Source organism: Corvus hawaiiensis, chromosome 2 (assembly GCF_020740725.1).
Source record: "Corvus hawaiiensis isolate bCorHaw1 chromosome 2, bCorHaw1.pri.cur, whole genome shotgun sequence".
Lineage (NCBI taxonomy): Eukaryota > Metazoa > Chordata > Aves > Passeriformes > Corvidae > Corvus > Corvus hawaiiensis.
The window spans coordinates 63,623,321-63,695,409 of NC_063214.1; the positions used below are offsets into that span (position 1 = coordinate 63,623,321).

Genomic DNA, 72,089 nt, shown 5'->3' on the forward strand with positions numbered 1-72,089 from the left:
GCCCTAGAGACTAAAGAGGTGTTTTAAAAGTAAGACAAAAAAGTCTTTGAACTTTTAAGTTAAAATAACCCACCCACACAATGAGAAAAAGAAAAGTTTTGATTTATTTTCTTTTTAAGAAAGGGACTTTATATTCACTTTTCATGCCTTCAGGACACTGGTAGACTTTTTAACCTCTTTCCCTGTCTAGAATTTTGTCAGTCTGTACTCCAGATCAGCTCCAATATGGTGCTGCTGTCACCTTAGGTCAGACTGCTGGGAAAAGAGCTGCATGAGAAGCATTAATTGCATTCCCCCATCCTTCATTTCAGAATAGGATTTAAGTTCACAGCCTTGCCCTTGCCTGATCTATATTGTAAGTGTACCTATGCTTGGCTGCGTGTCTTGCTAACACTGACCTGCTAACTTGACTGGCTGCCTTGATTATTGCCCTGCTTTGACCATGTTTGGACTTGCTCGTCAGTCTGGGCTTGTTGAAACTGGTTATTGCTGACTTTTCTGAGCAGCCTGTTCAGGATCACTGGGATAAGCCCTTTCATGGGGCCACCATCTCTGCTTGCTTTGCTGTCCCCCTCAGCTCTTCTCCCACACAGAGAAAAATGATGTCATTGGATACCGTGGAGGGCAGAAAAAGACCTATGCTTAGTTCCTCTGCTTATGATAGAGGATTAACTTTTATACTACTTTGTATAAACATTGGAATGCTTTCTGTAGAGGGTTAGGTCAAACCACTCTAATGGCCAGGGTCTACAAACCCTTGCCTAATAGGTAAATACTCTTTATTTATGTTTTCTTTTGGTATATTTGTTTCTGGTAAAAGGTGATTAGTTGATCTATCTATCTATCTATCTATCTATCTACATATATATATATATATATATATATACACACATAAGTACAAATACAATACCAATTGTGGTTATTCTAAAGTGCAGTATTTCTTGATGCTATTTAGTGAAGTTCTAAAACTTTAATGCTTTTTGCCATATGGTTTCACCCAGACTCTTCTATGTTCTAATGCAGTTTAATAAAACAGATCCTTTTTCTGACCAGGAAGATAACCATAAACTATTTTTAAATAGGTCTTCAGGAACAAAGAACTAGTAAAAAAAGAGGAGAAAAAACCCAACAGATAAAAGCACTATAAGTGATCATTTTGTTGGGGAAAAATAGTTGGGGTTTTTTGAGCAAAACTGTGAACTTTGGGGACAAAAGCAAAAAAGTTAGCGAAAAACACACATACACTTTGGTAACTGTAATCATAAGTTTGTTAACAGGGAATTCATATACTGTGATATTCAATGTCTTATACAGATTTGAACTCAATTCTATTGGATTTTATCTGAAATCCTTAAATTATACATTATAGGACATTCTGGAGAAAATTTCTGTCTTTCAACAAGTAGAAGTTTACATATGAAAACCTTTTTTTCTGAAATTATTGCAATGCCAAAATTATTTTTAAATGTTTCAATTTTTGCAATTCAATCTTTTCCAAAACAAGCAAACCAGCACTGCTCAAATGAGTTTTTTTGACTAGTTGTAGGGTGTTATAAAAAAAATAAATAATATTGACCCTTAAAGTATAAATAAATAAATACAGAAATTTGAGATCAAGCAATAAACATTATAATCATACAGAATAACCACAGAGTTCTGCACTCGCCATTAAAAATATTTCCCAACATATGATTTTTAATGACAGCAATAGTTAAAGAGCAAGCTTACATCTCTTCTAAATTTAGTTTTTTGAAAAGCATAAATGACAGCAAATCCTTTATTATTATTCTGTATCTAGCAGTAGTCCTTGTATTTTAAAAAAAGCCTGTTCCTTAATTTTTAAAGAAATATCTGTCCAGAAGTCTGGACTAACATAGTACAATAACAATATCTCTGTGGAAAGCATGGCTTAGTAATCCTTTGCAAAAGATGAAAGTTTCTCATGTAAAGTGTTTCCATGGGAGAAAGTTATTGAGTTGTTTAAAAAAAGTCTACCTACATGTTTTAACTTAAAATGACTGTTTCACATTACTGTTGATAGACTAACACAGAGGTTAATATTGAGAACTGCCTGCATACATGGCCTTCATTAACACCATATAATTATACTGAGATTTCTTGAGCTTGACTTGTCAGATAAGATCTTATCTAGATGAACGGTTTTTCTTGCTTTGAATGCTTGAATGAATCTGAGAGTCATTTGGCACTTGGCAGCCTACATTATGACATGTTATCAGCCAAATAATGCAAAGAAAAAATTTATTATTTCAAAGAAGAAATACATGATAGAAATATTTTAAAGTGTAACAATAGCTGTGTTGGCTCTAAGGAGAGAAAAAAAAAAAATTACAAAGCGGAGACAAGTCCAGTGAAGAAGAACATCTTTCTTCAGAAACTTGCAACAAGGTTACCTATCAGTGAACACAGCTGTCAACTATCAATCCCCTGCTGAAACATTATTTGGAAAAATAAAGTTAAAGCAATTCATGAAATGTTTCATTGTCCTCATCCCCATAAATTAATGCAACCACTTTTGCTGTTATTGTCATTGTCTTCTGGGTGTTTCTTGACACTTTCCTTCAAGGGTAGTCAGATGACAAATTGCATATTGAGATAAAATGCTGGATTTTTTTTTTTTTTTTCCTATTTCCCTTTAATTTCATCCTCATTATGTGGCTATGTCATTCACTTGGTTACCTGATTTTGGGCAGTCTTAGCACAGCATAGAAATGCAGTTGTTGTTTCTTAAGAAAACTCAAAAACTTACAGAAGTTTGGCCAGTGTTTATAGAATAATTATATTTAAATTTAGTTCATCAGTAGTGGGATAAGTTGCTGCCCTAATGTATAAAGACACATAACAGAAATTTGAAGGATTCATGTGGTGATTTGCTGTAGGCACCTTTTAAAAATACTACCTTGTCCACTCCTTATATTGTCCTGAATATAAACCACATAAAGCATAGTATTTGTTAGGTTTTTTAGTAAGTGTACTTATCTCAGGGAATCATGGACTCAGAGAATAGATGGGGTTGGGAGGGACCTCCAGAGATCATCTAGTCCAGCCCCCCTACTGAAGCAGGTTCACCCAGAGTAAGTTGCACAGGATTGCAACCAGGTGGGTTTTGAGCATTTCCCGAGAAGACTACTTATTATACATGCAGTCACATCTCTCCACGTTTTTATACCAATGTAACTTACGATTTTTCTCTGCTTGACATTAATACAGATTAAAATATAATGTTAATTAAAAACACAATAATTTCTCCTAAATAGCTCTATCTGGGCACTCTGATTACCTCTAAAACAAGAAAATATCATGATTCATAACTTTTCTTTGCCTGTGAGTACAGACTATTTGGTCTCTGAAATTTTAAAGAACATGCATACTACAGTGAACAGTCAGATTTTTTACAGGATTGTGATCCACTTTGAACTACTGGGATCCTGTATATGGTTGTGATCCCTAATTTTGGAATCTGTGGGCTAGACAAAATCAGAGTAGACTCTTCTGAGAAAAAAAAAAACCAACTACACCACGCAAACCACACAAAACTGAAAAAAAACCCAAAACCACAAAAAAAACCTCCAAACAACAAAACCACAACAACTATATGCATTTCCATAACGAATTGATGGGGAGCAATTCTATGCTGCCAGACACTGTTTCTTTAGATACCAGGATCACAGCAAGCTAAAATAAATAGTTCTACCATCTGATATTGGTGCTTGTTTTAAATCTTTAGAAACAGTTAAAGCAGACAATTTTAAAGTATGGACAATCTCAATTTTCCCATTTATTCTATGTACAAAGAATGTAATGAAATATCTTTCTCTATGTCCTCTCTCACTATTCATTGAATGTCATCTTTTTAGGACATGGACTAAGTTATATCCTGTCTTACCGAGGAGTCTAGCTCAAAAAGAGAAAAAAACATCTTTTGAGAATTCATTGCTACAACAATGTAAATTATGCAAATATTTTATGGCATTAAAGCCTCAAATAATAAAAAGATATATTTTTAGTGCTAGCATGCTGTAATATGTGTCCAATAAAGACTTGCCCATATAAAACTCTTATCTCCAAACTTATTACTGCAGTAAAAATAATCACAAATGCAATTTGATAATCTGTCATTGTACAGTTATTTTGAAATTGAAAATAACATAAATGCTTCCTATCATTATTATTTAGCCCCTAGGTTAATTGCTTATGAATGATAGACTAAGCCTCTAGACTTTATCCTCTTGAGAAGATACTAATGCCCTTTTGTCCTTTAATTTAATGCTGTGTTTCTTTTGGTTTTAAAGAAACAAATACTACAACAAAAAAAAATCTATTAATTTGTGTGCCCCTTAAAATTGTGTTAATGCTCACAACCGTGGAAATCCTCAATCCTATGGAAAGTTAGATTAATTATCAAAGAAAAACAGTGAAGATATTCATCGGACCTTCTCTCTCTGTTTCTATACCCACAAAAAGCAATGTCTGCCCACTATAATTGTTCTTCTATCTCTCTTTTCATTTCTTCAGACCTTTCAACCTAGATCAAATAACTAGACTTAAGTATTTTCCTCATTTTTCAGGCATTTTCCAGAGTGACTTTAAAATATTGTTGAAAAATTTTTCTGTCGTTATAAAGTGTGCTTACACTACAGCAAGTGATCTAGATTATGCACCAAACTGTTGGAGGAGGTGACAGATATTTTTGAATCTTAAACTGAATATTGTAGCAATGCAGTGTGAGACTCCTAACAGAATCATGGACCTATAGCAAAGCCACTGTAAGCAATTACCATTTTCCATTATGCGTGATAAATACTATTTTTATACTCTTATCAATATTGCTTTCAAGTCATTGCTGTCTCTTGTTTTCACTGATTGCTGTGTTAGCAGACTGGTGACGGGCTATGAATGACTGCAGTCAGCATTGGCAACCAGCAAAGATCTTTGTAGAGGGATAATATCCAATGTGGGGATAAACTAGAATAAAATGCTGGAAACAGGACCTTGCACCAGCAAATAGATTATTTTCCTACACTATAATCCACTCGGGGCATTTTATCAGATTATTTCTCTATTATACCTAGATTAGCTAAATCTGGATAGCTAGGTTTTTGAAGATTTGGACAACTTCCAGACATTAAATGCAAATTTCCCTAATTTCTCAATATGATAAAAAGTCTATTGAGTTTGGGAATCTACTCTCTAAACACACTTTTTGATGCATGGTTAAGACAGTTTTATGATTCAGTAACACTGAAACAGGTAAATTAATAGGACCTTTAGAGATTTGTTAATCAAACTTTGAATTGTGGATAGTTTATAGTCCTTAGCAATACTTGACATTTAAAGTATATAACACTTTACAAACATTGAATAATTACAGTCTCAGCTTCTTCAGGTGCTAGGAAAATCATTTTAGCATTAATGTGCAGACAAGGTAACTGAGGCAAAGGCAGCTTTGCAGTTTTGGAATATCCTGCTGATTGCAAAGAGATAATATCACTATCCACACCACATTGATCTGGGAATTTACAAAAAATGCTAAGGAAGCACTGGTCAAGGTGATACTATGCTACTATTTTTCACAGTATGCAGTGTAATGGTGTAATATCTGTTACTGAGAAGTCTGTATATTAGTTGTAAGAATAAATTGCCCAACAATAATTTCCTCTACCAGTGAAGACGTACAGGCTCAAAGGGAAATCCCATTCATCTGCTTTGGATGGGAAGGTAAAGAGGGATTTTGGAGTATACATTGTAAAACTAGAAAGTCAATATTAAACAAACAGGCGAAAATAAGATCAGTAGGAATTTTATATAAATGGTAAAGAACTAATAGCTCTGGTAGTCTATGTCATTGCTAAGGCAAGTTTTATTGGTTCTTTTTGTTATTTGTGGTTTTTTAAGATTCTTTTGAAAAGAGAAAATAATGTGTACATATTATTGGCTAAAGCCAACATTTAGAGAACTATTACAGTAAAGCTCTTTGTACATATTAATAACTCCACTGATATTGACTAGATCACTCATGTAAGCAATGGTAATCTAAGTATGTAAATTTTCAGGACTAGTGTGTGGGTTTAAGACATCCTGAAGTTTATAAGAAAAATATTCTGTTGGTTACATCAGGTTTTTTTTTTTGGTTTGGTTTGTTTTTTTTTTTTTTTTTAATTTTTATTTTCTTAGTGTTCCATTATCTTGCTTTAGATGCAAATTATTGTACTGGAAGGAAATTTCCAAGAATTAATTATGGAATTACAAAAAACATGATTTTAATATCATTCATTTTTACAATGAACTTATCCTGAAAAACTCACTCTGATTGAGCTGATAAGATAAAATAATAAAACTGAAGTATTGTGAAGTCATCTAAAGAAACATTATTCACATTATGAAAATTAACTTCAGTTATAATTCAGAATCAAATATAAAATTTGCTTTCTATTGAACTGCATCTATTTTAACAGCTACTGAATAGAACTTCAGATTTTATTTTGTAATTTCTAATACATTTTGAGATTTTTCTATATATGCTAGTTACTTCTTGAACAGCCAGCTGCATTCAAAATGAGAGACAATGATATACCTTCTGAGGTCGCAAAAAGCCCACCTGTTTAGGACGTCCTATCCTGTAGGATAATTCATACTCCACTTTCTTGAAGACCTATTTCACAAAAGGTTTCCCATAACTAAACAGCATTTAATCTCTCAAGATAAAATTAAATTCTTGATAAACTTAATCAGATAAAACCAATAAATTTTCCTGCTAGGACAGACAGAGATGTATGTTTTTTTCCGGTAGAAATTACCTAAAAAACCCCAACCCTCATCACTTTTACATAGTGTTGAAAATTTTGCTTTGATTGTTCTTACATCCATTGGCTTATTTGAGCGAACTATTCATAGTAAACAATTTACAGAGTGAATTTCAGTTTGATTTTTCACTCATTTATTCAGGTTTTGGGTTTTTTCCCTTATTCTGGAAATACTTGGCAAACTACCTTTTATTACATTGCTGCATAGTTTATTTAAAAACAATCTGATAGGTCAATTTCATAGAATCATCATAAATGTTAGAAAAACCTCCAAGAACAGTAATTCCAACCTTTGACCAACCACCATGTCAACAAAAACATAGCACTGAGTACCTCATCCAGTCATTTCTTGAACACTTCCAGGAATGGTGACTCCACCACCCCCATGGGCCTTCCATTTGAATACCTGACCACCCTTTCAGGGGAGAAATTATTCTTGATATCCAACCTGAGATTGCCCTGGTGTAGCTTGAGGATGTTTTCTCTTGTCCTGGTGATGGTTGCCTGTCAGAAGAAGTCAACAGTCACCTGGCTACAACCTCTTTTCGGGTAGCTGTAGAAAGTGAGAAGATCTCCCCTGAGCCACCTCTTCACCAGGAAAAACAACTCCAGCTCCCTCAGCTACTCCTTACAGGACTTTTTAGACCTTTCTTTGGACACACTCCAGCACCTCAATGTCTGTCTTGTAGTGAAGTTTCCAGCAGACACACGGCAATTTAAGGTCTCTCATAAGAAAAAGAGCAAGTGATCATGAAATATCAGCCAGCTGCTTATGAAGTACTTCATCCACTTTCTGTGAAAGTATTGTAGTTGGCCTGTTTTCTTTGGATATGCCTTAATTTTTATCTCATAATTAAATATTCATGCCTCACAGTGTGTGATATCAGTATGATACTGATTCTGATTTTGGAGATGAAATTGAAAAATGTTAGAACAAGATGAGAGAACAAAGAAATTTGCAAAACAACTCTGTGAATAAATAGAGAAAAAGAAAAGTTTTACAACATTGTTCTTGGCATTCAAAGAACATCTCTAGATACATTAAAAAATTCTTGACATGCTTCTTGAATATTGTTTTATTTTTCAGCATGCACAGCCTGCAGTTACTGTATGATGACAACATAATTCAGGTTGGTAAGTAAATATTAAAGACATACATTGATCAAATGAACATGGAATCTTGAATTATCTCAGCAAAATAAGAGAAGGATAAATAATTAGCTCAGTTGGTTCAAGCAGGGTGCTAATAATGCCAAGGTCATGGGTTCAACCTTATGGGCCATTCACTTAAGAGCTGGACTTGATGATCCTTATGGGTCCCTTCCAACTCAGACTATTCTGTGATTCTGTGAATTAATGCAATTCAGAATTAAATACTGATGCTTGATTCATACTTCTTGAGAAATAGCATGTCTCTAATGCTGACCAGAAATTGCCTAATAATATAGATACCCATTTGTTTGATAATGAAAAATCAACTCTAACAGACATATTTTCAGTACTGAAAAAGATCGTCTGGGTTGTCTAAAATTTATGTCTGATTAAAAAAGCCCAACTACATAAATTATGTAAATTATATTAAATAGCTAATAAAGTAAAATGACAATAACATATTCTGTGGCATGATCCAAAATGAAATGGGGTCCTTTTATTTTTATTTTGTGCTTGGCCATCTTTACTCAATAGCTCTCATTAGTTTCCCTCCTCTTTGTGCGAAAGGGAAGAGGACAGAAAAACAGTGAAACAGTATATTAGTTAGGGAAAGTCAGGGAAACAGTATATTCTTTCTGGTCATTTAAAGGGTTAAGAAAATTATGGTAAAATGTTACTTATTTGTAACTCTGAAAAAAAAAAAAAAAGAACATGAAGAAACAGAAAGAATACTTCATCTTATATTTTTGAGGCAAAGTCCAGGGTAATACAAATGACTTGCTGAGCATCTGTTTGGGGTGAACAAAACAGCATAAACATATTGACAGAGGAAAAGCTCAGAAGACGTATTTTGACGGTACAGTACAAACTCCTGAACTGAGTTCAAGGCTGCAATACTTGTTTTTATTTTCATCCTTCCTTTTACATAGGCAATTTTCAGAGATTTTTGCTATTTTACACAGTTTTATGTTAAGACCATTTCCTTATGGATGAAAATGAACTGAAAGAAAAACATACAAATGCATGAAAATTGTGCTTTGGTGGGTTCAGTTTTACTTATCCTTTTCTTTCCACTCTTTATTCTGTTCACTCCTCCTTTGTTCACCATATGTAAGAGCAAATATTACAGCCTAACTCTTCTAGGTTACATAGGTGCTACTCATCAAAATTTTTTAAAAACCCTAATATTTGCTTTATTGCTCTATCAAGTGGAAAACAAATTTCTAGATCCCAGAAAAGAATTACTAAAAACCAGTTTCTTTATTCAACCAGTCCATTTATTATTTTCTGCAGAAAATTTCAGGTAATAATTTCCTACTATGTAACACCTGTAAAAATATTTTTTTGTCATTTAATACAATGATATTTTATCTGATTGTTTTACAGCTGACTGGATGTTGGGATATACTTAAAGCTCTGGAGATATACTCCATAACTCCCACATCTGCTCATAATTCAAAACCAGAATTACAACCTAAATCCAGAAACTTCTGATTTTATTTAATGAATGAGTGAGAAAACCTGATGTCCTGGTTTCAGGTAGGGTAATTTCTTCTCAGTAGCTGTTACAGTGCTATATTTTGGATTCAGAATGAAAACGGTGTTGATAACATGCTGATGTTTTGGCTGTTTGTTGTCACGTTTATCCTAAGTCAAGGACTTTTTTCTTTGTCTCATGCTCTGCCAGTGAGGAGGGACACAAAAGAAACTGGGAGGGAGCACAGCTGGGACAGGTGACCCGAACTGACCGAAGGGATTTCTACACCTAAGAATGTCCTGCCCAGTATATAAACTGGCGGCAGTTACCCAGAAGGGAAGATGGTCTGGGTTCAGGAAGCAGGGTTTGACATCCGTCAATGTCTGCTGAGAAAGTTTATTGTACATCTGTCCTTCTTCCATTATTATTATTATTACTATTAATCATCATCATTACTATATTTTACTTTCTTTTCAATTATTAACCTGTTCTTGTCTCAACCTGCAACTTTTACTTTGATTTTTCTCCCCATTTCACCGGTGAGAAAAGTGGTTTGTGGGAGCAGCTGAGCGGTGCTTAATTTCCAGCTGGGCTTAAACCACAACACATGGTTCAGCTATCACTATATCTAACTCTAAAATGTCACTCACTTAAAAATGTCCCTGCTTCTTATAAGTTTACAAATGCTTTATGAATGTGTCTAGCTCCTACAAGGCTGAATGACTGGCTTAGGGATGGCCAGTATGATCTTTCATATTTATCAAGTTCTTCAAAACAGGAGGGAGGTATTGAACAATTACCATGGTTACAAGTTCAAATATTACCACCAAAAACAAGAATTCAAGCTAAAAATTTAATTATTCCTGAATTATTAATAAATACATGCAGCTTGCAGGCTAATAATAATAACAACAACAACATCAAAATCTAAGTTCTTATTTTAAATGTCTTGAAATCCCACATGCCCCATGAGGAAGGCAGAAGAATCAAATTCTCAATTAGAAAAGGCTTAAAAATAGATTGAAAGTTGACATTAAGTTGAAAATGTCATGAGTTATCATCCATTCCCCTGCTCTACTTCTTGAAACACAAAAATTAAATCAAGCAATCCCCCCACTCCTCCAACACCACAAAAATAAAAGCCACCTCAAAGCCCAAAATATACTGCTCCTAGTCTCTTTAATTATCTTCTAGCAATATAAAAACATCCTGAGTTTCATAAAACAACAAACAGTATGAAAGTTAAAAAGGCATTTTCCTATTAACATTTGCAGGAAATAAATTACTCTGATCTTATACTGATATTTACATGAAGCATAATTAATACTTTTAGAGAACTAGTAAAGAGTATTATGGAAACTTGCTTCATAACTGTATTAATGTATTTAATTGGGTGCTTCATTGTTAAAATGAAGAAGCATTAATTAGACGTGAGAGATCTGAAACCGGACAAAAGATGTGTTTGGGTTCCCAGAATAGTTTATGAGACTTTTGGTGTCAGAAAAGTGAAGTAGAGCTTACTAGAGTATGCAGAAAATTAAGAATTACCAGATGGTTTTACACAAAAGCTAGGACACCATTTCTCAGCAGCATAGAGAGATGCAGGCAATGAGACGCATAGAATTTAGACTTGGCCAAATAAACTGTATTTTAAAAATTTTATTTGACTAATTATATCAGATACCTGTGTCAATTAAACTCTGATTGTTTTGGTTTTTTTAAATTGCTATTATAACTGTTAAAAGATGGAAATCTTGAGAGGCTTGGATTTTACAGGGCATTGAGACACTGGAATGAAATAGCTATGGAATTTGTAACCCAGAGTTATGGAATCAGTCCACTGTGAAAAAGATGTGAAAGACTGGAACTAAGGTAGTCAACAGATTATGTTAAGAAGACAGCAAGAATTAAGTTCTGCTCTAGAGAAAATTTTTCTCTCCCCTATCATGAGCACTCAGGTAACCTGAGCATTTCATTATTCTAGGACTAGCTGGAGGTGCTTCCTTCTTATATGCAGTAGACAAGTGATTAAAGCACTCAGTGATGATGTGTACATGCAAATTAAGTATTTAATAGGATAAAGAGATGGATGGTAACTATCTTCAGTGGCTGTTCATGAGCACACTTGCACATAGTATGTGACAATTTTCTGTCAAAGCCACAGGTTTTTAAACAAACCTGAACATTTTTCAAAGGTTTAGCACAGATCAATCCATATTAAATCACAAACTATCTGGTGAGCTAGGTGGCCCCTTTAGAAAGAGCAGAAGCAGAGAAAGATCCCAGCTCACAAAGATGAATGAAAGGGATTGGAAGTGGAAAGCCTCCTTCACAAATAAGTAGGTGCTTGGTAGAATTCCTTTAAAAGCAGCTCTGAAGTTTCAGACACGGTAAAATGGAAACCGATAACATTTTTGGACCATGGACATGTTATTTTTTTAGAATATATTATTAATTTGGTGCTTTAATCAGAATATATAATGAACACCTAGAAATCATAGTTGCTATTTTTTTCAGAATGATTTTTGATGGCATACTCTGCCAAGAGTAACCTTTCCTTCACACCAATAAAACCAGCCAATATTTCCCTTAAATTGTGTGTTTGAGCTCCATGAGAGCTCGCTCAGTAAGCAGTTTAGAATTATCTTCCTGAATAGTCTGCTGTTAGTCTCCATTATGTCAAGTTTGAGGGTATTAAAAAAAGAGAGAAAGATAGATAAGAGAAACAGATATATTTCATTCGTTTTGAATCTTCTTATGTTGTTTACATATTCTGATAGTGCAGAATGACTCCTGCAGTATGTGCAGGAATCAGCTGTGGATACATCTAGCACCAAATGCTCCTGGTCATCAGTTTCCATATCAATCCCACAGCATCGTGAAGACATTAACTGGAAGAAATTTGAGGGGGGATATTTTGCCAGAAATCTGAAAGCATTAGTGTTTTTATACTTTTGCGTCAGGAATTACCTTTGTGGGCAGCACTTCACTGCTACAGCAATCAGTTCCAAAGGATACAACTACTTTTCTGCTCCAAGTTAACAAAGAAACAGTAAAGCATGAGACAGCTTTGGCTTCATCCAGGGACGTATGAATTAGTATTGATATAGGACATATTTTCTACCCTTGAAGAATAGAGAAACTGAAGAATAGATTCTGATTATTGGCTTCACTTTGATGTTTAGCTCTGCTTTTGGATCTACAGAGATACACACTATACCTGAATATGTGTTAATTACCGTGTCCTGCTCTCAATGTGAGTTTTCTCTGTCCTAATAAATTGAGAAGGATGTATCTGTCCTCTGTGTCCTGAGAATATTTTGCCAAGATTTTTCCTTATGGTTCAGTATTGCAACTTATAAATGCTGAAAAAGAGTTTTTCTCAGTACAACTGTTGAAAGAATTGTAAGAAAATTTTTATATAGTATTTTGATAAGTCCCTGACATCCAACTGGAGGCTAAAATTTACCAGGTAACCTAAATGTATTTCTTTTAAAGTTCTGACTTTGTGTATACACATAATTTTCTAAAAATTAATGTTATTGGAATGCTACCTCTGAATGGTAAATAAATCTGAATATTTTTTTGCAATGTAAATTTTTTCCTGATCTGATTCCATAGACTATCTGAATAGGCTAATCCTACTCCTCTCAAGAAGAAGAATATTTTATTTTGTAGATTTTTGTCCACCCAACCTGGGACCATAAGTTGCTATACTGGGATAATTAGAAGGGGGATTGAATCAATAGGAAAAAGCCAAGGTATGTTTTCAGCTGGAATTGCTATCAGAGAAATAGTGCTGTGAGTCTGTACCTGAAGTTTTTAATGTTAATTATTTTTTTAGAATAATATTCTTAGAAAATAATCTAATGGAGCGCCAGCAGTTCTGTAGTGCTTTTCCAAATATAGTTTTGACTTCTTTTAAAGGGAGAGGGAATGAGAAGTCTAATCTGAATCAAATGGTTAGCCTTCTTCTAGAAAATATCAGTTGACTGGACCATAATAGCTCTTTTCAATCTATATTCAATTATCTGTTAAAACCAGCTTATACATGGCCTGTCTAGCATAGTAATGTGGTGATCACAGACCTAAAATTACTACTCTAAATAGGCCTCTTACAAGACAATATACATGGTTATCTCTTTTCCAAAAATAAATACGTGGTAGAGCCATCCCACAGCAAGATCTACTGATGGTTGCAGGTAACAAATTATAATTCTTATATGAATTATTTTGTTCCTTGTAACCTAACTACAATTACCTGAAATGGCATAAATGACACAGAAAAGTCAGAAATATTTACTCAGATGATAGAGAACTTAAATATTCTTACAACTAAAATTGTAAGAATATTTTGGATTCAGAAATGTTTTCCTGCAGCGGAGATTTAAATGTCAACGTGTGGCAAAATAAGTGAAGATTTTTTTGCCACATGCAAGTGCAGTAGTTGTCCACCACTTGCTTTCAGCATGGTCATGAGCTGGTAAACAAGAGGAAAGGGGTGGTTATATTCAGAGGATTATGCATGTATATGTGTATCATCTACATCAATAGAATCAATATTGTGAATGTCCCCTGCTGAGAAAATCGTCTGCATTAAAAAGCCTAGAGGTAAAGAAATCAAATATAAACAAAACGGAAGTTTTTGGAAAGAGAAAGCTTATTGCTGGAAGCAAAAATGTTAAAGTACATGATGGTCTCTAGATTATAAGTAATGGAAGTTCTTCTTTTCTAATGAACTATTCAAATCTCTAAGGAGCAATTGAGACCACCAATCATAATGTTGTTTCAGTGTTATTACTGTCAGTGTTATTACATCCCCATGTTGTGGGCATGGTGTTCAAGGATCCTGTTTCTCTTTTATAAAACATAACACTCTTGGGTAACTGGTCTCATTTAAATTCAGGTATGATGAGAAACATTGTATATTGTATAATAGTGCCTTACTTTTTTTCTAGCTTGATTTATTACTTTCACAGGAAAATGAAAAGTAGGCTCTTTTTTTTCCCCCATGCTAACGAGCCATGTAAGCTAAAGTGAGCAGGGGAATGTGGCAGTCTGTGCTATGATTTGTCTGCTCTGTTCTTTCGTGGCTACAGTCCTTGCCTTGCAGCAGACTTTGCTCTTCCTGGGAGACCATATATGAGGCGGCGTGCTTTCGGGCTGCCTACACAGTGGCTACGACTGGGGGTTGTGACTGCTAATAAAATGCTCACTCTAGTCTTACCTCTCAGTTTCTTGGTAGCAAACATAAATGGGTTGAAGTAGTCCTATATAGGAAGTCAGGGGTTTTATTTAATAGAAAAAAGAGGAAATTTCTTGTTTCAACTGAAACAGAATGAATGTGGTATTTTTAAACAGTGTCTATATCAGCAAGCAAATGAAAGATTTTGGTAGGGAAAAAAACCCCACAGTAATTTCTAGCAATTCAAGGCCAAGGAAGAAGAAAATGAAAGTGTGACGTTGAAAATATTAGTTTGGATGTAATTAAAATGACCCTACTACTTTGAGAAGACTGAAAATTATAAACAATGGGAGTTAAGTGATGAAAAAGTGAACATGCTATAAATATTAGGGGGTGTTTATACTTTTAATCATAACACTGCATAGGTCCTTTCTCTCATATTTTTTAACATGAGACATTGATAATCAATGACAAGGTCTTCAGAGAAGTAACCTTAAAAAAGGACGAAGAGCTTCCCTGTCACTGCAAATATTTAGACAGTATCTTTGCACTTGAGGTATTTCAGAGATGGCTCAATGCCAACATGTTTTGAAAAATCTCATTCCATGACTGTTGTAGTAGGAACTTCTTTTTAGCATTTCTGAGGTTGTTTCCCTGTGTTTATTTCCCTAGGTGCCTCTTTCCATTCTCTGTTTTTTCCCCCTCTTCTCCATTCACTTTCTCTCTTGGCTTCTGACCTAAGACTGAAATCAATTGTTTCCTACAGCATATGGCACAGACAGACTGAGATGAAACAGTTTATCCACCCCTGACCAAACTCAAGAGAACCAGGAAGAGAAAGACACCTGCCAAATTCATCCAGATGGTATCCCAGACCAGAGAAGCAGGCCAGGGCCCAGAGCTGCACCTATTATGCCAACCTGCCTGCTCAAGACCTGCAGATATACCTGACCTGCAGTGACCCCAGCAGAGAGTAAGCAGAAAGTGTATTTTCTGAATCTTCTCATTCTGTTTTTCTATTGTTTCATTTTGTAAACAAAAATAGCTCTCAGAATAACATGGCTATAATCAATGGAGAAATTTTATCTTATTAGTGGAAAAAAAGTTTAATGAAGTAAGAGAAACCAAGGTCCATTCTCTGAAAGAAATGCAGTGTTCCTTACAACCATGGTATATATGCATTTTTTCAATATCTACTCGAGTTTAAATACTTTTATTTATTTTTTTAAATTTAATTTAATTTAATTTAATTCATTTCAATTCAATTTTATTTTATTTTATTTTAGTTTAGTTTTTTTGTTTTGTTTAATTTTCTGAAAAACAGAATTAGATAATGCTTTTACTATATTGGGTCCACTGGGCTCATCAAATAACAGTATACTCAGCAACTACCTCCTTTCCTTTTTTTTTTCTGGTTGGTAGGGATGAGTGGGACGTGAAGATGATGAAAACCAAGTGTCATTTTTTAGTGTACATGTTAAGAAATTATCTGAAAGTTAATGGATCTGGAGAGCTTGAGGGTTCACATTTGACCTGCTTATAGTTATTGGTTCAGGCCTTTCACAGTCATGTAGCTGTTGAAATTCAACAGTTATTCTCAGTTTCTAGTAGAGTCAGCATCTATTTTTTCACCTACCAATTTAATCATAGGTTTTTGGGAGTCTGGATCCATAAAGAGACTTAAGTATCACAATGCTGACTATTGCGGAAAACCTAACTTTTAGCCTTCCTGCTAAACAGGGGAATCCACAGCCCCAAGTCAGTTTTAAAGGTTCTCTAAGCAATACATAGAGAGAATTAGGCACATAAAAACTGGCTTTAAAGAACCAGAATTTTCAGTAGGAGACTGTTTAATCCACCTTTTGTGAAACATGAAGGTCAACATATTGTGTATATGTGTCCTTATTCCTTTCAGGCTTTGGCATCTTCCTTTACTCAGATATTTATCTGTGAATTTTATCTTACATTAGTTCATGCACAACTGGTCTTAGCTATATCTGACCTCAGATCTGAGAAAGAGGAAGATTTGGATGAGTAGAAAAATGAATCTTTTTGGCAGCTAGAAAAATGTAGTGGCCAAGTGTTTACAGACTGTTGCAAGGTATGTAGTCTAAATCAGTTTCTTATTTTCTTCATTCCAAGACTCATCCCTTACTCAAAGGACCAGTTATGAAAGTATTATGTGATAACATTCTATCATGCTGAAGTTTTGCCAATGCATGAAATATTTTATCATGCCACTGTGAAAATAGCAAGGCTCTCATATGTTGACGAAGTCATTATCTTCTGAATCCCGAGTTCTATTACTTGCTCCAGTAAACAGTTGTTAATTTTATGCACTATAGCATGACTTCAAAAGGACATTTCCAAAAGAGGACTGAAGTTCAAATAAACTTAGTTCTTCAAATGAAGTGAAAATCCTGGGATATCCAAGAAAAATAAAAGGAAATGTGAGAGTTATGAACTATGAACTGTATTAACTATGGAAATTTTAAAATTGTTACAGTAAACAGGTTTTTAAACCCTCTTTGCACAGGGATAAGTAAGATTAAGAGGTCGGAGCACTTAAGTACCTTTTACAGAACAGACATAGAAGAAGATAATTGCAGTGGAAGCAGAAGATAGACATAGTTGTTACTATGTGTGTTAATATGTGTGTCTATTAATGAGAAAGTGTACAAAGAAACAAGGCACAGAGCATGCACCTCATTCAATCATTAAAAGACAACAGGCAGCCATTGATGGGCCTTAAGTAAGTATAAACAGTTTGATAAGAGATTAATTAAAGAAACAGAACAGTCAACAATTAAATAATTCTCACATTTGAATGTTTTAGGGGTTCTGAGGAGGGAAAAAAGGGATATTAATAAAAGGACAAACTCTTTAGTTATCAAGCCCTGAATAAGAGACAATGTCTAGCAGCAAACATGAAGGAGCCAGTTTGTGACTCAGAGAGCTAAAATTTGCTTTATTGTATCTTGTTTGTTGCAAAAGAATCTCGGTACCTCTAAATTGTCATTTTAGAGGTTAAGTTGCGTAGGAGTGAGGATGAACAGCAATATTTGTCTGACAGTTTAGTTAGCATTACTGCAATGAGGGAGTCAAGTGTCATCCTTAAAAGGACCACACAAAATATTGATCTAAACCCAGCCATTGTTATGGGCCACAGTGAGGGCACTCATGATGACAGCTTGAGGCACATTAGCCAGCAAAAGTATATCCATAGTAATTCAAGTACAAGGCACTGTTCCTGGGCTGATCCGGTGTACCTGTAACCTTCACTAGGTTGAATGTCTTCCACTTGCCCGGGGCAAAGTACTTACTTTCTGTAATTTTATATGTATACCTTCTGTCTCTACTTATAAACCCAAGCAAAGACACAGCTCATCTCTAAACAGAAAGTTTACTTTTTGTTGAAGAAAGGACAACATCTACTTAACTCTTCTCAAGGATGTCTTTCAATTTTAATAAGCTAGAAGATGGCCAGAATAGGCAATATCTATCAACATTTTAGTATGAGATAACCTAGAGAGGTTTTTCAGTCTTCCAACAGATTTTTCTACATTCTGCTGAAGAAGTCTGGCAGCTACACTGGAGGCCTGACATTCAAACTTACCTGAAATGTAATGAGATGACTCCATTTTTCTCCTATACAAAACCTCTGTATACTTTCCATGTCTGCTGAGACAACCCAGCCCATCCTCAGTCTCATAATTTCTTCTAATTTTTCTTTGGTTTTCCAGATCTCCTAATGTTTTTCCACCATCAGTATACTTCACTTTGAAAATCAGGTGTATGCCATCCAGTTTTGTTATTTGTTTCTTGTGTTCTAGAAGGATGATTAAAACAAGCAAGAAAACAGAAACAAGGATATCAACTTTCTTTTTTTTTTTTTTTTAATTTCTGCTGGAAAGATAAACCAGATTACTTCTCTTCCACATAGCGTACAAGACATGAGAGGAGATGGGACCTTTCCTAATGAAGACACATCTGCTTCACCACTGATTGAATAGCCTAACAAGATTACTGCTGGAGCCTTGTCTTTCCTTAAAAGTTAGTTCACCCAGACTGATAAAAGTATAGACCAGCTTTCCAGCTCTGTAATATAGTGCAGATGTCTCAGTGTTCCCTATGGACAAAACACAGACACGAGTCTGCGTAGTGTTACTGTGATTCAGTGTCATTCATGCAATAATGTTCTAAGAGAACATCTACAGCTACACATAGATGTACACTCCTTTATATCTATACCTCTCAGGTTCTTGTATATGAAACCAAGCAGGAGTAATTTTTAAACCATAGAGGAATGATTTTAGGCAATTACATAATGTCTATAGCTTTCCAATAAAAATATTAAAAAAAAAATTAAAGCAATTATTTTGTATGTTACAGCTGCCAGTCTTAAAGAACAAAGTATTTCTAAGTTGTCTGAATAATTATTTAATATCTGTTTCTGTTGTCTGGACCATCTGCACAGCCACATGACCTCTTTTAAAAAAGGATTTATAAGAACTTGAGCTTTGCTCAAAACAAAAATAAACAATTTGCCATTGCTGCTCTAAAGCTGTTAAGAACTTTACAACCTGAAATGCTTTGTAAAGCCAGAAAGTACCCTATCTTCTTTCATTATTCTTCATCCTCTGAGGCTGGTACAGAACAAAGATGAGTCTTGAACATATGACTATTTTTATATCCAGAACCATCTCCAGCAAATAAGTTGTATATCTCACTTGCTAACAAAGGTTAATAAAACATGCCAACAAAAGTTGAATGAAGTTGTCTGAAGACCAAAATTTTTCAATATAGCTCACTTAACTTCCACTATACTTAATGTACAGGACACAAAGTGCTTCAGATTCTTTGTGCAGTGGATGTAAAAATATCCATCTTATGGTCCTTATGATTTTGTTTGATTGTTACTATTGCAAATAGACACACACCAATTCATAAAGGAACATTTTAATGTAACAAGTAAATTACAATTGAAGAACAATCAGAATCAAGATTTCTTGGTTGAATGTTGAACCTCTGAGTGCTGCTTTGGCCAATAAGCCTTACCTAAGCAATTTTTTGGAGGACTGGGGAGCAAATATGGTCCACCTATCATACCACCTTACTGCTGAATTTATATATAAGTGATGGCGACTGAAGCTTAGGCCTTGTGTGTCCGGCAGAAAGTGCAGAGGTATGTTACTAGGTAGCAGAAAACAGAATGGGTCTTATTCCTGAGAACAGAGTTGTCCTGAATTAAATATAACTCAGGAGTGCCTCTGTGCTTCAGTTTAGTCAGAAGGGAAGATGGTGCCTGAGTTTCACTGGGATGGTGCACTGAGACTTTTCAGCTTTAAAGCGGTCATGCTGTGAGAGCCTGCAGAGGCCCTACAGATAAAGTTGTGTAAGGCTGACATTTGCTGAATACAGTCCTTAATGATCACACTAGATCTCTCTGAAGCCATTTGTGATCTGAAAGCTGGAAAAAACACCCTTTTAAGGGAAAAGGTAAAAAGCTGTAATGAAGATAAGAGGAACCCAACAATTCACATTCTGCATTTTTTGGAAGAAAGTTGTTGCCTGTGATCCCAAAGAACTGAGTGTTATGTCAGCTTATCTGAATAATTTCACCAACAAAATAACAGAGCTAGTTTTGCCAATTTAAATTCCATCTCACATTCCATTATGTTCTCAATATATAGTCAAACACAAAGATGAAGGCCAGTTATTTTGTGAGTCATCTTTTGTGAATACACTGCTTGGACTGCAGCTGCCTGTATCTTGGAAAAAAAGCAAAGAAAGGAGAGCAGGAGAAATGGAAAAGTAATGCTTACATCTCCATTTCTAAAGCATTTATAAAAGACAGAATTAGGGCAAAGACATGGGTAAAAAGTATTTATTCTCACTGTAGCTATGGTACAAGAGAATAGTTCTTTGGATATCCAAATGAAATGAAAAAAGAATTTGAGGAAGTAATGGGGGGATGTCAGTGTGTTTTTTTAAAGAGCTGAAAAAAGAATATGGGAGTAGCAGGTCTTAACTAAATGATTCATAGTGAACATTGAACTCTCAATCCAGACTTTATTAGCTGGTGAATCATTTGTGGCAGATTTTTGCAGATACATTGTTTCTTTCAACAATAAAACCTATTATGTCAGGAAAAGCATCCAAATAGTATTACTTGTGATTTTATTTGCTTGTCTTTGGTTTATGTATTTCTTATTGTTTTCTTACCCTATGCCTTTTCAGCATGTTGTGCTGAGACAAATGGGTACATTTCCTTTAAGTATGTTTTTCATCCTCAAAGACTTGTTTTGTTTTGTTTTGTCTGCCTGAGAGCTGCAAAAGAAACAAGTTGTTGTTTGGGCACAGAGCAATAATAAAACCATTGTACTGTTAGATGTAGTAGTATTAAAGGACAGGATGCTATTGCATGTTTGTGATATTTGGAAACAGTCTAGAAAAGGCAATTCTGAATTTTTAGCTCAGAATAACATTGCAAAAATTAAAATTGAAAAAAGGAGATCATCTGACACAAAGATGTATTAAAATTATGCATGCCATATGTCTTAATGACACTAAAAGTAAAACATTTCAAAGAAATTTTAATATGCCAATATATCTTTCAACGTCATATCACCATCTCAGCAGCAGCATCAGTGAAGTTTAGTTCATATCAGCTCTTTTAGACATCAGCTCTAAAGTTTTATCTTCACTCCTCAGTAAAGGGGTAAACTGTCTTTTCCATCCCACCTCTCCATAAACACCTGCAATTCTCTGGCCTTCCTTCTATATTGTAACTACTGAAAATGCCACTTCACTGCCTGCTGATTTCTATACAGGATATTTGGCAGATTTAAACAGAATATCAACATTTTGGTTCAGATCATCATAATACTTCTGAAGTGAATTCCCAAGTCTTACCACAAAAGGTATATTTGTTTGAAACATACTGAGAATATTAGCAAGTGCAGACAAGAGTCCTTTTGGAGGGAAGTAAACTGAGTTCTCCATTCCAGTCAGTTACCAAATGTGCAGCAGTGATTTATAAGGATCTGAGCCAGCTGCTCCACACTGTCATGAGTTTCTTCAACACAAATATGTCCTATTAGAAGTATAAGTACTGTCACATGTACTATTGCCCACTACCTCTCAACCCTTTAACTAATGAACCTTATTCATTCATTCACACTTCCTTTCACTCAAATTAATTTCTGTCTTTTTCATGCGTTTGTAGTTCAGTGATATCTTACATATTTTGTCTCACTCGATTTTATTATTACCCCTTTATTATTGCTGTCTTGTGCAAAGATTCGACAAGATCCCAGATGGGTTCCTGAGGAGATGACAGAGCTCATTCCTAAGGAAATGACAGCACCAAAATTTATGCATCAGTATAATAACCTTTTGGAAATATCTAACTGCCTGTGGGCAACAAGAGTAGGCAAACAATGCCTCAATTCATCTCAGAAGATGAAGACCCTGTTTATGAAGGCTCAGTAGCACCACCACAATTTGGGTGAAATGCAGAAGACGTTCATTGATTACAAGCTCTTGAACTGAACTTCGTGGTGGAGGGCCCCACCACCACTGCTGTCTGACTGCATGCTCCCACCTGAGACCTTCGGATTTCCATCTAGGGAAGTTTAGGAGCCTATCTGGCACTGCCTTGTTCTTCTCATTTCTCACTGCAGACAAAAGCACATCAACCTTTCCTACTTGCTCCCTGCCACAGATTGTATCAGGAACCCCCTGTGTGAGGATTCTAGTTTTCAGCCTGAAAAGAAATTGTGGTGTTCTGTACCTGTCATTGTTACATGTGCAGTGGGAGGGGAGGAATGACAGCCCTAGTGTCAGAATTGCAGAGAGATGACACATAGCACTGAATCATAAAGGCTGTTTTGTCTTTAAAAGCTGTTCTGAGGCTCTGAGCTGTGAGGGAGTCTTCTGACTGGCATTTAGGTGTGTCAAAAAACACCTGCCCAGCCTATGTCCTGTGTGAATCTAATTCAGCCCCGGTACTAAGCAAGCCATAGAACTGCACTCACCAGAGTCCTCTAAAGACCTATGCACACGGTTCCATGTCTTTTTCAAAAGCAGTGGGTTATGAGCTGATGATATGATCAAAGGGCCACAAATGGGATGCTTTTCTGTCATTTGGCCTTTTGATTCTCAGCCTACAAACTAGAATGACAAGCAGGAGAGAGGGTATTTTGATTCAGGGTACAGAGCAGTTAGTGGTAGAGCTAATGTTTGCTGTTTGTAATGCTCCCCTTCCTCCTCCCTTGTTCTTTTTTCATCATTCACAGGATACTTCAGCCCTTGGTGGGCTATTGAGAGCAAGCAGTGCCAGAGAAAACCTGCTCCTGGGACTTGACTGGGTCATGGATTTCTCTTCATGAAATTTTAAGCAGCCACTTCAGGCTCAGGTGGCTAATGGCTTGCAGGAAAGACAGCAGGTGAAGGTTTTCATCTCTTGCTTTAGTAGACAGTCTGCAGGCAAAGGCTCTGCTGTGAGTTGTGAAATTCTTTGTGATCAGGTGAGGAGGGAGAGGAGGGAGGCATGTTTTGCCATATTTGCAGACACACTATGATTTCTAATGATACATTGTTTCATTGAATGATCTATTTTCACTTGGTTTGAAATCAGAGTTACCCTGCTAACTTCTAAGACCTCAGGCACTTTACCTGAGAATGCTCGGAACAAGAGATTTTTATTTCTTTAATTTTTTTTTTTTTTTTTTTTAGGATTTGTGTGTATGTACTCTTATGGAAGAAACGAAACAAAAATTAAGAGATTACCATTAGTGTGGGAATTGTATTTCTTATAGAAAGCACAATATTCTTGAAGGCACTTGGAGTATCCTGCTCCACCCTCATATCCCCACCCCTGCCCCTAAATTTGTCATATAGTCCTAACTACCTTATATTTAGACAACCAAAGGTACACACCACTCTATTAAGGTTTATCTTTTTCTTGCTCAGATACAACATCTGTGAGTGATGTGAGTAGGCAACATTTCCCAGTGAACCAGCCAGAACCAAATATGGTGAATTATTGTCACGATCTTTTCAGAGAAAGTAGTAAAATCCCCACAAAATTGAGATAGGAATGTGTAATTAACCACATTGACATTATCCACAAATTTATCAGTAGATAATTCAATAGATGGGTACCACATTGTTTAAAAGCCTGTCACTAAAAGCCTGTAATTTTTTCTTGGTGTTATCTATGTTATCCAAACAAGAAGTTTTGAAGAATGGCATCCAAAGTCTTGACCATTATATTGCTCAAGATAGTGGATTTGGTGATCATAAAATTGTCAGGCCACTGATCTGTACTAGTTCAGTCTTGCAAGACTTCACAAGAGCAAGGCAGAGAGAGGCACTTTCTTTTTAACACAGGTGTGATTTTTCGAAATGTTAAGCCATGATAATGAAGTAGTAGTAGCTCACAGTGCCATGAACTGAAAGAAGAAAGCCTACAACAGTGACTGCAAAAAGGGTATTACACTCATTGCTGCTATTCATTCCATATTCCCAAGACAACTTCATGCTGGTGTGTAAATTGGACACAGAATAGAAACAGGCAAAAACACAAGCAGGAACTAACTCCATTTCCACTTACGAGATTTTTCTTTGTGCCATGTTGGTGTGGGCTATGATATGCTTCTACCATTTGCCTGACACAGAAAAAGGTCAGTATGACAGCTGATAATGTGGTCAGGGCTGCAGAATTCCTTTACTTTTTATGGCTTTGTATCACATGTAAAACCGAAATATTAAGTAGGAGACAGAACTAAACTATCCTGAAGTAAAACACAAGACCACACAGACTGTGCTGTAAGGACAGAGTTTCAGTTTATTCACTCCTGTTGTAACATTAGGAGGTAATTACCTGCTAATGTAGAACTAGCCAATGAATCCTGAAGGCTGTGTTAAATTTTCACTTTGGAAAATTTAAATCTAAATTTTCTCTCCATAGCCCTGTTTTCAAAGCATCTAATTTCATATGGTTCCTTGGACATGAAGAATGATTCCTGTAACGCTAGAAAGACTTAGCAGTGATAATGCAGACAAAAGCATGTCAGATCAGTTTTATTCATGGAGAGGGCCACTCTCTGAAGAACAGTGAGAGTAACCAGCAGGGGAAAATATAATTAAAGAAATCCTTCCATAGTCCCCTTCAATTTTCTCTTTAGTCAATGGAATGGAAAATACATAATACTTATATTCTTAGCCACACCACCAGACCAATCCCTAATATTGATAAAAATTATTTACCTTTGCCTAACTGTAGCTTTGATTTTGTATCATCATCATAGTGTTCAAACACTGTACAGTTCAATCAGAGCTTTGCAATGAGGAATAGAACTATAGAGAAAAACTCTGTATTTCCTATTATTTCTTGATAGGTAACAAAACCCCAGAACAAGCAAAAAAAAAAAATGTTAGGAGACAAATTCTCTTATCCAGCAAGCTTGCAGGTCTATCACTGAAGCTAAGAATCGCAGCTGCACTTAGGACATTAAAGAGATGAGATCCAGTCTATATATAGCCCTTCTCTAATAAAACTGCTGTTAGGAATTTAAGGTGTTCTCTTTCCAATGATTATTCAGAATGTATTTTTGGTGCAGCTGGAAATATTTTATTTACAAATAAGCAAACCTGAGGAATGAGAATGTAGCACAGCTGATAACCTTAAAGGTAAATATAAGAATTTGTTATTACTTCTAGTGCAAATGCAGATGCAGCCCTCAACACTAATGTGTGATCAGTGACTAATGTCAGATCAACATGAAAGACTTCAAAGGCAAGAGAAGTTCTCTGATCATGAATCCTCACAGGGTACCATATGATTACATAAAAGTATTGGAGTTTCTGCATAGAAGATGACTGGTTAAAGGTCATAAAAATAGATTTATTTATTGACAAACATTATGATGATTTCAAAGCAAAGCTATAGAAAATATTTTTCTAATAGTGTTATTTTCTGTCCATCAAGTGACAATTTAATAACAGTTGTTTTATAAACAGAAACGTGTATCCTACCAGTAGGGGTTGGGAAGGCCCACGTCATATTCAAGACATGAAGTAAGTTTGCTCAGACTTTGAAATACTAATGTTAAGAAGAAAGTGGTTAAACAACATGCAGAAAATAGGGTCAAATTCTACCAATTGTTTTGATGTGAATCTGGGGTATTTTCACCTACTCTGTTTAGAATATTATGGAATTAAACATAAAAGGAGAGGAAAAAAGGGGATTATGTCTAATTGCTGGTCCATGGAGTAGTAAGACCAAGTCTGGTACCAGGTTGATATTGGTATAAACCTCGGAATTATTCCAGTGAAAATCAAGAAAAAAAATCTGCAACTGGGTACATCAATACCTCAGGGGTCTAAAGTTCTGATCTCAAGTTTAAATTAATTTTTCACTTGGACAGCACAAATGTACTGGGAATAAAGACACAGTAAAATACTCACTAAATATCCCAAAAGGCAACAGTTCTTGATCTGAATATGTCAGTTCAAATCTATTATATTCATCCCATTAACTCATATTGAGTACACAGAGAAACAGAGTGGAGGAATGAGAAGAGATCAGGCTGTATGGTTTTCTTCATAAACCTGCATGATGGAGTTAATAAGGAAATAGTAGCAACCATGAGGTAGGCTAGAACAGAAATAACTTCTTTCCTTGGAGGAAGAAGAGAGTAGAAAAAAATTTACTCTGTCACAGTTTTGGTCAGGGTTGAGAGACAATCTGCACATCCAGAAAATGGAAAGATTTCAACACTCATAATGAGCTTGTTATCATCTATAATTTTCTAGACATTGTTCTGGTCCCTGTGTCCATTTTAATTAATGTCGAAATTCTCATTTGCACTGAGAGTATGGTTATTTTATGTCTATGTGTTCTCTTATACATTTTTTGTTTGTTTCAAGATTCCTTTCACACCAAAATATGATAGTTACTTCAGTTTGTTTCATACAAATATTCTTAAATTAAAAGAAATTTGCTCATCTAGGCAGATTTGTAGGAATTTTCAAAACTTTAGCATATTCCAAATACCCAAATGGATTTTGTGGCTTTGACAACAAAATTCTTTGTGCATAGAGCTATGAATACAGTTATATTTTTTAATGATACATAGCAAATCAACAAATACTTTTACAATATGGGATGATGACATGTTTCTCAATTTGTAATTCATTATACCATGAAAATGAAGCTTTATGGTGTCATTAAAATGTATATAATGTAATAAGAAATCAACATTTGTTATAAAAATAATTATTTGAAAACAGCCTGGCAATATGACAAATAAATAAACCTATCATTTTTATATTATTACAGTAACAATAAAATGCAATGTCTGAGAAAAACATAACAACTCAATGAAAAGAATAAAGCCCTATAATCATGTCCTTAATTATAGAAGAATTGTAACAGCTCCAATTTTGCTAAACTCATTTTAAAATCTACTTTTGGTTTTTAATTCATACAAAGTGATTTGATACTTGAAGTGTATATCGTATATGTTGGTATTTGCTTGCCATTCAGTGTTGCATTTAAATACTATTCTATAAAAAAGAACTGAGGATAAATTCAAGCTGATAATTTGGTGTGTGTCAGGTTTTGTGAATATTATCTATCTAAACATTTTGAACGGAGTACTGAGAAAATAATACACAATTCTGTGATGCTTCCTCGTACATGGAAACAACCTGTTCCTCTGTAAGTTCTACGAGCTCAGAGGGGCTTTTCATGAAATGTGTATTTGAGATTGGGAAAAAAATGCCAAAAAAACAGAGCTATTGAGTACCCTAAGTGCAGATTAAAAGGGGCAGTTCCAAAGAACTGAACAAATATGTGTGCTTGTATAAGCATTTAGAGAAATTCTGAAAAATTGAAACACCTTTTTTTTTTGTCTTCTTTTTTTTCTTCCTACCCCAAATATACCCTATCAGGGACTTATATGTCATATGACTAATTATATAGTGTAGATAAGACTTTCAAATTAAACTGAAATTTTCATTAATCATCAATATAAAATAGAGGATATCATTTTTTCCTCTTTAAAATCTTGAAGATTAACAGAGGGATCACTTTCCAGAACTACGTAACAAAATTTGGGTGTCTTACACAGATATCTGTATGAAAGGTAATTATCTAATTCTTTAAACAGGACAGACAGTGATGTCTGCAGGGCAATTTATCTAACCAGTTGCCTATTTGGGAGGAGATATAAAACTTCTTACACTCCATTAATTGTGTGGACTGGATCTTCCAGTGGGGATTAAGTTTCTTATAAACAGGAATTTTGGGTTTCATCTCATCTTACTTCAACCCTTTACATTTTTTTTTTGTATAAATAGGTTCCTTTTATACAGTAACTAAAATTTTTAAATAAGAGTATCAGTAAAACAAAACATTATTTTTGTCTTTCCCTGCCCTCCCCCACCAAATCCAGATTGGCCAGATATTGCTAGTGAGATCCCTGAACTGGGATGCTGTCACTGAGCATCACGAGCAGAATCATTTCATGTGGCTCTCACGTAATACTGTTCTCAGGTGACTGTTTTGCATACAATAAAAGAGTAGGCAGTTATCATATCCTATTATTATGAGCCATTAATCAGACATTTCTGACAGTTAAAAGTATTAGTCTTCATATCTCAGCAAATAGTTGGAATCTAAGCCTCTTGTTGGAATTCTGTCTCACTATGTGAATCAGAGGATTTTGGGCTGCGTGTTGGGGTGAGTAAAGACAAATATTGCATAGAAGAATAAGATGGAGAAACCTACGTAATGTACCCAGGATACAATAATTAATGTTTTATTATACTGAGATAAGCGTGAATAAATGATAAGCTTTTCTTAACACAGTGAGCTGAGAAAAGGGTCAGGAGTCTGAGGAAAAATATCAGGACTCTAAAGAGGAGTAGGAGAATTGATGAATAATCAAAGTAGTCTCTGAGAAGAGATATGTGGTGAGTAATCTTGCATTTCAATTTTTCTGCCGTGCTAGGATATTAGGTCTGTCTTTCAGGCCCAGAAAAATTTCCCCCAATGGTAGTGGAAAAGATAATGTAAAATATATATAAATATTAGAGCAATAATAAAAAACCATACAGTTTTATGAACATTTCAAGGTCAGAGAATGAACAAAGGAAGAGGCTAATTTTTTTTACTGCCTCTTTCTTCTCTCTAATGCATAGACAGCAATGTGCAGAATAGTCTAAGCACACTACTTCAAACTCTGCTTTACAGATGGCGGGGCAGTGAATGGTATCAAAATAGATCACTGCATCATGAAATGGTACCCCAGTGAAATGATGAGAAGTTGTGCATTAATTACAGTTCTGGTGGGATGGGTAACTCAACCAATTAAGATACGAGCTCAGTTTTAATGCATGTTTTATATTCAGAAAGAAAAGGGTACCAAAAAACCCCCTCAAAAAGCATGCCTCTCAGCTAAATAAGATGAAGCTTTGAGGGAAGGCAAAGTCTGTGTAGTGACACAAAGGAAGGATAAAGCTTTTCCATAGTACTATTTATTTGTATGTCTAAAAGACAATGTGTGGCTGATAAAACATTCAGGAGGAATCATACTATAAAGCAATGAAACAGTACATCTTTTTCTTCTGGGACATCAGCCATAGACAGCGATGTGCACTGTGCATCCACTCAAGCAAGTTTGTTTTCCTTTCTGATTGAGTTTGCATGCTGAACGCTGATAGCCCAAGTAGGTAATTAGTGTCAAGCAAGGAGTTTGAAATGACTTTTTTTTCTACAGAGTATGAAATTTGATCTATATTGCTGGTTTATCTGCAATATTATAAAGAATTTAGACCTTATGTCTTTTTAATCATCTTTTAATAATCTATATTTTTTTAAAAATCAGTTCCTTATGTTCTCTGGAACAGCTTTATGTTAGCTTAGAGTAAAAAGATAACTCACAAAACACCACATGAGATGATTACCTTTTTTTTTACCAACAGTGATTATGTCAAAGAAATTACTGAACTCTAAATAATTGTACACTTGTTTTGTGCCTATTTTCACAGTATGTGTTTCCAAAGCTTTAGTTAAATCCTGCTAGCACATGGCACTAACAAGAGGAAAGATTTGGGTTAGCACCTCAGGCTCACTAGCAGAATCTAAAAGCTAAACTTTAGGGACAAGGGGATCGTACCATGAGCATGACTTAATTGAAAGAAGATAAGTAACATTGCAACAAAACTTTTGTCCAAAAATGAAGAGCTCAACAAAAATTCAACAGTCCCAGGGACCCTAGAATGTTACTTTTCAGCTAATTTAGACTTTCATTGGTGTAATGCAAAGCATTAAATTTTTCCACGGTTTCTTACCAAAACAGTAAATCTTGCCATCCTGACTTGCCAAGCTGAGGACCAGCCAAAATTAAAATGGTCCTTTCCATGGCAAAGGGAGGGGGAAAAGAAAAAGGTGGAATATGTAGAAAAAATAGAGAAGAATAAGGGACAGCAAAGAGTGCTAAAAGCTGTCATACTCTTCTCACTATTGCCATGGAGGGATAAAGACAACAAATGGTGCTCTAAACCACATAGCATCTGCCACCTTCTGTTTCCCTACCACATCTTTGGTAGCAGCAACTGGCTTGACCTTCTAGGGCTCTGGCATGGGCAAAGGAGGTAAATTACTTGTTTGTCCATCTCCAGTGATGTGGTCCCCTAACCAGCTGGCAACTGCAGTGGTGCCTAAGGGTTTCATTGTCAATGTGTGTATCATAAAAGGAGTGAAAATGTCCTTCCCATCACTTGACAAACAGGAGGGGCATAAAAATACCTGAAACAAAACCCCATTGCTGTCAGATATTACAGCTTCACGTAGTTGTTGGGATCTTCTTCCTGTAGTGAAACTGAGATAGTAGAAATTACATGCCAGATGAAAGATTTGATTTCATATCTCAGTATTTCTGACTGAAACCTGTGCCACATGATACCCATTAGCTTTGGCTAACTTTTAATGTAAATGACCACAGAAAAGAGTTCTGTGTAGAAAAAGACAAAGACTGTTTTGAGCACAGCACAGAGATCTCTTGCTTTTACTAAGTAAGCATGTAAGTAATTTCTTGTGAAGTTTGGATTTCCAGAAGTAAAAAAAATCAACCTTCTTTCTCGTCTTTCTCTTGCCTTCCTCTTACTTTATAATACTCTCTGGAAGTGTTGTGGCTTAACCACAGACGGTAGCTAAGCCCCACACAGCTGCTTGCACACTCTCTCCCAGTGGGATAGGGGAGAGAATTGGAAGGGTAAAAGTGAGAAAACACATGGGTTGACATAAAGACAGTTAAAAGGTAAAGCAAAAGCTACACATGCAAGCAAAGCAAGATGAGGAATTCATTCACCACTTCCCACAGGCAGCCAAGTTCCGGAAAGCAGGCTCTGCCACGTGTAACAGTGACTTGGGAAAACAAACACCATCACACTGAATGTTCTCACCTTCCTTCTTCTCCCAGCTTTATATGCTCAGCATGACACCATATGATCTGGGATATCCCTTTGGTCAGTTGGGGTCAGCTGTCCTGGCTGTGCCCTCACCCAACATCTTATGCACTCCCCTACTCCTTTCTGATGGGGTGGTGTCAGCGGCAGAAAATGTCTTGATGTTGTGTCAGCACTGCTCAGCAATAACAAAAACATCTCCATATTATTAACTCTGTTTCCAGCACAAATTCAAAACACAGCCCCATACCAGATACTGTGAAGAAATTTAACTCTACTCTGGACAAACCCAGCATAGTCAGTTATATAAAACTTCAGGACTAATACAAAAAGACAAATAGAATAGAAATACATTATGAAAGGAATTAATTACTTTCATCCATAGCTTCACTACAGAATTTCCTTAAAAATCTAAGAGATCCACTGGGTTATTAGAACATCTAAGGTAACAGAACCTGGAGAAAACTTTTGTTTTCCCTTTTTTATTGTTTTCTGTTTTTCCAAAGTTCTTTGTCCTCTTTTTGCCTTTATACCTGTTTAGTTGTCAGAATACCTCAATTCAATGTCAATATTATATTGCTATGTGGTTTTTTGTATACTACAAACTCTTCATTCATATTTCTATTTCTAAAATGTTTTGAGATATTAAATTAGACATTTTGAGATTTTAAAGGGGATTTGATTATTTGTTTATATCTCTATTTTAAAGAAATTCTCTTATCTTTAAGAACACCTCAATCAGTGATGAAAGATTGTCTTTGACTCTCAGTGAGCTGTTTAAAGCCTATTCAGTTCTGGTGATAATGTGGCTTGAATTCCTGAAGTGCTGACTTACTCAGCTTCCCTTATTCCATGAGGTGCTACCAAAGAAACATGGGGAGTTGATACATCCATGGATGAGGAATTTAATGTTTAGAGGTAAGTAAATATTGTTGAATTTTCTGTAGCAGTTACATATTTTTGCGGATTTTTTCTATTATTTTTATTTTTGATTTCCATTCAGAGTTTTAGATATTAAAATTAAACATGAATCAATTAAGTTCCAAAGTATGAATTAATAAAATATTGTTTTCATAAAATCCAGATAATGCATTTATCCTTCCCTCCCTAATTATGTTGATTCCCTGGTATGAAACCTAGTATTTTCAGATGGATATGACAGGAAAAGCAAGAAGCTGATCTGTTGGGAGGACATAATTTGAAAACTGTATCTACAAAATACACAGGAGAAAAGTGAGTAGACAATGATGAACAAATTGAGTCAAAGCTAGCAATACTTCAGGACTAGGCTGGCAAAAACCCATAAACAGGGATATGAATGAAGATGAACAGGATTCTTTGGCAAATGACTGTAAATATTTAGCTGGTAGCTGTCATTTTATCATTCTGGAGCACTGTGACGTTATGGTGTGTTACACAATACAACGACCTTGAGGTTTGACATAATGAATTGTTCACTTCCTGTAGAAAGAGGAACAGATTTTGGGTTGCTCCAATTATACTTCTGTTTGCTCTGTACGTAGGGATTGTACTGCTACCCATAAAATGTGCTGTTTAAGCCTCTTCGTGCATCCGGCTAGTCCTGCTTCTGAGCTTTAATAACAACCTTATAATTCAAGCATCAGGAGTGCATATGCAGTTCAAAGCAGGCTTATCTTCAGACATAAGACTATAAGATCTGCTCTTCCAGCCACTGCTTTTGTGGGGTAATTCTATTAAAGAGTATGGAAATACAGAATATTTTTACGGAATTTGACTTTAAGATGCTAACTTCCCAAACTGTCATTCAAAAAATAAATAAATTTGAAGGAGATAAATTATATTGATGCATGTATTTTCTAAAACTCCTTTTAAGAGATTGTGAAAAAACAATATGATTTTAATCTGTGGCCTTCATACAAACCAGGAATTCAACATCGGATTAGAAGGAAAAAAAAAGATATTAAACATAAAGTGCTTGATCTAAACCCATAGAAGGCAACAGGCATTTTCATCTGGCTTTGACTCAAGTTCATGTTTTTCTAGTGAACGATACTTAGCTGATGGATTTTATATTACTGGTAATAGAGCAAACTTACCTGTGACCTGTAGAAATGCAGTAAAACCTTTTAAACCGTTAGTGTAGCCTCTCCTAGTCTTCACGATGTTCTCTGCTGTAGCAAGATCATGGAGCAAGCCAACATGTCTGCAAATGCATCTAAGCTTATAAGTGTAAATATTTTTGTGCATCTCTGTTACTATTGTTCATAATGCATAAAACAAAACAGCCTAAATAGTGAATTAATTTTGATTTTTCTGTTTAGTTTCTTAACCTAAGGATAATTTTTACTTCTTCGCTGTGTGCTTCCCATCACAAAAAGATTCATATTGCAGTATCCTGGATCTGCTCTTTTACTAGAGTGCTGATCAGTATTGATACCAAATCTATGGTCTGTAAGAGAATCACAGAATCACAGAATGTGAAAGGTTAGAAGGGACCACAGGGAGTCATCTGGTCCAACCTCTCTGTTCAAGCAGGGTCATCCTAGAGCACATGGCACAGGATTGCATCCAGATGGTTCTTGAATCTCTGCAGTGAGGGAGACTCCACAACCTCTCTGGAAAATCTGTTCCAGTGTGTGGTCACCTGCACAATAAAGAAGTTCTTCCTCATATTCATGTGGGAATTTCTGCACCACTTTCTGCGCATTGTCCTATTGCTTGGCAGAACCACCAAGATCCTGGCTCCATCCTCTGGACACCCTCCTTTCAGATGTTTATAGACATTGATGAGGTCCCCTTGTCTCTTTCTAGGCTGAACAGGTCCACATCCCTTAGCCTATGCTCTCAAGAGAGATATTCCAGTTGCTTAAATGTGTAAATACTCTTGGGAACGGCCACATGCTAAAGGAAAAAGGAAAAAGGAAAAATTCTACAATTTATTTTTCATAGTGTAAGGACAGAAAGCTATTGGGAGTCTTCAGCTTTTCCATTATATTAAAACTAATTCTTACTCTTTGATGACCGGTAAGGTCTCTTCCAAACCAGGCCAAATTTTGGCTATCATCAAAATTTGCCCAAAAAAGGGAGTTTCCCCACACCATACATTTTAAATTATTCAAGCAATTTTTTTTTTTAAACATTAAATGTAACTTGAATAATCTTGCCTTTTTTTGTCACATATTATCAGGGGGAAAATCAAACCAAATTAAAAATCTACTTGTTTTAAAAAACGAGTAACTGTAGTCTACTTTTGTCACTTACATTTATATTTCTACACCCAGATCAAGGAACAACACACCACAGTGCTTATTGCATTAGCTACTGTAATATAACATGGGCTAACTGGTCTGCATAACTTTGGAGTAAGCACGATATCTGTTCTGATTTTTAACATTTCTCTGCTACTGATTTAGTCACTGACTAAACAGACAACATCCTGTCTTGATCTCCTTTTCCTTACAGCAATAAAAACTGCAATGCTTTACAGCTTGTGGAGATCCCACATTCTGTACAGGCGAAGGTATAGCGTCCTTTCCATCCCTGTGCTCATGTCTGTCTCGTGTGTGACAGTGTTTGGCTTTGTGCTTTCATGTGCACTGTCTGCGCTTGGCACTGGAGGGAAGAAAAGCTCACAAAGATTTGTACTGAGAGCTACAAAATTCTGGTGGGAATGGATCCTAGCACCCCTAAGGCAAGAGCTGCCCTTGCTTTTGAATAAGAATTATAAATGTCTTCCAGTGGAGTTAAAGTCTGCATTTGGAAACAGGTAAGGTGTTGTGCATTCTCCTCTCTTGTTTGTATCAGTGAAAACTTTCCTATCAGTCTCTAAAGCACAAAAATCTGGATGATCAGTTCTATTTACAAAGGCATACTAATTAAAGCTTGTGTTTAAACAGTATCAAGTCTTCAAGGATTTTTCTTTCCTGTTAGTATTTATTTCATGATCTATGTGTTTTTTTCTCCCTGAGGCAATAATGATCAGTGATTTTTTGGTAGGAATTCTGGAATTATTTATTTGTCATCTTTAAAAATCTGGTGTCATACTTGGCTTTTTTCTAGCGTTTCCTCTCCCCACCTCCAGCCAAATGCCCATGACTTCTCAGAATACTTGTTAATGGTGGCTCAGTAAGCTAATTAGCTGATTTCCTTGGGGAACTCTGAAGAAGGCCAAAAGATTCAAATGATGGTTACCTAGACACAAGAAAAGTGTATTAAATTAAATTTTGTAGATCTGTATGAGCTTTCTGATGACAGAATTTGTGTGCTTTTAGAGAAAAAAATTCCAGTCTTAGGTTTTAATTATGATCATCTTTTTGCGTATCTCCATACTTCTTACAGTCATCATTTTGACAAGCATAAACATACATTTTCTTGATGAAAATAATTTTCCTTTCATGATTACACTTGCTGACTCCTCATTACTTAAACTGCTAGAAAAAGATCTCAAGGGAGTGGCTTAGTCTATTCCCTTAAGGTCAAGAGCTTCACAAGTGGATGTAAGTAATTGAGTTATAGGGCAAAGATGAGTAAAGCTTTTAGGAAGTTAGGAATAAAAATCCTCTTGATAAAGAAATGGATCTAATTTACAGAGTGTTATTTTAGTACATAAATTGTCTAATTATATTGTATCTCACAGGCAAATTTCATATTAATTGCTAAAAATGAGGGACCAATTCTGACCCAGTTCCCATAATCCTTTTTTCACAGAGTGGAGGAATTAGGGGTTCGATAAAACTGATTCTGCCCCAAAAATGAATTTTGAATTCTGTATGTGCTTGATTGGTGATGTTTTGTCACGTAAGTATAGATAAGTAGTTGGGATGGCAGAGCACTATAGTTTTTTAGGGAGGAACTTTCAGCATCTTGGGTTGCAATTCTTCTGAACAGGTATAGAAATCTGTTTACATGTACCACTCAGTCACAGGAAAATCAGTGTAGGAAAATTGGCACTTTTAGGACACCACTTATTCCACCATAAAATACTTGTGTAAAACAGACTAGATGAATCTTGCCCTAGAGCTTCTTCTGGCTATAAAGGAAGCTCTTAACAACCTAGCCAGTCATGGTGATATTTGTGTGAGACCTTCACAGTGAGGGTTTAATTTAGTTATATTGAACTATATTGAGCACAGGTATGTAATGCTGTACAGGTTCACCAAGAGAATCCTGCATGGGAAAGAGTATGAGTCCACACTGTGTATGTTCTCTAGACAATCATTTGGATGTCAGATGGCACACCTATGGTATCTCTAATGAGACTATGTATGGGTGACTATATTGATCTGATAACATTATGTGACTACAAACACTCTCTCCGTACACTGTTATTCACTGAGTATCATTACTTTGCTTCCTGGCACAATTGCACCATATCTTTTACTGTCTTTTAGTCCTCTGATTCAAACTTCTTGGAAACCCTTACAATTCTGTCCCATCTGTAATCCTGCTGCTTGACATGGGTGGAAAGTTTGTGCTTTTACTCCCAGATCACAATGCAGTCATTGAATAGCATTGCACTGCTACATCAAGGATAACCTGAAAGGAGAACATTGGAAGAAAAGAATTTTTATGGAAATTAACCAAAATAATTGCACTGTTAAAAAAGTCAGCTTCCTGGCTATTAATCACTAAGCTTACTCACAGAATCACAGAATACTCTGAGTTGAAGAGACCCACAAGCATCATCCAATCTAACTCCTAAGGGAATGGCCCATATATGGATTGGATCCTCAACCTTGGTGTTGGCAGGACCATGCTCTATCCAGCTGAGTTAAAATGCAATCTTTGTCACTGGCTACTGTGCCAGTCACTGCAGAACTAAAGAGCCTGCCCAGGACTGATCTGGGAGCTAGCCCTTTGACACTAGCGCCTGGGTCATTGCTTTTGACTCTCTCCAATTCAAGAGTGGAAGATGACTGATACTTTGTTATTACTGCAAATTATAGTGTTAATGAGCCACCATCTTGAAAAAGGTTTCCACAGACACGGATGACAAAAGTATCCACAATGAAAACCAATATTTATTACAGAAAACATAGTTTTTACTTGTTACTTATACTATTTCCACCAAAGATTTAAAATAAATGAGATCTTAGTGAATATTTGCCAAGATAGGGACTTCTACCACTGGAGACAGTCTAAGTGTATTTATCCAGTTAGAGGTCCTCATGCTAGCCATACAAGTTGTAGGCTAACCATACAAGTTGTACCTGAGTTACTGTTTCAATTTTTGACCCTTATGAATATTTTTGTGTACCCACTGCAAATGTATTGCTCTCAATTATATATAAATTTCTAAAAAGTTATCATTAAAAAAATATTGCACTTCAGAAAAAACAATCAGAGTTATTTGCTAAAGAACAGAAAGGAAATATTTATGAAAACTTGCAATTTTAGTCAGAGAAGTCAGTGGGACTACAAAAAAAAATTGAGTCGGTTTCATAAATAGTCAATATTTCCGCATAAGTGGGATCATTTCAGAATATTAATAAATATTTCAACTCCAGAGGTGCTAAGAAGAGACAAGAATATGGAGGAGTGGCAGACAAAGATGTGATAAGCCATATAAAATCACTACAAGAGAAGCTAGAAACAATAAAGTGTTAAAAAAATTCAGAGCCTATTGATTTAGGCCAAAGAATGATTCCATAGTTTTTTACCATGACACGGAAAGAAAACAAAGAAAAGGAATGTAGGTGTTAAGGAGATTGAGAAATTTATTTTTAATGAGTTCTGTCTGATCCTTTCCCTTCCATCATAAATCTAGACAAGAAGTAGTAAATAGCTTTAGTTTGCTGGCCACGCAGCTTGACTTGAATATATAAAATTCATTGTACATTATTCAGAAACTCAGAAAAGCAAGGCCAGAATGGATCATCGGATCATCTTGTCTGACCTGTGCTATAACTCCACAGAATTTTACCCAGATGAGACCTATAATTTATGCTTGAATAATACATACAATAACATTTCTCCTACAGCTTTTCTTCCCAAATCTTCTGAGAAACAGCTAGCCTCATTAAAGAATTTTCTGAACTCCTGAGATAACTGGAAGACCCAAACTGCCAAGACCTGAAGACAGAATGGTACCTCACCCTCGGTCCTGAATAACTTTGGCTAAGTGAAGGTGAAAATTATTTTGATATCATTATTCATGTGTGCAGCATTCAGAGGGTTATCTCTTTGCTTAGTAAAATGTGATCTGACCTTGTAGTGAGCCAGTGCAGCAGATCATAATGATGAGACAGTAATTTCAAGCAGAATTTAGGCAGAGTTTAACCAGAGGTTTTATTTGTAGAGACCTGTATGTTACCAGGAGTGTCTGCTTTTTAACCCATGTGTGTACCGTGGCTGTCTTTAACGTATCACCTCTATTTCATAGAATAATACAATAGTTCTGGTCAGAAGGGACTTTTAAAGGTCCAACCACCCTTAAATGAGCAGAGATATCTTCAACTAGATGAGGTTGCTCAGAGCCCCATCCAACCTGACCCTGTGTGTTCCCAGGCATGTGGAATCCACCACTTCTCCATGCATCCTGTTCTGGTCTTCCATCATCCCCATTATGAAAACTTTTTTCTTATATCTAATCTAAACTGACCCTCTTTTAGGTTAAAATCATTACCCCTTGTCATATCACAACAGGCCCCGCTATAAAGTTTCTGTCCATCTTTCTCATAAGCCCTTTTTTAAGTACTGGAAGGCGCTAAAAGATTTCCCTGGAGCCTTCTCCAGGCTGAACAGCCCCAACTTGCTCAACCTGTCAATACAGGAGAGGTGCTCCCACCCTCTGATCATTTTTGTGGAGTTCTTCTGGACCTGGGAGCCACTTCTAAGTGCTCATTTCTATGGAGATGGGTAAGAGTGTATCATTCTTACTGAATCTGAGTGTGTCACCTAGAAAGGTTGGTATCAAACAGGTAAAAGACTGATAACTGTTCACTTGCAAGAATATTCTAGAAATGTGAAGAATAGTGAGAATTTGAACTTCACACCATGCCATGGTCAGCAAGCAGGGGCTTGTCATATGCAACAGGAGCATCAGAAGATATATATGTTATTTTCCTACCAGTTCTGGGTTTTACATCATAAATCATTAACTACCCTTGCATGTCTCTACTTTTCTTACTGAGATTCCCAAATGAATTTGTACCATTGTGGTGTATATAAAAAGAAACAGGAAACATACACTGTTCCTTAAAGTTCATTCAAAATGTTATTAGAAACTTCACATAACCATTATGCTGCGGATCTTCCCACTTCATCTTTCTCTGTCCTTACTTTACTAGTCATGGAATTATTGCTTGTTGTGCATATAATTTTTGTTTGTCTATGAAGAACTCTTTATCTTTCCACAGTTCCTGTCAAAAAACTGTCTTTTTTTCAAGCCTTTATTGACGGTCATTTCTTCTCAAACTAGCAATATGAATTTCAAGAACACTGGCAATTTTTGATAAATTAAAAGCAGCAATATTTTTACACCATTACATATAAATCTGAAAACATGTAAATTAAGAGAAAATGAAATGAAGTTTGTTTTTGCACCAAAATTTAAATTTTTTTCTACATTTACTCATTTGACTATGGTTAACAGATTGGAACTGAAAAGGAATTTTCTTATCCATGTACAAATTAAAATTGTCTATTCTTTTTTTCCCCTCAGATTACAAAAGGAGTACTCTATACGGGAATTGAGCAAGCAAACAAAGAAATGATCCACAAGTATTTTACATGAAATGACCATAATGATAGCTAATTCATATTATAAAACATGCCATTTTTCCAGACTGGGTAAAAACTGAAAAATGAAATCTCCTTTCTGTCTTACGAAGTTCATTGAATTAAACCTTTTCCTTAAAGGAAACCACATTATATAACAGTTTTCTAATGTAAAAAATTTAACAGGCAAGTATTGGTGAAGAGTGTGCTTGATAAATCTTGCTATACAACGGAACAACCCTACTGTCTTCTGTAACATTACCTTTTGAGAAATGTCAGTTATGCATGAGAGTATCCTACAAATTTTGAGATGAAACTAAGCCAGAATCCTGTTCACATTATTCATACATGACTTGTGGTTCACTGAACTGTAACAATGCAAGCCATTTCACAAAGTCTTTTAATGCTAAACTGGCAGGGCCACTTTTGCAAGGCTTTTCTATGCCAGCTCAATCCTTGATCTCTTTTGTGTAGAAATGCCAAGAATATCAACTTTTGTTTATGAGTTCTAATAGACATTATTTTTCATTTGAGAGCAAGTCTGAAAAGAGCATGTACCCTCCAATTCTTTGTCTCTTTTAGCTCTTAGCATGATACTGAAATATCAGAAGTAATTAAAGAAAATTATATCGTAAATCCCAAGATAAAAGTGTGACTAATGATTAATTCTCTGGTATTTTGTCAAAACCCTTCTCATAATTCCAAAGCTCTAGTCAATATTCACATAACTAATTCTCCCTAAGTAAATTTTTCTTTCCACTAGGAAAATGTTTGTGTGCTGCTTAATAAATAGTTTCTTAAAGTTCCAAGTATATAGTTTGTGTAGTTGTTTTTCTTTACTATTTTGATCAAAACTTTGATTTTCAAAAGAGTGTGTATTTTGAGAGTCACACTAAGGGATTTAATTTTTACATATATATGTATTTCATTCTGGCATCAAGAAGATGAAGAAGACTTATTTTCCATAAAGGTATAAAAATCTAATGGTACCTTTTATCTGATTTACACTTCAGTTAAAAGACTGAAGGCTTTTTCCAAAGAAAGAGCTTTCAGAATTATGCTTCTTACACCATAAATGCACAAAGAAAACAGATACAGTAAATTCAATTTTCAAGTCTCCTTTTCTGATATATACTTACTACACATTAGTTATTAAACTATTACCTTGCTGTCTTTTTTCAAATCCCCAGCTATTCTTACATCTCATTCTGTTGCCCATGTTATCTGTTGCTCTGTACGTCTTTGAATTCAAACTACAAAACTAAGCCAATAAATTCAACTAATTTATTGAACTACAATGCTTTCATCTAAGCAGGGCTTTTAATGGTCCATATAGGAACAAATTTCACTGGTTATTCTAATGGAAATTTTTTGTCTGTTGAATTTTTTCCCCTCTGTTAGTTTTAACTGACTGTATTTGATGCTCAAGTTTTGACGCAGTCTGCTTTTTATATTTTTAATATTGATTAGAATTTTCAATCTGAATGAGTTTTCAAAGACACAAATTAATCAGCCTTTCAACAACAATTATCAAAAACTATATTAAACATTTCATTTTTCACACTGCAATATGAAATCAGGAGAATTTCAGTTTATTCCTTTGGCTACATTAATTTATTTATTTTGGCTCTATTTTGTTATCTTAGATATGCATTTATTTATTTTCTAGACATAGAAATAAAAATGTGAAACAATTTACAGTACTCAGAGACTACTGTGAAAAAGAAAATGTTTACCTTTTTTCTTTTTTTTTTTTTTTTACTATAAAGGTCATTGAAAAGTGGAACAGGTTGGGCAGAGCATTGTGGAGTTTCCATCTGTGGAGATTTTCAAAATAGTCTGACTGGACACATTCCTGAGCAACGTCCTTGTGCAGGGAAGTTTGGCCTAAATGATCTCAAGGATCCCTTACAGCTTCAGCTATTCTATATGTCTCTGTTATTTTGCACGCCATTTAAGATGTTAAAATATACTCTTGTTGTTCTACTGAGATTGAGACAGAGATGAGACCACAAAAAGAGCAATCTATTTCCAACTTGTTTAGACTTCAATCAAAATTTTATAATAAGGAATCATATTTTAAGGGATGAGGGAGTTTTAAGTTGTCAAGAGGAACAAATGTGAAATGAATTGTATTATGGCAATATGATGTTTCAAATGAGTTCACATGAGAAACCTGCAGACTACCTGTTGCTTGAAAAAGAATGTGAATGTCTACATTTAAGAGGAAAAAGTCAGTGTAGAATTCTCATTCAGCCTTAGAGACCTACCATACAGATATACTTGACTGAATTTCTCTCCATAAGTTCCTTTCCTAATTAGAAAAGGAGGGGAATAGACCTTTCTACAGGCAAAAAATTGGATTCTGTTTCAGACATTGGCATTAAATTAAGATATGCTGTGTCTTTGAAACTCACGGTTTTGGTTTTGATTATAAATGAAATCTAGGGTGAAAGCTCAGATTTAAATAACAGACATCTCTCTTCCAAGGCCCAGAGACCTTAGAGAAGGTCAACCTTTCAGAAAGTTGTTATTAATCTGGGCATATAGCTAATTGTTCCTTTACCACATTTACTCATTTGGAATTTTCCTGTAATGCTGGTCTGAGTTTGATTTGATGTATACCACAGAAATTACTCTGGTGAGCTATGACACAGCTCACTTTAACTCAGGAATGGCAAATAGAAATAAACTAAACAACATAAACCCCAGAAATACCTAAATTTTGATTAACTTTTAGAGACACGGGGATACAAAAAAGAGCTGGAACATGTCCTATGTGTTGCATGTAGATACAGTCTAGAAGGAATTAGCCCTACTTGAAAGTCAATCTATATCTGGAGGCCAGGAATGATCCTGGTATTTAATGCCTTAGGTGGTACAGAGGTCACCAGATTAGTACATAAATTTTAGGAATAGATGGGTACCTAGAGAGAAATTATATCTGACTATGTTTAGACACCTATCAGAACAACAGATCTGTACAGCTCAGCAACAAATGATCTCTATTTATGGACTTTATAGATACCTTCTGGAAAAAAAGTGATTCAGACAAAGATTTAGGTGCATGTTGTGAAGGTACACCTCTATATACTTACATAGCCCTGCTACACACCTTGCAGTGTCTACGAATAGAAGTTTCCATCTCTTACAACACTTTTAGTATCTAGGCCAAAAATAAATGATCTTTTAAATTTTAATTAATGGGAATTTCTAAACTATATGTTCTTCTTCAAACCTCACATCCATTTACTGTGACTGGTTGCCATTTATCCCATTTGTCACAGTTCTACAAAATATGTAAATATTTAATTATACAGCCAGATGTCTGTAGGTACTTATAGAATTTCCAGGACATTTAATTTCTATTGAATTCATTGAGAATTAGGTATTTTGAAAAGGATGTCAAACATCTCCCTAAACCTTGGTAGGAATAATAGTTCATGATCAACAGTGTTGATCTGTAGCTAGACAACATCCTGCTGCAAAACGTTATCAAATTCTTCAAAAATGTCCACAGAAATAAGACCTGACTATGAACTGCATCCCACTCTAGAGAGAAACATCTTCAAAGGAACTCCTTGTTTCTAAATCCAGTTCCAGTCCTGAAACCAATATTAAGTATATGCATAGAGAGCAACCTGGGAATACCCTAGAATAGAATTACGACTGTCACAAAATTTCAAGACTTCAAGATCTATGTAAATGTCAAATATAAAAGAATTTTGCTTCTTCACTTTTCTTCCTTAAAAAAGAAATGAAAATCAGAGTGGAAAATTTATCCCAAGAGCTAAGTAATTTGGGGACAATTTCACAGGACCAGTCTTGCAGCATTTACACAAGCAACAGTTTCTCTTCCTTCACTGGTGTTCGTTCAGTTACTCATCACTGTTGTGCATGCTAAAGAGCAGGAGCAGAGGAATTTTCCAGCTGCTGAAGCATTTTGTGAAGTTTTCCCTTCTCATGCTTTAGCTGAGAAACAGTGGAAGACGGTTCTGTAAACAAACTATCTCACACCTGCTTGGACTTGTTTTGGTTCACTGCAAAAAATACTGTGGAAGTGGGTGTTATGCTGTTCAGCCAATCCCTCTGGGAGGCGGATGGTCAAGCATCCAATGGTTTTTTGCTACCCTTGCAAACAAAGCTATATAAGCTGAATTATATAATTAAATATAGCCATTTCTGGCCTTTGAACCCCATCCTGGACTTGTGTCATTTCTCGCCATCCCTAGGGACAACAGCAACACACTGTCTTTCGCAAGCATGCTCTTCTAATGGTGTTTCATTTTTAATTATTATTAGTAGTAGTTTCAGCAGTATTAGTGTCAGGAATGCAGGTTTCATCATGAAGTTAATTGAAACAAAACTCTAACTCCAAATAACTCAAAGCTTTGTTGAAGCCTACATCCAAACTCACAGTTACATTACATAGACCGTGCTTTTTATCTGAAAAAAGTGACATAATTTACCTACACCTTTTGGCTTTTCCATTAAGAATAATGAGTATATACATATTTACCATGATAAGACAGAACAAATACTTTTTTTCCCCCTGTAGTACCTGTTAAACCCATAGAGAAACTGTGGAACTTCAGGAATTTCGGGAATTATCCTGGGGCTCTTTATCACCTCTTATTTCCATTGAATGATCTAAAAATTGATTATACTATCTAGAGTATGTGTATGCTTATCCTCATTTCTAATGAATATTTCAAGTAGTAAGCAACTTATAAATATCAATATTGAACACTTATGTTTAAAGTTAACACAGAATAACACTCTTTTACAGAGAAACTTTCTCAAATTTATTCTCAATTTCTAACTCAGGTTTTCTTGAAAGAAGTCTGCAGTTTTATTTTTTTTCCACACCTTCTTCTTGAGATTTTAAGTCTGTAACATCATACAGGAGAAAAGAAGATGGGATTTTATTGACACCAAAATGTCTCTCCCAATGCAAAAGGCATAATCTGTTCCCCTGTAAAAGGAAAATATATGGTAATGATGCCATGTTTATAACAACCTCTTGTTTTATAATTCATTTCCTCAAGAATGGGCACAGAAATATTTGAGAGATTAGTTACAAAATATATTCTGTTCCTTATGAAATCTGTTCAGTTTTATAGGTATAAAAGAGACATCAGACATAAATAATGCCAGGATTGAACAGTTTTGCAAATGCTGCATATAAGATACAATAGCAATATTCTATTTGTCCTCAAATGCAACTTCTTTGTTGAAGCTCTAGACTCCAACTCAATATAAGACTATCTGATAGAAACATGGATAGAGGCAAGGGAAATTAGGCTTTTGGTGGTTCCAAAACAGCATTTTTTTTTTTTTTTTTTGTAACCTCCAAAGAGTGTAAATCATTTTAACTGCTAACCCATCACCAGAAAGAAAACCAGAAACATGCCACTTGTCTTTAGACTCTCCTAAATTAGGAATCAAACTTTAGAGTAGAAAGTTACACTCCCTGTATAGTCAAGAGGGAGGCAGAATCTTTCAGCTAATGATTAACACTACAAAAAAATCTCAGTCATAATTTAAGGCGCTAGACTAGTTTAATGCTCTGAAAGTAGGAATGCCATTTATACTGGTAGTCTGGTAGTAAAAAAGCTGTTCCTCAAAGAGTTTCTTTTTAGTAGCTAAGGATGAAATCCAAAGAGCTAATGAGGCTTCTATATAACTCAGCTGAGATCTGAAATACAAACTGAGCAATCTAGTGAGCAGTCAGCTAGCGGCTCAGAAGTCTGCAATCTGTTGTCACCACAGAATCTACTTAGAACATTACATTTATAAACTTGTCAAAATCCTGAGATACCTGAATATGTAAGCACTATCTTGTGCATGTGAACTTGCATAAGTAGAATTGTATGTACCTTATTCAACCCTGAATAAGATTTCCTGAATTAGGAAAAAAAATATATTTTGCAGCTCAGTGATGGGTGGACTCTTATGAGGGCATATTTCCACTCCACCATTTCTTATTGGATAACTGAGGTCATTTCCTGCTAGAAAGTCAGCTCACAGGGTCTCTTTACAAAAGAGATCTGAGGCTGTGTTTTCCCTACATAATATCATAGGAGCCAAATCTTTTCCATTCTCCTCCAATAGCAGCATTCCAGTCACATGACAGTGCAATAATGTAAAGAGATGCCATTGCATTATTCAAGATGATACAAGTCTGCGTACTCTACTTGGCATTGATTATTAACTTGAATATTTCACTGCAGTCTTGATAAGCAGATAGTGACTCAGGTTCTAGAATTTATCTGGGCAACAGCGGATTAGAACTGCTTGTCTGTATTGCACTTCATGATGGAGAAAGGCACTGACGTGCAATTTTTGAAGGTGGTTTAATTCTCAAAGCTCTGGAACTTAATTTAGCTTTCTTTTTTAGAATCTGGCTTGTATTATTTAGCAGGCTGAACAGTTAGCAACCTTCTATCTTTTAGTACACAGACCATGAAAAGAAATAATGTGTTATTACTGGGACAAGCCACAGAAGACAGACAGTATGAAATTAGAAATAATTCCTTAGAAATTAAAGGATATAAGAATAAAATCAGACAAACTAGTACTGTTTTGGATAGTATGCTGTATGCTATCTAATATTCAGTACTTAGAGACAGCGTGTGGTTGAGATGGACACACAGTCTGAATAGTATGTCTTTTTTCTCCTCCTTTTATGTTTTGGTGACTAAGCAGACAACACATAATATCTGTAGATTATAAAAGTCCTACAATTTAAATAGTAAGCATTCTTTTGCATGTTAATAAAATATCACCCAGTATTAAATTGGTATTTAATTAGCAGAAAAAATATATGTCGAGTTATAATTTAAAACAAACCAACTAAAAGTATTTTTTAAATCATGATGTGTTGCCAACTTTACGTGCAGATTGAAAAAAGTTTTCACAGATTTCATTTGCTGCTCACTAGTCAGATATATATTTTTCTGTTGTTTTAACAGTATATTTAATGAAAAAGAAAAGCAAAACATCTCCAAGTAAATAATTGAAGTACTGTGTGTGAAGCAATAGTGTTGCTGATCGTATATTACTGTGCCAAATTCTGTTTAAATACATTGAGGAAGAAAATGCTACTACTTATGAAATGCTACTACTTATTTGCTACCTATTACTACTGAGGTAAAGTTCCTCCAGATGTTTGGTTTTTTTTTTAAGTGCATCATTATTTGCTTTGTGATAAGGTAGGGGTTTTTTAAATTTTGTTTTGAAAGATGAGTATGAGAAGATAACACCCCTTTCCTTAAAATTTATTCTTTTACTTGAGCAAGCTCTCAAGTTATATCCTGTAGTTGTTGTGTTTCTTATTTTGGAAAAGGAACATCTTTAAGGGATGAATTGTCTGAATTATTTGTTTGAAACATTGTCAAAAGACTTTTTAGTAGAGATTTAAATATATATATATGCATATATATATATATATATGTATAGGTATACCAACCAGAACCAGTAAGGTTATTGAAGTACCTTGAGCAGGATAATCTGCGGACCTCTGCTGACAATATAGACTTCTTCTCTGACAGTATGTGAATCTTACTGTTGGTCTGTAGGTCTTTCTTAGTTTGGAAATGATCCTGTGCCTATTTAAAATCTGTGTTCAGATAAAAGGTTTAAGTATTTTCATCCATTTGATTAGGGGAATTTAGGACACTGTGGAAATTGTTCTCCTGAATAATTGTTACCTGACATCATACAAAAACTCTGGTCTCAGGTATTTTTTTTTCCAACCTTGGTTACACTCAAAATGCCTACATGTGCTTCAGGAGCTAAACTTCTGAATGCAGTGCACCATTTTTACTTTGTTTTGTTATCTAGGAAACAAGTTACCCAATGTCTTAATTGCTTAAAATAAACAGTTCTTTGCTTAAAATAACCCCAAGAACCCAATAGATCCAGCTCTATAGAACAGTCTTGGAAGTTCCAGCATTTTCCCTATGATCACCTGACATATTTTGCTGTAGATAAATCCTCCCTCACATCTTGGGAAAATAGAAAAAGAGGAAATGTTCAGATACAAGTGTAACAAAGCACCTGGATATTACTTGCTTTTATTCTACTTCTTTACTAAGAAAGAAGTTAAAATGACAGCCATTTCAAAGGGGCAGATCACAGGCAAGCACAGATTTGATTTTGAATGGATGTCACTCCCATCTGAAAGTCTGGGACTAATACCATGTATTGGGAACTTAAATACCATGCTGTTTATAAGAAGCAAGGATCAAAGCACATAACCCATCCTAATGGAATTTAGCTGCCATTAAAAAGGATGCTTTCAACAGTCAGTAGCTTCTGTTCCTTTAACAATTTGCACAGTTCCTTAAAAATCTACAAGCCAGCAACCATGGAAATTTATAGCTTTTTCTCCCACAATAAGCCAATCTTTTTTTCATCTGTTTGTTCCATGGAAATTTAAATGAAAATAACCTTCTTAGTTATTATCTTCATCTCATTCTTTTTAATAAAGAGTGTTAGGTGTGTCTTGAAGATTTGTTTTGAATGCCACCAACAACTATCTCACCATATAACAGATCTGAAATGATTAAGCAAAGCTGTGAACACACATCAATATTTATTTCCTTTGTTTCAACTTATTTTATTTTTCATGAAAATAATATATTTGTCATATTTTTTCTAAATTGATTAGTAAATATTTATTCTATATTGTTTTCTGAAGTCAAGAGATCAAAAATGATAATCTATTAAATATTTCCTTTAAAAATAGTTTTTAAAATAATTCTCAAATTCTCCTATGAGTTAAAATGTAGCAATTTGTCTTCTTTTCAATTCTCTTCTTCATCACAACAACTCAAATTGAGGTACATTCCTGACTGAAATCACCTAGCATCTCTTATTCATAATGACAGAACTTCATTGAAATCCACAAAAGAAACACTTGGGCTTTCAGGAGCATATAAAACTGAATTGATTTCCTGATTATCTCTTGTAGTTATAAATCTCTTTTTACCTACAGTCAAGAAGGATCTCAAAAACCAAGAGAATCTCACAGAGAATTCTTTGAAAAACTTGAGTTAGTCTTGCTCTTTGATATACCATGACTCATCTTCAGGTAAGTAACAGGCTTTCCAGTGCTGTGGACTCTTTGATTCTATTATTTAAATGTGGGATGATTTTCTGATGGTATATATTCAATAAAACACTTCCTGTCAAACCTCAACTGCTAAAGCAGGACAGTGGAGAGAGGAAGCTGCCCTTTTGTGAGAAAAAAACTGTGCGTACACGAAGCTCTGTCTAGGAACAGGTGTTGAGCAGGCTGAGAGATAATGGGTTAGGATTAGAGACCAGATCAGTGTGGGCATTATCATTGTAGATGTCTTCCAACTAATGAAGTTGCATTATATTTGCAGGATATGCTCCTCATGGTAGACCGTAATCATCCTAATATCCACTGGGAGGGAAGCATCACAGAGCAGAATCCACCAAGATAGTTTCATGGAGTGCATTGATAACAACTTCCTGGCAGAGGCAATTGAAGAAGCAAAAAGGGGAGATTCTTTGCTGGAATTCCAGATAAGGAAGGAATAAGTCCAGCTCTTAAGTGAATGGCCCTTCCAGGGATAGAGCCCACAACCTTGGCATTATTAGCACCATGGTCTAACCAACTTCTTCCCCTATATTCTGTACTCGTGAAACATAATGGAAGTCCTGGGTCTAGTTCTGTGCTCTGAAGTGTCTCACTGTGGGGTATGCCCAGCCCCTGCCCTGGAGGGATCTCTGCTGAGATAAGAGATTTCGCAATCGCCCAGCAGGACTCCCTGGAAAGGCAACCACTTTGGTCACAGGGAGAAAAGACAGACCCACAATCCTTTAGGAGACCCTATGCAGATCCTTCATAACCCATTGGTCCTCACCCATCCCCTGTATCCCTATAAAAGCAAGCCCTCTGCCCCTGTGCAGAGGGATTTCTCATCCCTGGCTTTCCCCTTCGCTGGAGGGGACCCACAATAAACCTACCTTCGTGCGGAACCAGCCACACGAGCCTCTCGTCTCTCTCTCTCTGGTCTGGCTTGGCCTGGAGGCTGCCCTGCAGAGCTGAGCTGAAACCATGAGCTGATATCACTAAAGAGCTGACAGCCTCTGCAAGGGCCCTCCTGCCAGCAGCTGAGGGAAGACACCGGGCCTCCGGAAGGCGATTCCTTTTGGGACCATCTCCCCGGACCGGTCACCTCTTCCTTGGTCAGAGCCACTGACCCCACCACCAGTTGTAATATCTCACCACTCTCATCATAAATAATTTATTTTCACCAAGAAGAAGCAAATTCTTTTTTAGAAAAAGTAGTGCCTAATACAGAACAAAAATATCCAAACTTGTCTGTATAGTCAATATTTTTTATTTTATTCCGGTTTGACCCTCAGTCCATTACTAAGAGCTTCATGAGCAACATAACTAGGAGCAACCATATTGACTTCTGGTTTTGCTTTTGGTTATTGAATTTCATCTTTCCAGAACTTTATGAAACATTACATCTGTAGTTGTAGTATTCTAAGAATAACTATTTGGTTTTAACAGCAAAATTGCTGAGTGAGTGAGTTATATAAAAATCCACTTATTTCCACTCACTAAACTATTTTTAAAAATTCAGTACAAGGTAGGTACTTCGTTATAGTAAATTTAGATTTAATAACAATTTCAAATGTAATATTTTTTATAAGAGAGACCTCAACAAATATACAACATGAAATAAACACTTTGTAGAAATAATCAAAGCAAAATGTAAAATGATCTTCATATCCATTGACAAGTAAATCTCTCATCTGTAAACCTCATAAAATCTTTTTGTTTCAAAATTGTTAGCAATTTCCTCATATGACTATCAGCATAACAGCACAGTAAGCAATCTTGGGAGCCCTTTTGCAAATATTTATGAGTGATCATGTTAGTTTTGTCCGTGGATAAATTCACTTGACTTTCTGTTTACCTTTTCACAAAGATGCCTCCTGGCTGGAAGAAACGTAATGTCACCTTAATTATGTTCTTGCTTTGGTAGCATAAATTATTTATGCTTTAACATATTTATATTTAGCCTTCTCTAGCTTTCATTTCTGACCTCCAGTGTGTGAGCTCTGAGGAAGCACAGTGGTTAAGGCGTATGACCTAGCAATGTTTACTGGTTTTTTACCTTGTCATAACTCTTTGCAACATAGATCATTGAGACTGAGCAGCTTTGCTAGCCAGCCCATGAAGTTGTAAAGGTGAGACTGTTCTTAGTTGCTTAAAGTGGATTAAGATTTTATGCATATCAAGAAGGTCATTCCAGCTGCTACACCTACTTCATGATAAGTGTACAGCTCTGGGGATTGCCAACGGGCACAATGTAGATTGTCAAAGCTAGATCATTAAATCAAAAATTGTCATCATGGGACTGAGTGTCTTAGGAGTACTAACAGTTATAGTGCACCTTTTCCCATTAGCTGTAGGAACTAGGAACAGCCAGTACTTGAAGGAATTACAAGACTGGATTTCAAACTGATGACCCAGCATCTGAAAAAAAACCCATTTCTTCTTCTGTGCCCTTTTCCCAGAGTCAGTATTAACAGCATCAGCTTCTCAACTAACTGTAGTTCTTGAGTTAGGAATCAGAAAGTTACAGAACTCAAATGCTTCTGGAGCCATGGAAAAGATCACTGCCAGCAGCAAATCCAGCAGATCCAAAATGCAGTTGAGCAATTTGTTTAGAGTACCTGTAAAATAATTTTGACCAATCTGATACAGCATACAAAACAAACTATTCAGTTGAAAGATTGCCTTGTATACAAATATTATATATAATTGCTTCTGTAAATGGATTTGGGAGGTGGGAATAACTCTAAAAAAAATCCAAACCCCCAAACTACATTCATATTCCCATTTGATATCTCTGCAATGCATATTGTGTTTAATAATAGTAAATGTACAAACAGTGGTTTGTACTAACCCAGTCATATTCTGATTCTCAACATGAGTTGGGAAATCAGTGATTTCAACATTTTTCAGGACAATGGTTGAAATTAGTGAACTAGGCTCAGGCTCCTCATTATTCATGATAATTTCAGGCCTATCTTACTCAGAGTTCCTAAACAATACTTACAGAAGTTTTGGAGAGCTACACGCACTAGCCAGTAAGACTGTTTTGATTATCACATCTAATCAGGACTTACCTGGAAACAGTTTCAGCTTCTAACATTCTTGACATTCCAAACTAAAATAATTATGAAATATGAATGAATTTTACTGTAGAATCCATTTCTAATCTTTTAAGAGAGACATTGTTTGGATAAACCTATAAAATTATTCTGTCTTCCATTTGTCAAAGGAGCAAATGAGAAGAGCAAATGAGAAGAGAAGGAAAGGTGAAAAAAAGGTATGCATATATAGCATTTTCCCCAAGATGATGCCTGAGTGGGACATAATGAAATGACATTTAGCTTGAACCTTTTGAAGAATCAAGCAATCTTCTTAGCTTGAACATAGATGTAGAGCTGGTTTTCTCTCTTTTGCCACTGTAGATTTCCCTTCACCGCAAAAAATGCCCAAACAAATGAAAAAATAAGACTACCTATAACATCACTCTCTCAAGCCATAACAAAGAGTTCTGGACTTAAGGTGGAGGAGAGCAATGTCTAAAGTTATTCTTTTACAGGAATAAGATTCATAGCTATGGGCCATTTCTGAGATGATGCCTCCCACGCTTCTGAGTCACGCTGTTGCAGTTGACATTTGCATTATTTCTCAAAGAATACTTCTATGACAGGAATAAGCAGAGCTATTTCTGTTGATTAGAACAAATTTGAGTAACTAAGGGACAAAAATGAGATTCTGCAAATCTTGGAGATTACACTTACGGGACTCATTAAAAAAAATTCTAATTTTTTTTTGGCGGATGCATGCTAAGTTTCACATATACAGAATGTTAAAGGCAAGCTATTTTCTCATTACAGAGTTAATAACACATCAGATATATCTGAAAAGTGAGAAGCAAAATTATTTCCCTGATCAGGTGAGTATCATTCCGATTACTCACTGATGGTTGAAAATTCAGAAGATGAAGACCTCTAGGAGCAAGAACAAAAATATATTCTAACTAGAAATGAGAATCTGTAATAATAGCCTTGGATAATTCCATTCTGGTGCGATTTCTTCAGACTTTCAGTTCTTGAGGATAGTTCATGAGTATACTACTCATGGCTGAATTATTCATATTTAGTCACAAATTGTAGAGGCTCTGGAGGTGATAAACTGTTCTGTATGAGGTTTTGCTCCTGTCAGGATGTATGCAACATATGGAAACTAAACTGGGTGATGTTTTGGCTCTCTGACAGGTCCTGACTGATATACTGTTGTAGAAACTTGATATATTCACTCAATCAGGCCTCTCACAATAAAATGGTGATCTAATTTTTTAAGTACAGCCAACAGTACTGCTTACATTTTATATATGGCGTCATACACAACAGTAATCTAGAGCATGTCCTTTTACCATTTCTTGATTCAGTGCAACTGTTTTACTGTGATTTGCTCTTCTACTGACCATACTCTAATAATCACACTTGATGAAAATATTAAACATTCAAACTCTGCATCTACATCTTAGGTCTTTGAGGAGAAATTTAATAGCAATTTCCCACTTCAGCATGACAATAGTTTGGAAGTGACTGACCTTGACCCTTGGTTCTTCTATGTGTAACCTAACAGCAAAAGACTTAGCAGGACAGTTATGAGTATGCATAACATTAAATATAATCTAAAGATATTTCAAAGGGAGACATAAAGGTATAATTCATCCTATCAGTTCTGTTCTGGATGAGACAAGATATACATGTACATGAATGTCTTCTCCTAAGTCATCTGCCTTACAGGACAGAATCAATATGTTGGTTATACAGTGTTTATGCAGTGCAGATGCACACAGAAGCCTGCAGGCTATAACCATGTGATGCTACTGGGTGTATTCCACATCTATACCCAAGTTAGCTCTCAGTAAGAGGTTTTCCTGGAATCAGTTGTACCTATTTAAGATGGTCAGCAATGTAGTGCTGGCTAACAGTGACTACAGCAGCCAACTCCTGAGAGAAGGTCATATTTCCCTGCCAAGATAAATTGTGAATTTTGTCTACTTACCTGAGGAAAGTGCTAAAGACATTTGCATTATAATATATTGTAATAAAATATGTTGCTGCAAAAACAGATGGAATAAATGGTCTTAGAAAGTACACTGCTGAGGTGTCTTCCCCTGAGCAACTGTGAGAGCAGAGCTATACAAATAAGGGCTAGGAAGCAGGAACACAGCCAGAAATGTGTGCACCACTGACTCCTTTACAGGATGAAAAATCTAATAATCTGATGACTCTTCAAAAAGCCCCTGAGTCTACTGCCCATCTGTTTTACTTGTGTGCACTTAATGATGAGGGAATTGTCCCATTCGTTCTTACAACTGCTTCTGGGGTTATATTCAGACTCTTTTGAAAACCATCATGTTACTCAGTAAGGGCAGAATCTTAACAGCATGTACAGTCTGCTGCAAGGAAAGACCACTGGTGGTCAGAGCCTGACCACTCATTGCCCCAAAGACCACTGATAGCTACACGACTTTTAGGGTCTGTGTGTCCAGGTTGAAAATAGCAGCCAGCTGCCACTGTGCACCAAATCTGACAGAACGGCCTTATCACACATGCACAGGGAACTCTGCATTGAACAGACTTGGGCTCATTGTGCACAGAGGCATAAAGCCACCTTACTTTCTTCCCAGGGGAAGTCAGAACTTCAGGCAGAGTTATTTGCTAACTTTAGTGGTGTAACTGTGTAGCTCGGTGATAGTATATTGTCTTTGCTAGTAATAGACCGTAAGCTCTGTACTGAGTTTGCCTGGCTTCAGGGCTGAGGCTTGTCAGGTCTGCTCTGCCTGAAGTTGTCTTGATCTGCCTGCAGCTTTGTTTGACTTGGTTTATCTGTAACAATTTCTCTTACAGACCAGGTATTTATGTCTAATTTATTTTACTTTTGTTGTTGTTGTAAGGTAAAAACAATTTTATATATAGAGGAGTTATTAGTTCTTCTATGTAGAATGAGAGGCTTATGACTCTAAAATAATGATGTAGAGCAGAGGAATAGAGGTCTGGTACAATAATATTCTTGAGAGGTGGGAACTGGGGATGTATCAGAGAGAAGTACAGCAACGGGACTTTAAGGCATAGGGCACAGGGTGGCACTGGAGACTCCACAACGGTGAACAATTTAGTGATGGACATTTAAAGAAATACAGACCTGGAGTGAAACTGATCTTGTCAACAGAAAGAAAATAAATACATATTTTTATGACGTATATAAAGGGCAACATATATAGTAATTTATAGTAATTTTGATACAACATGAAACTGTAAGTTCTTGAAGAAAGAGAAAAAGCATAAAAGTGTGTCAATAAACAGATAGAAAGGACCACAAGTGGCTCCTAGACAGAGGAAGAAGCCATTAACATGAGCATCACTTTCCTCACAGCAAAGGACTCCAGCTACAGATGACTCACCAGAGCATCCCCACAACTTCTGCTATTATAGAACCACCAAGTAACAGGAAGAGGGAGAACCTGACACCAGGAAAAGGAGTAGACTGTAAGGAATGTGTACACAACCATTTTAACTGCATTGCAATTAATTTTTTCCTTGTAATAATCAGATCTAGCCTAATAATGACTTTTGAGTAGAACTGTTAAGATTTCGGTGACATAAACAGCATTATTTGTAATGGGTTTCTTTTTTTTGTCCATTCACAAGATTTTGAACATAACAAGAAGACATAAGAAAACAGTCTGTTCAGATTGACTGCTATCTACCTCAAGAGTGCCCAAATTATTCAATAAATTCTAGTGAATTAAGTAATAATAATGTTATTAACCTTTAACAGAGGTGATATTACTCTTTGAATAATAGAAAGATAGATAAAGCTGTGTTAGTAATTACCACAGTATATTTCCCATGAAATAAAATTTAATAAAACATGGGCCCTGATTCTACCCATAGTGTTTTGTAATAATTAAATTGCCACCACACTTACTGCTTTTAATGATATTTTATGAACTTTAATATGTATGTAGAAATTGAATATTTTCTTCTCTCAAGGATTAAAAGCAAAAGAAGTTGTTTTTCTGTTTTAAGTCTTACAGTGTACTTAATGAAGGTTGGAATCAAAGAGATTTGCTAAAAATACATTGCCTAAATAAAAAAACCCCACACTATGTACTATACATAGAATCTTGTGTGCTTTAAAATTTCTTTTCTACATAATGAAGTACATGTACAGAATGTGGAAACCTTGTGCTGAAACAAGTATTACATTTGCCCATAAATTAATGTGTCCCCTTAGGAAAATGAAATTTCACAATGTAATTACCCCATTTCTTCACTGAAGACATAAAGGAATTTATAGAACTAATTACCCTGATAATGGAGAGGGATTTTTCTTCTCCTCTTTCATTGCAATCCCACCTAGAAGCATGATATAGGAAGATGTAATTCATTGAACTCCTCAGTGGCTCTGCTATTATATATTTATTAGAAGAAACTGAGGCATTTTAATAGTTTCTCTTGAATTTATTCATAAATATTCCCATATAGCAATAAATACAACATTCCAATATAGTACTGGAGATGTTGAAATAAAGTTTTCCTGCTTCAAGTTTTCTTCTGCTAATTTTCCAGGTAAAAGTGCTATTAAATGAAAAAAACTACTTTGGTTAAATTACTGCTTTTTCAAGTCTTCTCTTCCACAGCTGTTTGTAACACAGTGTATGAAGTGCTACATTAATCCTATTCTTTAGCTTAGGAAAGCTTTCGCTGAAAATTTTTATGGTTATCCTAAGAAATATCCTTAAAGGTAGAAGCTATATGCAAATAGTTAAATATTGATTTTTTTCATAATAATAATTAGAGAACATCTTTCCTTTCATGATCTCAAACCTCTTTGCAAATTGGAACTATTAATGGTTTAGAGGCAGTATTTGCTCTTTAAGACAGTACATATGGGATGGCTAACTAGACAAGAAAGACAACCTTATACCTAAGGAATGCTATTCCCAATAAATCTTGTCAACTAAAATAAACCAATGAACAAATGAACAAAATTTTAAAAAATAATAAAAGATTAAAGAAAGTAATTAAATAAAAGTCTAGAAGTGCTATCTGTCCTCTGAAAGGTTCCCAAGCCGATATTTGGAGTGGGGAGGGTATCTCATTTGTGAGTATGTGGGTGTGTATGTGAGATTTTTAGTTTTGTTTTTTAAAAACACAGTTTATAAAACACAACAAGAATAGAAAAGTTAATAAAGAACCCCATATAGAATCAAAGAATCATTTTGGTTGGAAAATATCTTTAAGATCATTGAGTCCAACCATAAAACTATCAAGTGTACCACTAAACCCTGTCCTTAAGCACAACACCTGCACATGTTTTAAATATCTCCAGACCTGGTGACTCAGACACTTTCCTGGACAGCCTGTGTCAATGCTTGATAGCTTTTCCAGGGAAGAAATGTTTTCTAATATCCAATCTATATCTCCCCTAGCACAACTTTTGTTCACAAACAACAGGTCCAGTGAAATACCTTCCATAGTTGTCGGCCTCACCAGCTGTCTCAGGAAGTAACCTTCCACACATTGCGAGAACCTCCCAGACTCTTTCCTCTCCACTGTACTGTTTTTACAGCAGAAATCTGGTAAGTTGAAGCCCACCACGGGGAAAAGGGCTGGCTTTTGTGAGACTTCTTACAAAATATTATTTTATATTTTATAACTATAAAAAGTATGTCGTCTTTTGCCTTTTCGTCTGGGTTGGTTAACTCCTACCAGGTTATCTGCCTTGTTGGCCTTTCCCCAATTCTTACCCATAAAGACTCAACCTTATCATTAACACCATCATTCAAAACACTCCATAACATGCACAATTACCCCACCACCTCTCCTTCCTTGCCTATCCCTTCTGAAAATTTTCTAGCCATCCATTGTGGCACTCCAGTTGTGGAAGTCAATCCGTTTCCATGATTGCAACTATATTTCTGCACCATTTAAAAATTTTATTTATTTCTAAAATGGCAAATCTAAAGCAATCAGAAGAGTTAGACTTCAAAGACATTTAACAGCCCCTACTCTTGCTGAATTGTAAGGACTAGTTATTATATCAAAGTGCAGACAGTCATAAAAGAAATGTCAGGGAGGACTGGTTTGCCTGAACATCAGTGCTTTAAAATTCAATGGTTAGAGCTGTACTAGTCATCTTGGGCCTGTGTTATCATCAATGAAAAGAAGCAGGCATCTCCAGAGAGAGATTAATCTCACCCTATGAAAGGCAAGCAAATTAGATCAAAGCAGTCACCCTCTGGAAGTGCATATTTATCTTCAACAACCATAAATGAAGCCTGAGGTGAACTGCTCAGACTTAGATGTCTAACACATAAATGTTAGGTGAAATGAACCTCTAAAATTTACCACTGAAAGCTCTATACAATATTAACTCCATATCTTTCTCAACTTTTCTTATTTAGCATACAGCACAAGTCCCACAAAAGAATGTATGAACTTGAGACCTCTAGAACAACAGCTGAAAAAGTTTTGCAGCCAGAGATGAAGTCACACATTCTACTGGGCATTGACAGTGTTCTGAGGCATGAATTCCCACAGCAGGGAGCTTGAGTGAAAACGTCCAGATAATCCTGAGAAGCAGATTGCAGTTCCCAAAGGAAGAAGTAAAGATTTAAAAATAAGATGTTGCTACCAATCTCCCCAGAAGAAAAAAACCTTTTTTTGACCTAGAATCTGGTGTTAAAATGAATGTTTGACTAATAGTGTCTAGTCCTGAGATCAGAAGACCAGGTGCCGAAATTTTCAGAATTTACAAGGGAAGCAAAGAAACAAGAAGCAAGAAACAAGAAAGGAAAACTGACCAAAAGTAAGCCTTTCTTCTCATTTCTTACAAATGCATCCAGAAACAGTGAAAATATGGTACAGAAAGAAAGATGATCATCAAGATCACTTTAACTGCCTGGCACAGAAAGAGTTAAAATTTTAAAATTTACATTTATGAAAGTCACAGAGGAATGTTATTTTAAAGTTAACACCAAGTCTCATCATTGAACACGTGATTAAAAGTGTTTGCTGATATTCTATTGACAGTGTTGGTAAAGGCAGCTTTTGCAAAAAGATGATCTACATCTCTCAAGCAACGGTCAAGCAACTGAAAAAAATATACAAAATTAGACAAACAAACATACAAACAAAACAACAACAACAAAAAAGAAACTAAGAAGAAAACACCCCAAACTACTAAATATTTATAAAAATTTCTGGGAATATTTCTGACCTATAATAGAATAAGTTGAAACAGAAATGGAAAATAGATTGAAGCAAGTAAAAAGAAAAAGAAGAAACTTTAGGAACATATTCCTTCATTTTTGATAATGGAAACACTCATTATGCTTTTATATAATAAATGATGTGTTTATATAAATACTGAATCTCTGACATCAATCCAAAACAATTAAAGTCTATATCAATCACAAATTATATTTTAATTTGTTCAGATGTTTGACATCTTTCAAATTTCCTTGAGTATGACTTCTCTTGAAAACCACATTTAGATGGAAGAAGAAACCCTTGGAACATCTAAAAGCTGTTGAGTTCCAGAGATGGTGTTTTCATGTAAAACAAGCAAAAATCTTTGAGTTTATTTGGTCAGGGAGAAAAATGTCTGCTTTGTGCTGTTTTTCTTTCTGTAGAGCTAATAGTTTAGGAGAGAGAGGTAAAAAAATATAAAAAATTAAATGGGAAACAAGAGTCTGTTTCTAAACTCCAAAAGGAAACAAGAGTTGAGACTATGATTTTCCATAGTAAAAACATTTACAAAGGAAATGATGTGGCCTCAAAATAAGAAAAAGTAGTTCTTAAAAATCTATAGAGGAAGAAAATATCAATAAGATCAGAGACAAGTACAAAATCCTGTTTATGGACAGGAACTAATTTTAGTGGTTTTAGATTACTCATTCAGAATATTCAAAGGAAAAGAAAAAAATGGGTGGTGGTGATATTTTTAAATTACAGAGTAAAGGAAATCTTGCTTTATTTAAGGGTAAACTATCATAGACGTAAGAAATTGCAAACCCAGATTTAGCTGGCTTTGTAACTCTGAAAGTTTAAAATTTTCAGATAGTATTTTATAGCAGTGACTTTGAAGCAAATCAAATCCTAATCCCCTAACATTCCCAAAAGGAAAAGAAATAAAAATATTTGTTGCATAAACTGTTGACTTTCAGTAGTTTGTCCAGCTTTGTTATTTAATAGATGTGGCCTTTACAACTGCTCTAATATTATACCTAAATTTACTTCTATTTTCTAAATTTTGAGCCCCTTGGCCTTCATTTATATGATCCATAATATTTAGAACATTTGGTGGAAGGGTGTAATACTACCCTATCTATATTCTATCTCACACCAAATCTAATTAAAAAGAAAATCTTGTTCTCATTTGCCTCTCTTAATTCCTTCACCCTCCCACCATCTCCATTACTGACTTTGTGACTGAACACTCTAATTTAACTTGTATTCATCATCTGCTTTTTTCACCAGTATAGGCACAATTTATTTCATATATTGTTTTTATCTTGCATTATTTGATTCTCCTTTGTCTATTTGGGAATAATATATTTTCTCAAAATTAGTTGTGTCATAATGGTTGCAGAAAAACCTGCTGTATATGCTGACTTAAGCCATAGGTGCTAAAGAATTCTTGTCTTTCTGAGAAGAAAAATAACTTTCCAAATTTTTATGGAAAGAGCATTGATGTATACTTCCACTCACTATTTGACATAATGATCATTTGTGTATTATTGTGTGATTACAACGAATCATGATCAGTTGTGTGAAAAACTCATAGTAAACAGTAGTCATAGTAAATACAGATTAGAGATGTAGTCTAACTGATAGATTTTGTTCAGAAAATTCTCCTTTAGCCTTGCTTGGGTACTACAGTGGAAGTTTCAATGTATCAGCAGACAGATAAATATATAGACTGAAAAAAATTCGATATTAATTTTTATAGTGTGGGATAGAAAGTCACATCCAGGGAGCAGGAGTCAAACATGCTGATATGTGAACTAAAAGGAAAAGAAAACTAGTGGAAGGAGAATGAAAACATTAAAGTGTTAAAGAATATCTGCCTGTGGCAGACTTGAGGAAGCAAATAAATGACAGGCAATTGGGACTGAAACAGAAACTTTAAGGGAGAAAAGATGGGGCACAGTAGGCAAAAAAAAAAAAAAGACAGAAGAGTACATGTAAGCTGAAAATAAGTAAAGAGCAAGATAAAGAGCAATGCACAGAAAAATGTGAAAAATTGCAGGCATGCAGAGACCAGAGCAATATACGGGAGATCATGGAATGTAACAAAGATGAACTGGTACCCCGATAGCTCTGGCAGGAAAAGGCAGAGGCAGCAGGAACTATAAAATATTTACATTATATTGTCTTCATAGGGCAGATTATATTAAAAAATATAATTTCAATAGGGAATTGCATTGCTTTCAAGATGCTGCTACCAAAAAGCCCTAGAAAGAACATTATAAAAATTCATTGAAGTAAAGTTCCAGGGCTAATGGATCAACAGTTTTCAATACAAAAAAATATCCTGCAGAAAAATGTAAATCTAGGTCTACCAACTAATAATTATTAATGTGTATTTTACTTCCTTTAAGAGAGATTATTTTTAAACGGTCCTAATCAGTTGTTAAAGATATTATTATTATTGTTATTGTTATTGCTATTATTATTACTTTACCTTAGTTATAAGTTCATAGCTTTTTAACTTATTTCCCACCCCCAATCTCTATGAACTGTTAATGGAAGTAACACCTGTTTAAATCATGCAATATTTTTCACAACAACTTGTTCTCTTGCCATTACATAAATGACAAGCAATGATGATGCAGTTGTATAAAACAGATATAATGAAAAAAATTGAATACTTTCATGATTATCCAGGCATATTTTATCTCCTTTGGTTTACTCTGGAGAGCAGCCAACAATCTTCTAACTTGTGGTAGTATAAGAAGCAGAGAGGTGTATCTTGGATAGTACTCTTCAGAGATAAGCTGCCTTGAGGTAACTGAAATACTGGGGAACTTGCGGAAACTGTAAGACTATATGGTAGGAAGGGAGATTAAAGGAAATTTACTCATGCTCCTTGTACTCAGAAAAACAGTGATTCAGCAAAACACCTTCTGAAGGTACAGTTTTCCATTTGACTTCCATATTCTCAGAATCACAGAATGGATAAGGTTGGGAAGACCTCCGGTGGCTGACCTGGTCCAACCTCCCTGCTCATGTAGGGTCATCCTGGAGCACATGGCATAGGATTGTGTGCAGGCAGTTTAATCAAAACTGTGGGTTGAAAAAGAAACTTTTTGCATTGTGGCAATATTTCACAGGACTATGAGTATGGTAAGTCGTTGATTAAGCTAAGCCTTTTGTGTGTTTTAAGGAACAGAACTATTGGCCTGCACTTTATGTAGCTCCTAAAACTACTAGAATTAAAGTTTTTTTTCTTAAAACTTCTGGATTAGCTGAAATATCTTATTCTTTTCTTTTCCATTCTATTCAGTGAATGATCATTTGCCAGCCAATAATGCATCCCTTTACAGGGAGGTTTAACAGCTGCCTGCCTTGCTGAAGTTCTGTGAGAATTAAGCATCTAATGCTGTTAGTAAGTGCTTTGCAGATGAAAATTGCAAAGTAAGTGCTAAATATAATTACTGTTATTAGATACACATTCCAATCCAAATGTTTCTTTGATTTTATAGCTGACATAGATTCCATTTGGTATAATATGCAAAAATGGCCTTTATAAGAGTGGTCAGGTAATGAAAGTTCCTGTGATGTTTCTTGCTGAGCAGCCCATAACAATTTGTAAGCTAAGAATCAAATGCATTTTTAAACAAACAAGTAGTCTTTCTGCTTTTAATAAAAATGCTTTCTAAGTAAAGAAATATTTTCCATCAGTCAAAATGACATGAAAAGGCTAGGAGATTTGAAAAGTATCCCAACAGGAACCAGATCCTGACTGGTAGGTTTGTAAAGATACAGGTCTTTTCCTTTGCACAACCACATAGGCACCAGAAATGCAAGCAGAAAAAGGTTTAGGTGTGTGTCTAAATGCACCATCAGGTAGTGAATTTCAATGGTTGGTGCACTACTCTGATTCACATAATTTACCAATCTGTTTTTTTATCTTTACGAATATGTAACTTCATATTTGGAGAATCCTTAAGCAACAATGTGTCTTCCTGTGTGCACTCCTTCTAAATTCACGAGTGCTTAAAGGACACCTGGAGATGAAACGATGAGAGCTAGAGATGAGAAAAAGCCATCCAGGCATTGATGAGAGCTCCACTCCACACTTGACTTAAGCATTATTTATGACACTACCAGGATACAGGTTTCTTTGGCTTACTTTTTCAGTAGACATCCATGTTTATTTCCCAGAATCATGGAATTGTTAGGGTTGAAAAGCATCTCTGAAGATCATCCAGCCCCCCAAGGCAGGGCCACCTAGAGTGGTTTACACAGGAACAGGTCCAGGTGGGTTTTGAATGTCTCCAGAGAGGGAGAGCCCATGACCTCCCTGGTCAGCCTGTTCCACTACTAAAATATTTACAGTGCTAAAGGTCATAACTGCAGTATAAGCAATCCCTGTCTCTATTATCCTTGTTTTACCAACAGTAAGCAAAGTTTCTGTTTGCTAACAAAATTACGTGGTCATTTTTTTTTTTACAGACTAGCTGCATTTGCATCACATTAACATAAATATGTAGGTTTAGCTGGCCAAAAAAAAAGGAGGGATAGTGCACATGAAGTGGTTTTATTTACTGTTTGGGAAACAAGACGTGGCTATTTGCTTGTATAGAAGTAACAGGTATTGTAAGGTTTCTGCCACACTACTGGGAAGGATGGTGTTTGTGGTGCTGCAGATTGTAGTAGTCTAAAAATAAAGCATTCTAATACTGAGTACTGAGACAATTAGGACCTGTTGTGGAAATAATTATGCGTGAAAATCTTGTTGTTATGCATCCTGGGGGCATGAAATACACCCTATCAAATAGGGAGAACCACAAACATCCATGAGCTATCACTTTGAGTCTTTCATGGCTGATGCCAGTCAGACTGCGCTTCTTTAGTTCTATTCATAAGACCCTATGGGAAATCTAAAAAAAGTGGAGTATCCAGACAAGAAATTTATCGTTATCTTTTTATTCAAGCAACAGTCTAGCAATAGCCAAGGCAAGATACAACAAGAAAAATAAAAGCCACTCTTCCACTAGCCACTAAAATTTTCTAAAATGTAATGGAACTGATCTAAAATGTTTACCAGAATTAACATTCCTGTTAACAATGCATTAATAGTATTACAATTACTCCTCCAAACAGTATGGCTACTGTTAAAGATATTTAATTCTTAAATTGTAGTAGGAATCATTGATTTCTAATAATTTTTTTTATTTTCTAATAATAAAGCATGGCTCCAAAGCATAAAAAGATTAGGTGAAAGGCTTTGAAAGGACAAAAAAGAGATGAATTAGACTGATCTTCTGAGATATCATTGTCTTCTATGGACACAGGGTATCCAGAGGGCACATGGAAAGACTTTCACTCTTCCTGCTGCCATGCAGATTCTCACAAACTTGCACAGTGGATGCATCAGCATGATTTGCTCAGAAGAAATCTGTTTAGCAGAAAAATGATTCCTCGTGGGAGTTACAGCTGTCCCTCAGCATTCACTGATGACATCAAGGTCACAGTCTAATATGAAACTAAGCACTTTTTTTGACTCTTCATTCTAATGATTCAGTGGGCAATCAATATCTTCTCTTATTTCCTGGTCAGGCAACAAACATTTTTAAGGAGGTTTAGGTTTACACACAATTTAAAAACAGAAGCAGAAAAATAATCCGTCTTTTGTTAGTTTTTATTATGAACACATTTCTGTTACTTTTACAGTCACCATTTTTTCCTCTTTACTTTCTTCCTTTTTTCACCCAAGGATGTGTCTTGTAGCCGTCCCTGGATTTTGCATAAAAATACCAACTTCAACATGAGCCTTAATAAAGTTAAGAATTTTAGACAATGCTACAAGGTCTGAGCCACAAACTGAAATTCACATACACATTCAATTGTGTCTGTTTCCTTCTTTTATCATGCAAGATATAATTACATTTTTATTAATGGTTACTTATTCATATTGTCATGATGATTTCAAACTTAAATGTTCTTTTGTGTGGAAGAATACAGCCTAGATGTTTGTTAGATTCCAATTTAATGTCACAAGCTACAACTCTATTCATCTTCTTGTATTCAATTATATGTATTCTTATGTTCCCTCCAGGGATCATCTTATTAAAACTATTAATTGTAATATCAACCTTCAGTAGAATTGAAGCAAAAGTATAATGGAAAATAGAAACAAATCTCCAAATTGAGAACCATCTTGGAGTTTTTTGCCATGTTTATATATAAAAAATGTAAATAGATACATATTAAGGAAATACATATTAAAAAAAGGTGTAGCATTTTTTGTATGCAAATTTGATAGCAGTTTTCATTTGGCTACTGCTTCAGTAAGTCTAACAAAGTAGATAAATACCTTTTCTTTATTGAGAAAAACCACAATGCCTTAATAAAATAAGTGCTCTGAACAACACTCATTCAAAGTCATTTCAGTCTCAGAAATGTGATTGGATTGCTACAATTCAAAGTGCAACAGACTACAGCAACTGACAATGTTGATCTCAGCTAACAACTAAAGTAGTTGTACTTTACAGTTTGCCAAGTTACTGTTATTTCACATGTGAAGTCCCAGTCAGGTTCTAATTCTGATCTGGCTATCACACGGGAAAATATAAATCTTCATGGCCATGATCATAGTAAGTATTGTAAATAAGCATTTTGACATACTCACATGTTAAATTCACATCTGTGTAAATATTCACATTTTATTTAGAAATCTTCAGATGTGTCTTTAAAAAAACCCCATGTAACTGGATATCTCTGTATAGTGCTTTCTTTAGCATGCTTGCCATTTGTACAATACAGTATATTACTATGGCTTCAAATGGGACATCATGGTCTCTTAGACATGTGTATCTAAAACCAAACCAAACCAGAAACAAAAGAAAAGTTAAACATCTGGTTTTGATCATAGACTTCAATGGTCTAAAGGCCACCTAAAATTTATAGATATATTTAACTTTTATTGCTAAAACCCTAGAAAAATAGAACTTGAGAAATTAAATTTAACAAAAATACCCCAAACATCCTGTTTTATCTTCTCTGACATCTCAAAGACTTCTAGCAAACTAATTTTTATTTATCACAGTAAATACATGTGAAATTATTCTATGATTAAAATTTTATACCAGTTACTCAAACAGGTGCCTACATACTCAGGGCTGTCTAAATACTCACGTATGAATCTTTGAATAAATATTCATCTTCTGCAATTTCTACCTGACTTGAAATTAAATTATGAAAAAGTTTATAATAGAGCAACTTAAATACTGAAAAATATATTCTAAAACTTCATTGTTTATAAACAATTTATGGGTCTAGTTATTTCATTCCTACCTTGTTTTTTGCCCTTTGCCATTTGGGAAAATAGGTCTCCAGAGTTTATTTTTGTTTTGCCTTCACATAACGCAAACCAAGACTGTTCTGACTGGGTTATTATAGTCTAATTGGTCTGCAAATTGCTGGTGGTCCACACTGTTAAGGGAAGTGGTTTGCAGTTCATCCATAATCCACAGTATGTCGTGATTTCAGTAGAGATTCCCATTAAATGTTCAGTGATGGGAATGTGTGATTTGATAGTGAATTGCCATAAATGTTTTTTTGTGTTTACTTGGCAATAGGCAGTGTTTGAGATTCTACTGTGTGTGTACAAGCTTGTACTCAGCCAGGACTTCGTACTGTTGAAAGAGCAGATGAAGGTATATGAAAGTAGACCTCAGCAGTGATGACAAATCAATGTCAGGCATACTCAGATCAGACTTCCCCTATTAATAGCAACAGCTCTCAATAAGCTTCCTCCTGTCCTGTGCTAAATTTACCCTTGAAATGCTCAGTTCTGCATAAACACCACAGCTCTAAATAAAAGACACCACTAGGAAGTCTCATATTAATGATATTTCAGACGTTAGCTCTGTATTTCACTGAACATATCCTTTTGCTTTTGGTTAATTGGTATCATTATCACAAATGTCACAGTTGCTTAATTTAATTAGTTCTTACTCATACATAATAATAATTTTCTCTTTCAGAAAGCCAAATGAAGAAATGCAAGTGAAAACAGTGTTTTGGTTTGGTTTGCCTTTTCTGTTCTGTAAGACTTCTACATAGCTGATTTTAAGGAAATACTTCTCAGAAAAACTATTTCTTTACAAGTAATATCTTTACTTTCCTACGATATTCACAGTTTTTGATCTAAAACCCATCTGTACTAATCAGACATCAATTCACTTCAGTGCTGAATCGTACATTTATATTTGAATGTCTGAATCTTTTCATGACTATTAATCAAATGAATTGATTTTCTGGCTTGCTGTCTTAGGATATTTATGATTTTACTGCATATCCTTATATAATGTAGAAATCTTTGCTTGAAAGTATTTACCATGGAATGAAAACTAGATCATAGTAGTCACATCCTCAATTTTAACTAGATATGGAAGCTGCAAAAAGCCTTCCCCATACTCTGCATTTTTTGTTTTCAATTAAATAGTAAGTGCAGTTTTAATTCTATGATAGCAACTCCTTATAGCAAATAGAGAGCTAAGTACCATTTTACCTATTACAATAACTTCTTAAAGTAAAAAAAAAACAAACCAAACCCAAAAAAATCACAAACAAACAAACAAACAAACACGCCTTTAAGTGGCTCCAGAGCCCTCTGATAAGAATAGAGCTGAAGACAGTGACTTGCTTTCTAAGTCCTAAAGATGTGACAAACAAACCAAAATATACTGAGGAAAACAGAATTTCTTAAGGTCGCATAGGTAATAAATGACCAAGACAAATAAAGAATTGAGGGACTTTTCTTACAGTTATCAGCACTTGCAGCTATTTTGTACTGCCTCAAACCTAAACCTTTTTTTCTCTGCCAGGGATTATAGCATACTTCCCATCAGTCTCTCTTGTGTCTTCCACTGATGTCTGAGCATTTTCTAAATCACGGCTACATGTGTCAACTACCACACTTTAATACACAGGCCTAGACTTATGTTGGAAAAAATAACTAAAAAACACTACATGTTTTCCTGGGAAAAAAAATTCGGTGGGAACCCTACAAAGGTTTGCACTGGTGAATTATTTTCCATACTGTGTGCAGTGGAATTCAATAGACCCCAATGAGAAGTCATGAAATGAAATAATTGTAGCACTTATATCACTCTCTATAGCAAGATTATTGATTCAAACAATATTCAACATTTATATTATGGTAAATAAAATGTGGTACTGCAGTATTCATGATGCTACAGATTAAACATGGGAAGAGATCAACTTTAATGAGAGGGAAGTTAAACAAATGTTTCTAGTTATTTGAACACAGTTGGCTGTGGAGAAGGAGATATAGTAGCCTTTCTGAATGCACAACTCTCATCTGATAGCTTACAGGTATTTCGAAGATTCATACATATTGGCAAAATTTAATTGACTATATAAATTGAATCTTCAGTTTTGGTAATTTTCATAGCAAGAAAAGAGATCCAAGAAAAATCAAGCAAGCTTCTTATGATGTGAGACTAGAGAATTTTTATTTACCCTGCAGTCTTTTTAAAAAACAGTACATTTATAATGTGATATTCAAAGTAATAGAATAATTTCTCTCTCCCTCACTCTTCCACCTCTCCCCACCCCTTATATATTTTTGTGAAAAGAGAGATTTGTGCATCTGCCCAGCTGGTCAACTACAGTGAAGGAAAAGCTTCAGAACTTCAGTAGGTTTATGTTTGGATACAAAGTGGATGTTCTTATAATAAGAAAAAAAACCACAAAATGCATAGATAGGCTATTTTGGTACATGATTTGAACACTCTGGATAAAAGCTTAGTCAAGAAAGGTAGACGTGTTTATACTTTTTTTTTTTTGTAATTTTGTGGTTTTTTTCCCTAATTTTGTTGGTTGTTTTCCTTTATGCTCTGTTTTATAACAGAAGAGCTTTAATACTGTATATTAATTATTTAGCGTATGACTCCCATAAAGTCATGTACAGTTTTCACTACAGAATTTGTAACTAACAGGGAAACTTCGAATCATAGAATCCTAGATTGGTTTGAGTTGGAAGAGACTCTAAAGATCACTTAGTTCCAACTTCCCCTGCCACAGGCAGGGACACCTTCCACTAGACCAGGCTACTCATCTACCCTGGCCTTGAACACTGCCAGGGATGGGGCAACCACAACTTCCCTAGGCAACCTGTTCCGATGACTCACCACCCTCACAGTAAAGAATTTCTTCCAAATATCTAATCAAATCTACTCTCTCAGTTAAAACCATTCCCCCCTGTCCTGTCACTACATGCTGTTGTAAAAAGTCTCTCCATCTTTCTTGTAGGCTCCCTTCAGGTACTGGAAGGCAACAATCAGATCACAGAGAAGTCTTCTCCAGGCTGAATAACCCAAGCTCTCCCAGCCTTTCCTCATAGGAGAGGTGCCCCATCCCTCTACTCATCTTGGTGGCTTCCTCTGGACTTGCCACACAGGTCCATGTCCTTCCTATGTTGAGATCCCCAGAGCTGGAGGCAGCATTGCAGGTGGGGTCTCACCAGAGGGGAGCAGAGGAGCAGAATCCCCTCCCTTGCCCTGCTGCCCATGCTGCTTTTGCTGCAGCCCAGGACACATTTGGCTCTCTGGGCTGGGAGTGCACATGGCTGGGTCCAGCCCCTCACTCAGCAGCACCCCCAAGCTGTTCTCAGCAGGGCTCTCAATCCGTTCATCCCCAAGCCTGTGTTGATACTGGGGGTTGCCCCAGCCCAGGTGCAGCACTTTGCACTTGGCCTTGTGACATATCACAAGATTCCCATGGGCCCACTATTCAAGCTTGTCCTGATCCCTCTGGATGGCATCCTGTCCTTCACGTGTGCCAACCATGAAACTTAGAGACTGGAGCACTTTAAACAAATTTTACAATATGTTGGTAAGAAGTTAATTTTAAAAACTAAATGTGTAATGATAGTAAAATTTGATCTTCACCTTCTCTTGAAACAGAAAATATATCAAAAACTTTTCATTTTGTCCTTCTGTGAGGATTTATACAAAAGGAAATTGCTTTTCAAATGACATTATCATTATCATAAACATTATTATTGTATTTAATTATTTCTTTGTGTTCTGCAAACTGCATGTTACTGTGGGTTTTTTGGTTTCTTGCAGGGGAGACGTTTGTATTTCTACTTCATAAAGAGATCTTTCTGGAGAAAGTTTTAGAAAAAAAATAAAATTCTAAGTTCCCTAGAGAGACAAAGGTAAACCAAAAGCCAAGTCCATAAAACAAATATGCAGAGAACTCAGCTGCAAAGGCAAGTGAAAATCTCAGCACCAATTCTGCTATAATAATTCATTTATTATAGGCTTTGCAAAGGAAAAGGGTGTTAAATTGGTAGAAAAAGATAGAGGTTACAACATAATCTGGATCCTTCAGCTTCATAAATGAGTTTTAGCATAAAAAAATAAAGATATACTTGATTCTCAAAAATTCAATGTTTTATATGTACAAAGGTTAAAGACACCATTTTCTTTTAAGCAGCAGAGACAATTTTGTTTTGAAATGCATGAGTAGTAACATACCTTGGTAATGACATTCGCACTAAGTAGTCTGACACAGCAGAAAAAGTTACCTAGAAAAATGCCAAACATTAGTCACTCTTTCAGAGAAACTTTGTAGCAAATTTCCTTTTGGACTTTGTGTGTTATATACTCATGTGCAAACGGCAAATTTTAGTCCAAAAGAAAATAAAGGACTTTTTTTTAATTTGGAATCCAAAAGAAAAGACCATATATTTTCTTTCTCTCCTAAAATTGTTTATTCATATTCTCTCTACCAAATCCAGCTTAGCAAAAATTATAAAATATTAGAGAAGGCCTATTTCTTCTAATTATGCAAGTGCCATGGTGCACTATTTGCATCACTTGCCCTCACTGAACAGTCAGAAAGAGCAGTATTTATTGGAATCTTTTCCATTTCTCCTGTTTAGAAGGAAACCATTCAAAGCGGGTGGTCATTTTTTCTCTGGGTGATAATGACAGTTTCTGATACAACCTCAGCTGCAACCAGTGAGACTCCTTGAAGTGCTCTCCTGCTCTTTTCTCATGACCCACCTGGCCCACTGGAGACTGTGACTGACTGATTCCAGGTGACCTGATCTGATCTGTGTTTCTCTGAATGGCCAAGCAGCTTTCCACCTCTAACAACAATTTCTGCATAGCACATTTACTGTGAAAACAGCCAGCTTACCACATGCTCTGACTTTTGACTCTGCCCCAGACAAGTCAAACAGTCAGTATTTTTAAGGAGGATGGAAGGATCAATGTCCTTCTGTAGCTGAGATTGTTTGTTGTGGTTGTTTTGTTTGTTTTTTTAAAGTATATTAAATTTTGAGCTTTAAGAGGACCTGACAGATGAACATATGGGAACAATGAGCCTTTATGCAACAAGAAGCTGGTGAACTGAAAACCACATCATGGTTAAAACAATAGAAAATTAATTGTCATTACTGCTTCATCATAGATCTACAAGAGCCTTAATTCCTAATAATTCTTCATAATCTCTTATGAAGTCATTATGTATTAAAAATCAAGGTTGCCAATAAATTTCTCAAAGACCACAGTCACATTAAACATATATATATATATTTAGTTTTTTAGAAAATATTAAAAATTCCGATTTTTGTATTTTGGGAAGAATTCACTTTAATGGACATCTTTTGTTTCACAAAATAATGAAAAAAACCCCTCAAATATTCTTTATTGTCCTTTGTGGAACTGAATAAAAGAAAAAAAACTTTCAAAGACCATAGATAACTTGTGAAGTTCCTTGCTGTTAGTGCTATGTAAGAGACAATATATATTGAAGGAATATAAAAAAAAGTGCCATGTATGTATAGCAGCCTGAAATTCAAGAAGAAAAGAAAATCACTGAAGCATTTCCATATGAGAAAAAAAAA

General features: G+C 35.4%; 3 long non-coding RNA genes across 5 annotated transcripts; all 3 read left to right on the plus strand.

Moving 5' to 3' along the window:
- Positions 1-9,392: 9,392 nt before the first annotated feature.
- Positions 9,393-44,016, plus strand: LOC125322019. Of its 3 annotated transcripts, none has more exons than XR_007201807.1 (8): positions 9,393-9,512; positions 15,402-15,608; positions 22,936-23,166; positions 31,846-32,035; positions 34,562-34,865; positions 35,807-35,896; positions 38,080-38,225; positions 41,587-44,016. It is a non-coding gene; the product is annotated as an uncharacterized LOC125322019 (long non-coding RNA). The 3 variants fall into 3 exon arrangements; XR_007201806.1 differs by lacking the exon at positions 41,587-44,016 and adding an exon at positions 39,762-41,485; XR_007201808.1 differs by lacking the exons at positions 9,393-9,512; positions 15,402-15,608; positions 22,936-23,166; positions 41,587-44,016 and adding exons at positions 26,974-28,621; positions 39,762-41,485.
- A 2,739-nt stretch (positions 44,017-46,755) lies between these two features.
- LOC125322002 lies at positions 46,756-49,603 on the plus strand. The gene is made up of 3 exons (XR_007201801.1): positions 46,756-46,969; positions 48,795-48,914; positions 49,213-49,603. It is a non-coding gene; the product is annotated as an uncharacterized LOC125322002 (long non-coding RNA).
- Positions 49,604-51,148: 1,545 nt separating this feature from the next.
- On the plus strand, positions 51,149-59,351 carry LOC125321534. The gene is made up of 5 exons (XR_007201579.1): positions 51,149-52,206; positions 52,784-52,842; positions 55,338-55,450; positions 57,400-57,549; positions 58,375-59,351. It is a non-coding gene; the product is annotated as an uncharacterized LOC125321534 (long non-coding RNA).
- Positions 59,352-72,089: the final 12,738 nt, after the last annotated feature.